This window comes from Antechinus flavipes, chromosome 1 (assembly GCF_016432865.1).
Source record: "Antechinus flavipes isolate AdamAnt ecotype Samford, QLD, Australia chromosome 1, AdamAnt_v2, whole genome shotgun sequence".
Classification (NCBI taxonomy): Eukaryota; Metazoa; Chordata; class Mammalia; order Dasyuromorphia; family Dasyuridae; genus Antechinus; species Antechinus flavipes.
Window position 1 is genome coordinate 588,403,193 of NC_067398.1, and position 72,089 is coordinate 588,475,281.

A 72,089-nucleotide genomic window follows, 5' to 3' on the forward strand; every position below is an offset into this window, starting at 1 on the left:
TATTTCTAAATTTTGTGTTTTCTTATTATTATATAAAATATATTTTTGATTAATTTTTTGAGAATTTATTTTGTAGGTTTCAATTTAGTTGATGCTATTGTCCCAATTTGTGTTTATATTGATTCTCTAGGATTTTCCACTAGATAGTCATATCATTAGCAAATAGAAATAATTTTAATCTTTTCTCTTCCTGTCTTTATTCCTTTCTCTGACTTCAATTATTGCTACTGCTAGTACTTCCTGGACTATCAAATAATAATGAGAAGATGGACATTCTTGCTTTACTCCCATATTCATTGGAAAAAGTCTAGGGTATCTTCTGTTGATTGTGATGCTTGCTTTTGATTTTTAGGTGAATGCATTTTATGATAGTTTTATGTGTATGAATGTGTTGATAACAGGCACTCTTTTTTTATTAAAGCTTTTTATTTTTCAAAACATATGTGTGGACAATTCTTCAACATTAGCCCTTGCAAAACTTTGTGTTCCAATTTTCCCTCCCTTCCCCTACATCCTCCTCTTGATGGCAAGTAGTGCAATACATATTAAATATGGTAGAAATACATGTTAAATCCAATATATGCATAAATATTTATACAATTATCGTGCCACACAAGAAAAATCAAATCAAACCAGTAAAAGAGAGAGAGATAGAGAGAAGCAAAATAAAATGCAATCAAATAGTAACAAAAAGAGTTAAAATGCTATGTTGTGAACCACACTCAGTTTCTACAGTCCTTACTCTGGGTGTAGATGCCTCTCTTCATGACTGAACAAGTGGAACTGGCCTGAATCATCTCATTGTTGATGAGAGCCACGTCCATCAGAATTGATCATTGTACAATCTTGTTGTTGTCTTGTATAATGATCTCCTGGTTCTGCTCATTTCACCAATTCTGTCTTGGAGGTGCACAGCATTTTTCATCATAAGTACTTTGGAATTTCATTTTCTCTTTGTATTGATCAAAGTCTTTTAAGTCATCTTGATTCTCTGGTTCTGATCACTTTGCTTTGCATCAATTAATGTAAGTCTTTCCAGTCTTTTCTGAAACCATCCTTCTCATCATTTCTGATAGCACAATAGTATTCCATCACAATCAGATACCACAATTCGTTTAGCTGCTCTCCAGTTGATAGGCATCCCCTCAATTTCCTGGAGAAGGAAATGACAAACTACTTCCACATTTTTGCCCAAAAAAACCCCAAAATGGGGTCATGAAGACATGACTGAAAACCTCTAAACAGCAACATTTTTGCTTTTGCTTTGTCTGAAACTCTATTTCTACTATTTTCTTTTAGTTGAAACATATTAGCTTCTGCTATAGCCTTTTATTTGAACTATGTATATGTCTTTTTGTTTCAAGAACATCTCTTGTATGTAACATATTGTTGGTTGATTTCTTATCTATTCTCCTATCTGCTTTTATGTTATGAGTGAACTCATCCCATTCAGTTCATCCCATTAAAGTTATGATTACTACTTTGTATTTCCTTTTTTTTTTACCTTGTTTAAACTTCTTTCTCTCTCTCTCTCTTTCTCTTTATTTATTCTATGCTTCCTCAAAAGTCTGATTACCACTACTACCCATTATCCCAAATTTCAGGGAGGTTTTGTGCTGCTATTTTCATAGTCAAATTTTTGGTGCTTCCAAAGTGGTATGATCTGGTGTAGTCACTGTTCTCCTGGTGTGCTTTCTGGTTTTTGCCCAGGAAGGTTCCTGTTCCCTTGTTTTCACTGTTCCCTTGCAGCCAAAAAACATTAGTATTTCTCTTGCCCCAGTAACTGTAATCAGGACTGCTGCTTTCCGTAACCACCAGTATTCCTCTTTGCCTTGGAATTGGGACCCAGAACTATGTTTGGGCTATAGAGTTGCCAATCATCACCAGATGCACCCTGTGCCAAGGCTCAATCCCCTATGATCTCTTTATTACCATTTGTCTGACCACCTTAGTATCTCTGGTAGAAAGCTCCTGAAGCTGTGTGCTACTGCTGTTGCTTCCAAAGCCCACTGTTGGTGCTGTCTTCACATGTACTCTGAGCTGACTCCCTTCTCAATGTCACAGATTTCTCCTGCCAACTTCCAAAGTTGTTTTATACTGGAAAATGTCTCACTCTGATCTTTTGTTGGTCCTGCCACTCCAAAATTTGATTTGAGGAGTTATTTAAAGTTGTTTGGAAGAGAATTTGGGGAGAGATCATCTGTGTTGTTGCATGCCCTCCTAGAATAATGTTTTTAAATGCATAAAATAAAATACATAGGATTACAAAGGAAACCAATTATATTGAAATGTAGTTATTAACATGTTTTAAAAAAATAATTTCATACTCATTTTTTTCCAGCAATGAGGTGATTCAGGCCAATTCCAATAGATGTGATGGAGAGAACTATCTGCATGCAGAGAGAGGATTATGGGGACGGAATGTGGATCACAACTTAGTATTTTCATCTTTTGTTGTTGTTGTTGTTTGACTCCTTGTTTTTTTCTTTCTCATTTTTACCCCTTCTGATATGATTTTTCTTGTGCAGCATGATAAATGTGGAAATATGTTTAGAAGAATTGCACATGTTTAACCTCTTTGGGTTACTTGCTTCTAGGGAAAAGGAAGATGGAGAGGGAGGGTGAAATTTTTGGAACACAAAGTTTTGTGATGACCACATTAGCACCCTGGATACTTTAGAATCAGCTGGAGTCAGGATCAGCAAAAGTCCTTGATCTTTGTTCTTTGTGAACATGAATGGAATGGCAATACGAAGTAAGAGGAATTGCAACACGAATCCACCAGGAGTGACTCTGGCTTTCTCACGCCACCTCTACCCCATCGCCTAACAACAGATCAAGCCTGCACTGAGTAGTGGGCAGGGCCATTCTTTCTCCAAGCATATGCTAATAGGGAATTGTCCAATTGGTAATTAGCCTTAAGTGCTCGGACCTCACTGTACCAACTCAGTTTCAGCCCATTACAAAGTTTTTCAAAGTTAAAAGTTGAAAACAATCTTTGCATATATTTTGAAAAATAAAAAGCTATTTTTAAAAAAATTATCTCGCAATGTGAAATCTATCTACAGATATTTTAGGGTCCATGATCTCAGGTTAAGAACCCCTGAATTAAAGATAGCTAAAAGTCAAATGGAGATTTAGAAAAGAAACTGGTAATCATTAAGAGCCAGTGTGGTGCTATGTCAAGAACAAGCCATGATTTATATTAAGAAATAGATGGCATGCCCATCAATTTGCATATGAAGGGAAGCAAGGAGAACTAGCTAACATATTTCGTGACAATTGCATATTAGGCTGAATTGAAAAGCATGTAGATGAAAAGAATGGGTTCTCCCTCATAAGAGTTTTCCTGGGAAAGTCTGGATGATGTCTTGTCAGAGATATTTTTGAGGCATTTCCTATTTAAGTTTGGGTTGACAAGATGTCTTCTAGGGTGCCTTCCAATTTAAAAATTTTAAGATTTTGTAATACTGATTGGGAGAATTGAGGAAGTCTTCATATAGAAGGTGGTAATTGAACTGGACTTTAAAATATGGGTAGAAATTCAATAGGAAAAGTGGGAGAGAGAGGGCATTCTTGAAACTGAGAATAATGGGAGCGAAGATGTGCAGGTAGGAGTCTTGGTGGTGTTAAGTAGCTTGGTTAAGGGAGATTGTGTGTGTGTGTGTGTGTGTGTGTGTGTGTGTGTGTGTGTGCGTGCGTGCATGCGCACAGTACAATGAGATGTCTGGTAGAGTAGTAACAAATTATTGAGGTCCTTGACTACCAGATTAGAAGAGCATAGGCTTTGTGCACTAGGCAAAAAGGAGTCACTGATGAATTCTTACTATAGCAGCAACATAACCACATCTATGGGTTTATAATCTTTCAATAGAATTACTGCAGAAGGCATCTAGTCCAACCTATACTTGAACAAGAATGTCCTCTACAACATACTTCACAAAAGGTCACCTTAACCTTTTCTTGAAGATCTCCTAGGGAGAAGGAATCCATTACCTCTTGGTGTAACTCATTACTCTTTTAGAGAGCTCTAATAATTAGGGAGTTTTTTCTAATATAGAGCAGAAATCTATCTCTTTGCCATTTATACTAATCATAGAAGGATGAATTTCTATCAGGGCAGAGAGTGGAGATAGAAACATGTTTTAGAAGTCTACTGTCATATTGTGGGAGGAGAGTGAGGGGCTGAATTGGGGCAGTGACTAAAGGAACAGAGCAAGCAAGCTGTCCCTGTGAGCTTCTCTCTGCAGTGAGTCTCTACTCTGGGTTTTTCCCTGTGTCTCAGTGATGTCACTCTATTTCAGATGCTTCCAATCAAGCTCCTGGAAGCTCTGCATTGACTTTGCAAATTTTTTTCTTTTTAAAGGGCCAGACTAATTTTGTTATAAATCCAAAATAATAGTCATCAGCAATCATTTCACAGTTATGAGCAAGTAATTTCCATATACCACATATCCCTTTTCTAGGAAAAAATGAAGAAGAAATAAAGTTATGTTGAATTTTTAAGATAACCAAGCACCTGTGTACTCATCCATCCCCAGTTCCAAATGTGTCAAGACTTTATGAGCTTGGATGGCATCCAGAATTTTAACAGCAAGAAGAAAATGTCTTTTTCTTTTTCTTTTCTCCCTATTATGTTCTAACCCATATCTTTTAAAAGGTACTGGAAATCCCTAAGCCACTTTCCAAGTCAATCCTACTGGAATCATAGCCCCCAGATCTCTCTTTCTCTAGATAGGAGACAAAGGGAGATTATCAAAAAAAAAACTGAATTGATTTTTTCTGTCCTATAAGAATAGGAATACTGCAGGGATCTGAATGAATCTTCACCTAGAAATATGTGTGTATATATGTATGCATGTATGTATGTAGGTATGTATTTTATATGTGTGTGCATTTTTGTCAAACACAGAACACTAGGGAAATTTTGGGATTTGTATTTCCTGTTTATACTTTAAGTGGGGGCCCAGATTAATTCAAACACTAAGAAATTCTACCCAGAATGACCCAGCTCTATGTTTTGTGTGATAGTTTTGGTCTCACTGCATCTTCTCTGGTTTGACTTAACAAATAAAATGCTACCTGGAAAATGAGTGGTCCAAACCATATGTGAAAGAGAAATCCCTTCCCCCTCCAAAAAATAAAAGAGAGAGAGAGAGAGAAAGAAAAAAAATAAAGAAAAGAAGAAAAATCTTTCAAGACGGACTTGTGGTGCTCATTAGTAGTTGGGCAGAGGAAGTATCAATTTTCAAGTAGAGCTAGGGGCTTGAATTACTGAGTACCCACTTCAGAAGCGGTTGTGCCAATCATATGGTGAGCGAAAACCAAATGAATGGGAGATTTGTTGCAAGGCAGAAAATTAAATTACGCTTACAGTTACACAATGTAGAGCAAATCAAACTTTGTGTGAATAATGATATAGTGGAGTGTAGGGGTGAAATATAGCAAGTCTAACTTCCAAATTGATTTCTGTTTTGGTTCATTTTTAAATGGTTACTGAATATCCAGTTTTCTTTAATGGGCCACAGGTCATTTTTGAAGGGAATAAGGAGATGCATTTTGCAGAGAGGTCTCATTTAACCTATAATCTTGTGTTTGGCAGTAGCTATCATTTTGACAAAAGACATTCATTCTTCATGGGATAAACCCACCTGGATCTGTGTATGTGTGATTGGCACTGGAAAAGATTAATATATATCCACATTTTTAGCATGAAAATGCTCTGTTCAAATCAATTGAACTATACAGTTGACAAGAGAAAACCTCCTTTTAATCTACATGGAAAGAGATACAGGACCTTTTAGGTCTAAAATCAGTAAAGAAGTAAATAAGTGTTTATTAAATACTTACTATGGATGTGGTAGGAGCAATAGCTTAACCATTTAAATTCTTCTACCATTTAAATTATGCTAATTTTCACTTAACAGATTTTGAAACTATTTGACTATTGTTTGATTCAGGCTGTTATATCCCACTTTGGTTAACTGAGTATAAAACAGGCCTGAGAAGTTCTAGGGGCATTCTGATGCTTGGCTATCATGGGTCCCAATGGTTTATCCAGGTAAAGGCACTTTGTTCAGCTGAATCAACTGCAAATATCTTCAATGAAAATTCAACAAGAATTTGTTTCAATATTGAACCTAAACTGCCAGGGGAATGGACTAAATCAGGCCTATCTCAGAACATTGTACCAGACATTATACTAGATGCTCATATTTATAAAACCGAAAATAAAAAAGTCTCATCCCTGCTTCTTTTTTAACTTAAATTTTAAAAATTATTTTTACATCACTTTTTTCTTAAAACAGCTCTCCTCTACCTATAATGTCATAATTTTTAATAAAAGCTAAAGAGAAAAAGAGAAAAAAAGTAACTCAGTAAAATTAATCAATACATTTACAGTCATAATTCCCCCCTCCTACAAAGGAAGGGGTGGGAGATGCATTTTTCTATCTCCTTTTCAACATCAAAGTCAATTCTATATAACTATAATTATAGAGAATTTAATGGTATTTTTAAATAGTGTTGATCTTAAGAAATTTTATCCTATTAGGTGGAAAGTACATTTTTGTTCAGATGCTTTAGTGGTAACCAAATATTTATAATCCATTTGGGATTTTCTTGGCAAAGATACTTAAGTGATTTGCCATTTCCTCCTCCAACTTATTTTACAGATGAGGAAACTGAGGCAAACAGGGTTAAGTGACTTGTCCAGACAGATAATCTGAAGCCAGAAAAAAGCATGCACAAATAAACACATGTCAAAAAAACATACAAGGTAATTTTTTTTCAGGTAGTATTAGCAGTTAGTCATTAGAAAAGGTCTCATGTAGAAAGTGGTGCTTGAGATAACCTTCGACACAAGCTAAGGGGTGATCCAGAACTATATTGCAATAGAGTTGCTAGTCAGCACCAGCTGTACCCAGTGTGAGCTAAGTGATATAATAAATAGAATGCTAGGTCTGGAGTTAAGAAAATCTGAGTTTAAGGGCAAGTCATTTAACCCTATTTGCCTCAGTTTCCTCATCTGTAAAATGAACTGGAGAAAGAAATGAAAACTCTGGAATCTTTGCCAAGAAAATCCTCCCTAAAATTGGGTCACAAAGAGTTGGACATGACTGAAATAAAGTGCAAGCAGATGATTTGCTCAGCACATTGAAGCTTAGAACTCAGGAGTTCATTCTATCACTCCCTGTCTTCCTGGGAGCAGGGATTATACAGGCAGACGCCATTTTTTTGGCCTCACTACTGCTAGTGCCCCTGGAAGCTGGATTTTGATACATAAAATTGTAGATAACAGAATATTATGAAGCTAAATGGGGCACTGGGTTTAGAATCAGATATACCTAGAGTTAAATACTGGCCTCAGATACCAAGTCATTTAATTCTTGTCAATCCTCAACTGTAAACTGGGGATGATAATAATAGCAGCTACCTCACAGTGCTGTAATAAAGTTCAAATGAAAAAATATTTGGAAAAATACTTAGAACGGTACCTAGCACATAGTAGGAGCTTATTAACACTCATTCTTTCTTTCTTTATAGTTAATGTTTATGTGAGTTTTCTCAGCAGGAATAGGATAATTGCTGATCAAATGTACATAGATAAACAGTACAAAATTAGAAAAGCCTGGAAAATACTTTATGGAAAAAATCTTTCTTAGGCACTCCTAATGATGGTCTTCCAATGTTATTACTGGGTATGAAAAATAGGCCGTTTCCTGCTGTAGTTAATGGTATAAATTAGCAGTAATCAGTCAATCAAAAAAGCATTTATTAAGTGCTTAGAGACACAAAGAACTAAAGATCTCAATTTTTGCAAGTAGGGAAGGCAATGAAGGTGTTCCAGTGACCTGTAATGATTGTTTTTCCTTCAGAGCCATTTTATAGTTATGTGACTACAAAATCGAGAAGGTAAAAGTTTGGAAGAATGCCTTTTCACCTACAACAGATTACAAAAGAATGGAAGATGTGTTTCCAGAAGAAAATATAGGAAGAAGGAAAGAAGGAAAAGACAGAGAGACAGACAGACAGACAGACAGACAGACTAACACAGAGACAGACACAGAGACGGAGAGAAGGGAAGGAGAAAGGAAGGAAGGAAGGAAAGAAGGAAGGAAGGAAGGAAGGAAGGAGAAAAAGAGAAAAGAAAAAGAAAGGAAGCAAGGAAGAAAAAGAAAGAATAGAGGATCCAGGCTTTTCTCAGGAGACTGGGAAGTGGAAATTATGAATCCAAGGAGAGAATAGGAAAATTATTGAATCTTTGAAGCTGTGTAATGGGCTTGAGGCTCTCTCCTGAGAGTATGTAATCAGATTCTCTGTTGAGGAAGTAGCATCTTAGAATCCACAGAATGGTAATGAGTACTAACATTTCTAGGAGAGAGAATATTTTAGGAATGATCACAGGAAGATGTTTTGTGATCCCCCAAAGTGATAAATAAATGCTAGCTATTGTTTTTTTCTTTTTTGAAATGGTCAAAGGATATGAAAAGACAATTTTCAGATGAAGAAATTAAAGCCATTTCTAGTCATATAAAAAATGCTTTAAATCACTATTGATTAGAGAAATGCAAATTAAGATAATTCTGAGTACCACTTCATACCTCTCAGATTAGCTAAGATGACAAGAAAAGACAATAGTAAATATTGAAGAAAATGTGGGGAAACTGGGACACTAAAATATTGTTGGTGGCTTCGTGAATTGATCCATCCATTTTGGAGAGCAATTTGGAATTATACTCAAAGGCTATCATATCCTTTGATCCATCAGTGTCTTTACTGGGTCTGCATTCCAAAGAGATCATAAAAGATGGAAGAGGACCCACATGTGCAAAAATGTTTGTAGCAACCCTATTGTAATGGCAAAGAACTAGAAACTGAGTGAATACCCATCAGTTAGGGAATATCTGAATAAGTTAAAATATATGAATGTAATGAAATATTATTGTTCTATAAGAAATGAGAGTAGTCCAAACAATCTCAATAGACTTTGGACAGAAAATATCATCTGCATCCAGAAAAAGAACTAAGAAGAATGACTGTAAATCAACACATGCCATGTTCCCTTCTTTTTTCTGTTGTTTTTTTTTTAAATCTCTACCAAGGTTTTTCCCTTTTGCTCTGATTTTTCTCTCCCAACATGATTCATAAAGCAATGTGTATTAAAAATAAACAAATTTGCTAGAAAAAAAAAAAAGAAAGTAATGACAAGCAGGCTGATTTCAGAAAAGCCTGGAAAAGCCTGATGCTTGATAGAACCAAGAGAATGTTGTCACGGCAACAATCAACTGTGATGGACTTGGCTGTTTTCAACAATGAGGTGATTCAAGGCAATTCCAATAGACTTGTGATGGAAAATGCCATTCACATCCAGGGAGAAAACTATGAAGATTGAATGTGGATCAAAGCATAATATTTTCACCTTTTTCTTACTGTTGCTTTTTTCTTTCTTTCTCGTGTTTTTTCCCCTCTTGATCTGATTTTTCTTATATAGCATGACAAATATGGAAATATGTTTAGAAGAATTTCACGTTTTACCTATCTTGTATTGTTTTCTCTAAGGAGAAGGAGGAAGGGAGAAGGGAGGAAGAAAAATGTGGAATATAAGGTTTTGAAAAGGTGAATGTTGAAAACTATCTTTGCATGTATTTGGAAAAATAAAAAGCTATTATAAAAAAAAGTTGCAAAAACAACTTTTAACATTTTTAAAAAGAAGTTTTCAGTTCCAAATTATATCTCTCCACTCTCTTTTCCTTGAAATGATAAGCAATCTGATACAGCTTATATATGTTGCAATCATGCAAAATATTTCCATATTAGTCATTTTGTTCAAAAAAAACAAGAAAAAGGAGCAGTTAGGTGGTGCAGTAGATGGAGCATCAGCCCTGAAGTCAGGAGAATCTGAGTTCAAATTTGGTCTCAAACACTTAATACTTCCTAGCTGTGTGATTCTGGACAAATCACTTAACCTCAATTACCTCAAGAAAAGAAAAAACAAGAAAGAGAAAAGGAGAGAAAAGAAAAAAAGGAATGAAGGAAGGAAGGAAGGAAAGAAGGAAGGAAAGTAGGAAGGAAAGAAGGGAGGGAGGGAGGAAAGGAAGGAGGGAGGGAGAGAGGAAGAAAGGAAAGAAGGGAGAGAGAGAGGAGGAAGGGAGGGAAGGAGGATAGGAGGAAAAGAGGGAGTAAAGGAGGGAATGGGGGAAGGAGAGGTAGGGAGGAAGGGAGGGAGGGAGGGAAGTATTTCTGAATAAGAGATTAAGATTTTGTAATGATGAGTATTTGACTAGTAACCTAATAATGGTTAGGTTGTTACAGTTCAGAGTCAGCATAGCAAGTGAAAAGTGTGCTGGACTCCAAGTTCAAAGAAACCTATCTCCAGTGTTTATCAACTATGTGACCCAGGACAAGACCTTTAACCTTTTTACTTCAGATTATTCATCTGTAAAATGAGTGTAATAATAACTATCCCTCCCTATTGTCATCGTGATCAAATAAGGTAATGTGTATAAGTATTTTGTAAATCTTAAAGCACTTTTTAAAAGTGAACTACTTAATCATTGGAAGGCAGCATGGAAGAGTGAATAGAGCTGATACTGGTTGTATGACCCTGGATAAATCACTCAAAATCTCAGTATTGCAATGCTGTAAACTGAAGACAATGTATGGATCTACTTTGATCCATTTTCCTCATTCGATCTTAAAGGAGAGAAAGGGACCCACATGGGCAAAAATGTTTGTGGCAGCCCTTTTTGTAGTGGCAAGAAACTGGAAACTGAGTGGATGCCCATCAGGTGGAGAATGGCTGAATAAGTTATGGGATATGGATGTTATGGAATATTATTGGTGGGTAAGAAATGACCAGGAGGATGACTTCAGAAAAACTGGGAGAGACTTACACAAACTGATGCTAAATGAAATGAGCAGAACTAGGAGATCATCATACACGGCAACAAGAAGATTACATGAGGATCAGCTCTGATGGACGTGGCTCCATTGCCACATTGAGATGATTGATTCAGTCCAGTTCCAGTTGTTCAATGATAAAGAGAGTCATATACACCTAGAGAGAGGACTGTGGGAACTGAATCCGAATCACAACATAACATTCTCACTCTTTTTGTTGTTCACTTGCATTTTATTTTCTTACTCATTTACTTTTTTTATCTGATTTTTCTCGTGCAGCAAGAGAATTGTATAAATATGTGTATAATATTGGATTTAACATATATTTTAACATGTTTAACATATATTGAATTGCTTGCCATCTAAGAGAAGGGTTGGGGGGAAGGAGGAGAAAATCTGAAACACAGACCTGCAGGGGTCAATGTTGTCAAATTATCTGTGTGTATGTTTTGAAAATAAAAAGCTTTATAAAAAAAAAAAAGAAAATTTTCTCATTCAAGAGTTACTTGTACTAATGAAATCAATTATTGCATCAGAGATTATAGCTGTAGAAAGGACCTTATCTTTCACCTAATCTAACCTCTCTTATTTAACAGATGAGGAAACTGAGTCCTATATGACATCACATCATTTTAGAATCAAAAGGGCTCTCTGTGGCCAACCTACACCTGGACATGCATCTCCACTGTAACATACCTGACAAATAGCCATTTATACTTTATTTAAATTCTTCCAGAAACAGTAAACTCATTACCTCTTTGGGAAGCCTATTCCACTTTGGGATATATATATAATTAGGAAGTTTTTCCTTCTTTCCAACTTTAATGTGCCTCTTTTTAATTTCTATTCACTGTTCCAAATATTTCTCCCTGGAGCTACACAGAAAAAGCAGACAGTTATTCCTTTCACATTGAGGCTTTCCCTATCAAAGTTTTGATATATTGTGGGTTGACATAAGAAATTAAAAGGGAATTTTTGGGAGAGTTTTATAGAAGCAGTAGATGACATGCAATGGGCAGCAGAAGATGCAGAAAAAGTTTAGAAACTTAAAATATATGCATAGTATTGTATAATATCAACACCCCCTAAAAGGAAAAGAAAAAATTCAGACTTCTTCTCTAGTACAAAAGGAGGGATAAAACAATTTCATGCACATTTTCCAGATCTTTGGGATGTCCTTTCCCTACCACATTCTCCATGTGAAAGGGATAACTGTAATCCCTTTTCCCCATTATAAGCTTTCAAATATCTGAAAAAAGCCACTTGTCCTCCCATCCCACTTCTTTCCTCAAGCTAAGCATCCTAAGTTCCTTCTATTAATTTTTCTTTTTTGAGAACTCTCAACATCCAGATTGCCTTCCTCCCAATGCTCTTCAATTTATCGAAGTCCTTTCTAAAATGGGATAGTGGAATATATCCCAGATGTGGTGGGATACTTCACTATTTCTGACTTGTATTTAGTCTTCAGGCTCCCAAGGATCTTTTTCAGACAAACTGTTATCTAACTATATCTTTTTATCTTGTGACTAGCCCAAGAACATGGCTACAAGCAGAAAAACACAATCAGAGGCTGATTAAAATTTTAATCTTTTGACTCCAAACCCAACTATTTTCCCATTTTATCATGATGACTCCCAAATATTGTGTCAGAGAGTCAGGATTCAAATTTAGTCACATAAGATGACAAGTGAGAATTCTATCACTGAAATTACCTAAAGGGCTTTGCACTAAAATAGTGGGAAGAAAGTTGCCCATTGAAAATTGCTGACTTACATACAATCAATGATAACAGGAATGACATTAGTAGAAAAATAGTGGTGAGTTAGGAGGATATGATCCAAATATAAGGGATAATAATAAAGCTAATAGCTTCAGATATTTTCCTATTTTTTCAGTTTATATAATTTTTGAGTTAATTGTTCTTTGTATCTTTGATAAAGGTTACTTGTAAATCCACATGGTGGTAGGGTTTTTTTTTCAATTTGGAGTTCATTTATATTTTATTAACTGTTCTGTAATTAGCTTATTAAAATTGTCTATTTCCTGTTCTGTTAGTCTAATATCTTATGTGTTTATAAATATTCACCTATTTCATTTAAATTTCTTTATCCTCCACATCCTTTATTTACATAGAAGAAGCTAGGGAAAGAGAAGGAATGTAAATCTCTACTCTACTACTGCTCTCATTTCCAGGATCCATATCTTCATGACAGCTTCTTTATTTCCTTTTTCTTTTTTTCTTCCCTTTATTATCTACCCTTCAAAGTTGAAGTCTATCTTTGTATCTGAGGATTGGCCAATGATGTTCCAGTCTTAGGAGTATTCATTTCTTGGAAACTCTACCTCATGCCAACTCATGTAAATGCTTGGGAATCTGCTTTGGGAAGTTTATGGCTATGGAATTCATTTCAGAAGTAAACTGGCAAGTGAATGCTTTGCAGTAATCTCTTTTTTAAAGGTTAGAAAGTAGAGGAGAAAGTATAGGAGGAGATCTGCTTGTTCTTATCATCTTTTCTCAGAAATGATCCCTTCTTAAGAGTTAATTTATATTGTTTGCTCTTTGATCATATGAAGAAATATTAGTTGGCACTTATAACAACATTTGGGAGAACTATATGGGAATGAGAGCCTGAGCCAGTAGCCTTAAAAGAGCCTCAGGGGGTAACCCTAGAACTCTGATGAGGAAATAAAGCTAGGTGGTGCATAGGAACCCAACCTGTTGAAGCATGTGAGGGTTTATAGAATAAAGTCAAGAACCTTGCCACATTTTGCTTATGGACAATCCCTTTCTGGTTTTATCTTCCCTGACCTCCCATTTCCCTGCCCTCACCTATTGAGTTTGATTGTGTGTGTGTGTGTGTGTGTGTGTGTGTGTGTAAGAGAGAGAGAGAGAGCGAGAGAGAGAGAGAGAGAGAGAGAGAGAGAGAGAGAGAGAGAGAGAGAGAGAGAGGAGAGAAAGAAAGAAGAAAAGAAGAAGAAGAAGAAGAAGAAAGAGAGAGAGAGAGAGAAGAGAGAGAGAGAGAGAGAGAAAGAGAGAAAGGAAAAGGAGAAAGAAAAGGAGAAAGGGAGAGGAAGAGGGAGAGAGATTAACTCAATTCTGCTTTGTCTGTTCAGATGAAAGTGAAATCCATGTGATGCCCCACCCACCCACCCCATCCAGTTTCTTCCATGTTTTTATAGTCCTCTTCTCATGTACCCTGAGATAATAAGTTCTATCCTATCATTTTTCCTTTCTTCCCTACTGTGTTCCATTTATCCCCTTGTTGCCAAAGTTTAAGCCCACCAGGAGTGAGAAGGCATTCTTACTTTATACTCTTAAAGTAGCTTTTGGTTTTAGATGAATGCTCTTAATTATATTAAAATTGGCCGTTCAATGACTGTGCTTTATAAAGTTTTTAGGATAAATGAATGCTAGATTTTGTAAAAAGTGGTTTTTCTTCATCTATTGAGAGAGTTCTGTGGCTTGTATTGCTTTTAAATATGTGTTAATTGTTTTTACTAAGTTTCAAGTTCTTTCATCCTTGTTATAAATGTAAGTTACAATGAAATATGTGTGTATGTGTTTTTATATAGATAGATAGATAGATAGATAGATAGATAATCTTATCTTTTTCCACCAATATTTTATTTAAAAATTTTTAAGCAATATGCATTAGTGATGTTAGTTTATGGTTCTATTACTTTGCTTTACTCTTTCCTAGTTTAGGTATTAGGATTAAATTTGCCTCACAAATGGTGCCTGGTAGAGTGTTTCCTTTGTCAATTTTTGAGTATAAATTGTATCATATAGGCATGAATTTTTCTGTAAATGTTTGATAGAGTTAACCTGTAAATCTATCTGGACTATGATTTTTCTATAGTTAATAATTCATTCAGTTTAATTTTCTGAAATTGTAATACTTAAGATGTTTATTTCATGTTCTGTTAAATATGAACATTTTATATTTTTGTGGTTGATTATTTGTTTCTTTTAATTTAACTTAAGCTTCTTTTAACTTTCAGGTACAAAATTGTCTATAAATGGTTATAATAATTTTTATTTCTCTATTATAATTTTGTCTAGTCCATTTTGGAGGGTAATTTTATTTTCCTTCTCTTCTTTTTGATCAGCTTAGCTAAACCCTTAGTCAATTTTGTAAAGCTTTTCAAAAGAAATAGCTTTTAGAGTTGTTTATCAATTCTATAATCCTTTTATTCTTTGAATTCGTTTATTTATTGTTTCTTTTTTTAAAAACTGCATATTTGATTCATTAATTCCCTTTTTCTATTTTGTTCATACTTATTTTTAGAGATATAACTTCATCTGAGGACTGTTTTAGCTGCACCCACAAATTCTGGTATTTTGTCTCATCATTTTCTACCTATCTCACTTAGTTACCGTTTCTATGATTTGTTCTTTGACCCACTCATTCAGTATGCCATTATTCAGTTTCCATTTAGGTCTCTATTTTTTGCTTGTGTTCCCTGTGATACTATTTTTATTGTATTCTAGTCTTAGAAGATCTGTTTAGTATTTTTGGCTTTTTTTTACATTATAATTTCTTTATGCCCTAGAACAGGTCTATTTTTGTATAGGTAGCATGTAGCATTGAACAAGTTGAATATTCTTTATTATTCCCATTCAGAAGATCCTATGAAGTCTTTTGGCTTCAAGTTCACTGATAATTTATTTACTTATACATTTTCTTTTTTGTTTATATTTCTACTGTTTTTTCATTCTCTAACAGAAAAACGTCAAAACTTCCTATTGTCATTGTACTACCACTGAAGTCTTTTTATAATTCATTTAATTTTTTGTTTGTGAATTTAGATACTATGCTATTTGTAACATATTTATACTGATATTGGTTCATTGCTTATGGTTCCATTAAGCATGATTTCCCTTCCTTATATGTCACATTCTCTATCTACCAACTTCCTGTTAAAGGTAAGAATTCTTCTAGAAACATCCTTTCTTTTGTTTCCTCTTTTTGGTGTGGAATGATTTGATTCAAGTGACTTGCCTAGAGTCACACAGCTAGTAAGTGTCCACCCTCTTCCTCCCTATGAAGGGGAACTTTCCATGTGAACTTATTAGAAGCTGATACTCAGTGATAAGGAGGATTGGATACAAAGCATGCTGTGCTATATTGGACAGTGAATCCCAAGTGATAGTTGTATTCCAGTCATTTGTGAAAGACATTTGTATCAGATACTTTTATAGTCTGTGTAGGAATTGCATATTTGTGGGTCACTTATATTAGTACACTTTCAGTGTCAGCTTAGTTCCCCAGGGAAGTACAAGATAAAAAAGGGAGCCAATATGTCCAGTCCCTAAACATATCTGGTGTGCCAGAGTAAATTGAGACTAACTACAATTTGTTCAAAGTATTAACAGAACATTATGGATATGAACTGAGGATCAATACATGTACTGCTGAGAAATCCCTGGTTCATGTTCAGATAATCAGCAAAGGAAAGAAGCCAGTAATAGAAAACAGTATAGGAGTGCTGAATCCTACATCTTGAGAGAATCCAGGGAAGTTTAATTTATTGATTCCCAGTGCCTGAGCAATTGAATAACCAATTTAAGAACTGGTGTATTTTCATTGCACAAAAAGAATGCGACCATGGAGAAACATAGACATCAATGTTTCCCAGGGCTTTAGAGATGTAACTAAAAAGATATATCATCCTGGGGTTGAAGACATCAGAAAATATCTGCATATCTCTCAGTCAATGGCATAATCATGGGATCCTGAAATTCTTAATCCTCACCTAAGGTGGTTTCAAAGAAGAACCCTGAAAAATGCAGACACTCAAGAACTATCAAGCTTTGAGTGAGAGAACTAAAGTGTGTCAGTACACCAAGCTGGGTTCTCAAGATACCCTAGCAAGGGTCCTCAAACTACGGCCCCGCAGGCCAGATGCGGCAGTTGAGGATGATTATCCCCTTCACCCAGGACTATGAAGTTTCTTTATTTAAAGGCCCACAAAACAAAGTTTTTGTTTTTACTATAGTCCAGCCCTCCAACAGTCTGAGGGACAGTGAACTGGCCCCTATTTTAAAAGTTTGAGGACCCCTAGTAAGAGCAATGGGGCATTTTCAGTCTTAAATATGCACAATGGGTATGATCAGATCCCCACTGCCGAGGAAGTAAAAGAGAAGACAGTCTTCATCTGCCCACCAGGATTCAACTATTTTGAACAGATAACTCCAAGGAATTTTAAATTTGCCTGCCATTTTTTCAATGACTTTTGGAGAATGTAGTTGAGCATGGATAATATGATAAGATGTTTGATAGTATGTTATATGCAGGAGGGATGTGGAATTTCTTGCTTTCTCAAAAATTTTAAATAAAGAAGAGAAGGTAATTGGAAATATGAATTATTGGGAGGTATTGATGTATTGATGCCCTGCTGAATGTTTTTAATTTTTTTCAGTAGATTTTTGGAAGAAAATAAGGAAAAAAAACTAACAAAAAAGGTATTTTGGCTGCAAGATAATGGTCCACAGCTATCAGTTCCTAAATGTCAATTCTTTTAAAATATTTTGTTGATACTCTTTTTTAATTAAAGCTTTTTATTTTCAAAACATATATATGGATAATTTTTCAACAATGACACTGGCAAAACCTTATGTTCCAAATTTTCTTCCTTCTTCCTCCCGCTCCCTCCCCTAGATAGTAAGTAATCCAATATATGTTAAACATGTCAAAAAATATGTTAAATCCAATGTATACATATTTATACAATTATTGTGCTGCACAACAAAAAGGGAAAAATGAGAAAGAAAACAAAATGCCAGCTAACAACAACAAAAAGAGTGAAAATGCTATTTCATTTGATCTTCACAACAACCTTGGGAGGTAGGTGATATTAACCCCATTTTATTTTTTAAGAAAGCTAAGATAAACAGGGGTTAACTGATGGGTGGGTAGATAGTACAGTGGAGAGAGCACTGGCCCTGGCATCCAATCCAGTCTTAGATACTTAACACTTACTAGCTTATAAGTTAAGCTCCTTAACTCCAGTTGTTCCACAAAAATAAATGAAAAGAAGTTAAATGACTTTTCCAGAGCTGTGCAGTTAGTAAGTGTCTGAAGCTTCATTTGAACTCAAATCTTCCAGGATTCTATCCATCATACCACCTAGTAGCCTATCAGACATTTTTTCCAAGATTTGATTCTCACTACCAAAAATTTGTTATGTACTCTACCATCAAGGTTATCTTGCAGTGAACTCATTCCTGTATAAGTAATGGAAGTATAAGGAATGAACTGAAAGCGTAAGGAGAAAAAAAAAAGTCAAGCTGACCCAATTTCTTTGGCACTATTTGGAAATGTTTATTGGAGAAGCATAAAGAGGCTTATTTTAAGAACTTGGTCAGTGGCTTCAGACATTGTTCATTTATGAGATTCTTTGTGTTAGGGATCATTGTTACACAGTGAAGTTAGCCTGGAAGGCTTGGAACTAGTCTTTTACCACAAGAAAAGCAATCATCAAAAAGCAAATATATTTGCAATTGGAGTATAGTGACAGGGAGATTTGCTGACCCATGCACCAAAGGAGTTCTTGGTTGTGGAAAGGGTGTGACTGTAATTTCAGAGACTATAAATGTAAGGAGCGGATCAGGGAAGATACTGATCAATTTTATGAGCTATAAGGTAATCTTTGTTTGAAACTTTGAGAACATCTGTCTATGAAGGGTGTGGGTAAGCACATTGTCTGTTTAATAATCTCCCTGAGAGGATTGGGGAGGAGAGTCTGTTTGATAAGTGGTACATGCTCGGTAACACTTTTTATTTTTGAGGGGACAGATATATTCTGTTTCATCAACGAATAAGGACAATATAATTTGCTCAGTGACTGTAGTTTGGAACTATTCTTTTATACTGATTTATTAAAAAGGGGGGGGGGGTTTATGGCTTAACTCTTTTTATCTCCCACTTGGAGAGATCTTGCTGGAGCCTGAGGAGGAGAACAGAGAACATGGGAACTGCCAATGTTCTTGCTCTTGCAGTCTGAGGGCTTATGGAAACTTTCTTGAAGAGACAATGTCATGAAGTTAATGAAATGGTAATCATGAAGAGGCATATTACATGGCCAAAAAGGTAGGAAGGCCAAAAAGGAGCATGAGTTTCTGGACAACCCTATATTCTTCGAGAAGATTGTGACTCATCTATAGGGTTGGAAGATCCATGAAAGACTTCACATATTCTCTGGGAGGATGGCAGAGGAAAGAGTAAAAACCTGGCCTTTGACCTCTGCTATTATATTCAAAATAGGTTTATTATTACATTATATTATATTCAAAATAGGTTTATTTTCTCATATATTTGGCTGTTCCTTCCAATGAAGCAGATTGTAACCTTTCTCTGTCTGCCCATCCTGGGTGACTGATATCCATGTCCTATAACTTTACCATAAGGTGTCCACACAATATTATGGGGGACTTTCCTTCCCCCCAATCTTCTGTTTTCACAAAGATGCCAGTAGAAGACTCAGGTTGTACATTTGTTACTTTTTGCTTCTGCCACGAACAGGGTCAGAGGGAGAGTGAGAACATTCACAGTCACAGAGGAACAGGAGCCCAACTTGCAGTTCTAGGGCAGAGAGAAGAGCTTCTGGAAACTTTCAGGCCAGAACATAGGCCAGGGGAGCAGTGACAGCACTTCTCCTTAGATCATACCATTTTGGAAGAACCAAAAACTTTCAGATCCCCCAAACTAGCTCTGAATACAGCAGCATAAAAAAAAAAAATCTGAGGCTTGAGAACACTCTTGACTCCAGAAAGAGGGCCCAACTTTAACACAAATTTGAAAGTCAAGAAATATTCTGGAAAAAATGAACAAACAGCAGCATCAACAAATCTGACCCTGAAAGTAACCATGACGATAGGCACAAATCCAGAAGAAGATAAGGAAATAAAAACAACAGAATGAAAAGCCTCAAAGAAAAAATGTGAAATGTGAAGCCCCAAAAGAACTTCTGTAAGAACTAAAAAAGGATTTTTAAAATTGAACAAGAGAGGTAGGGGGAAAATTTGGAGAAGAAATTAAAGTAATGGGCAAGAAAATAAAAATTTAAAAAAAAACCCAAAATAATACCTTTAAAAATGGAATTGGTCAAATGGTTAAAAAGGGGGGCACTATAAAAAAGCACAAAAAACCTCCCATAGAAAAGAAGAAACCATAAAATAGAAGAAATTTAAAAAGCAGAATTGGCTAAATGAAAAAAAAAAATGTACAAACATTCACTTAAAAAAAAAAAACAACTCATTACGAAGTTGAATTGGCAAAAGTAGAAAATGAGTTTTGTAAAACAAAAACTCATTAAAGAAAATCCTTAAAAATTAGAATTAGGCAAGTGGAAGTTAATCATTCTATAAGTCACCAAAAAACAATAAAACAAAGTCAAAAGAATGGAAAAATAGGGGAAAAAATGAAATATCTCATCTGAGAAACAACTAATCTGGAATAGATCAAGGGGAGATAATTTAGGAATTATCACATGACCTGAAAGCCTTGATCAAAGAAAAGCTTTAGACCTCATATTTCAAGAAATTATTCAAGTTCAATTCAAGAAATTATTCAAGTTCAAGGAAAACTGCTTTGATGTCTTTGAACCAGAGAATAAAATAGAAATTGAAAAAAATTCACTGATCACCTCCTGAAAGAAATCCCAAAATGAAAACTCTCAGGAATATTATACCCAAATCCTACTTAAGAGTTCCTAGATGAAGAAAAAAATATTGCCTGCAGCCAGCAAGGAACAATTAAATTATTGTAGAGCCACAGTCAAACTAACACAAGATCTAGCAGCTTCTACATTAAAAGACCTGGAGGTCTTGGAATATGCCAGAAGGCAAAAGAATGAGAATTTCAACCAAGAATCACCTATCCAGCAAAACTGAGTATAATGCTTCAGTGGCGGAAATGGTTTTTTAATGAAATAGAAGACTTTCAAACATTCTTAATGAAAAGTCCAGAGCTGAATAGAAAAATTTACTTTCAAATACAAGACTTGAGAAGCATAAAAAGGTAAACATGAAAGAGAAATCACACTTCATTAAAATCAAACTGTTTAGATTTCTATGTGGGAAAGTAATACTTGCAACTCTTAAAAAAACATTTTTATTATTAGAGCAAATAGGAGTATATAAAGCAAGAGGAGATAAGTGAGTCAATTATCTTGGGATGATTTCCTAAAAATCAAACAAATAAAAACATGAGGGTGAGAAAGAGGGTTGCACTGTGAAAAGGGAAAATAGGGTGTTGGAACATATTGAACCTCTCATTGGAATTGTCTCAAAAAAGGAATAATGTAGGCAATATAAATCAAATTCCTTTTATGGGATAAATGTGTCTGATAAATAAACCAGGGAAGGATAAATTATGGAAAGATAAAGATCAATTTAATTAACATTGATATTAGCTTTGCTTTCATAGTTCCTAATAGTTCCTTTAATTTCCTCTCTTTTTGTTATGTATTCACCTTATTCATTTTTTATTTTAGTCATTTAATGTTTTTCTCTTTTTCTTGATCAGCTTCACTAATGGCTTATCAATTTTGTTAGGTTTCGAAAGCAGTTCTTAGTTTTATTTATCAGTTCTCTATTGCCTTTTCCACCATTAAGAACGTGTGCTGTATTTGTAACTATACTCAAAAAGTTATCAAATTCTGCATACCCTTTGATCTAGCAGTGTTACTACTGGGCATATATCCCAGAGATATTAAAGAAGGGAAAGAGACCCGTATGTGCAAAAATGTTTGTGGCAGCCCTCTTTGTAGTGGCCAGAAACTGGAAACTGAGCGGATACCCATCAATTGGAGAATGGCTGAATAAATTGTGGCATATGAATGTTATAGAATATTATTGACCAGCAGAATGAATACAGAGAGGCTTGGAGAGACATACATGAACTGATGCTAAGTGAAATGAGCAGAACCAGGAGATCATTATACTCTTCAACAATACCACTATATGAGGATCAATTCTGATGGAAGTGGCTATCTTTGGCAACGAGAGGATCCAAATCAGTTCCAGTTGATCTATAATGAACAGAACCAGCTACACTCAGAGAAAGAACACTGGGAAATGAGTATGGACAACAACATAACATGTCCACTCTTTCTGTTATTGTTTGCTTGCATTTTTTTTCTTCTTCTCAGGTTATTTTTACCTTCTTTCTAAATCCTTTCTTCTGTAACAAGATAACTGTATAAATATATATACATACATTGTATTTAACATATTCTTTATATTTAACATATATGGGATTACCTGCTATCTAGGGGAGGGGATGGAGGGAAGGAGGAGAAAAATTGAAACAGAAGTTTTTGCAAGGGTCAATGTTATAAAATTACCCATGTATATGTTTTGTATATATAAAGCTATAAAAAATAGAATGTGTGCTGTTTTCCCTCATAACGTTAATACCTCTCTTTCCTTCACATGCATGATTTGATCCCTCAATATTCTTACAATTTTATCACCTCAGTCTGGATATCCTCTATGTACATTTGGTCTAATTCCACTGTTTTTCCAAGCTGTATTCTCTCTAGTGACATTTTCTTAATACTCTTTAAGTATTTCTGACACTTTGATTTCATAGATCTTTTCCATCTGTTTGTCATCCTATATTTGCTTTCATCTTTAAATACCCTTGAATTGTCTTCACTGAGTTAAGTTTCTCACCAAATTTACATCTTTCTTCATAAGATTTTACAAAAAGGTTTGTTTTCTAAACAACTATTGCTTTTTACTGCCAACTCTCCAATTGGCAACTAAATAAAATGTTTGTTGACTGAGATGATTTTTTACTCTCTTTGTTATGGTTTTTTATTTGCATCCACTTAATTTTAAGACGAGATTTTCATAATCTGTGTTTGTGTCTTTATGTCTATTACCCATTTTTTCACTGTCAATAATTTGACTACATAGGTCAAGATTGAGTTGTTTTCACCCAGAGGACTATGGGAAATGAGTGTGGACCACAACATAGCATTTTCACTTTTTCTGTTATTGTTTCCTTACATTTTTGTTTTCTTTCTCAGGTTTTTTTCTTTCTTTCTAGATCTGATTTTTCTTGTGCAGTAAGATAACTGTATAAATATGTATACATATATTGCATTTAACACATTTTAACATTTTTAACATATATGGGACTATCTGACATCTGGGGAAGGGGGTGAAGGGCAGGAGGGGAAAATTTGGAACAGAAGTTTTGCAAGGGTCAATGTTGAAAAATTACCCATATGTTTTGTACATAAAAAGCTATAATAAAAAAGATTGAGTTGTTTCATTACACATTGTATCTTTTTCTCATTTTTAATCTTTCTTCTGGTTTTGTACTAATTTTGGTATTTGCTTATCTGTAGACAGGGAGCTAATTCAGAAAGACTACTATCCCAATAGTAAGTAATTTCCTGTCAGTTTGCCCCTGGGCCAACAGTTTAACTGCTGGAATGTTTTCCATCATATCTGATCACTGCAATTTCCACAATCCTTTTAATATTATGCATATAAAGATACAACAATGCTTTTGAGAATTTTGTAACTGCAAGTACTATCCTTCCTCATTTTAAGGAATATAAATGAATTGATATTGCTTGTCATAGAATATATTTGTGCATATACATAGATTTATATTTATAAGCAAGGTCTTTATCCTCTTAAGATTCATGTATATGAAAAATTGATTCTACCTCTCCCCACACCTATCTTCTTGAATGAGTTAGCATTTCATATACAAAAGCTTAAAGAAAAAGCATAAAGTACTCTGTAAAGCATTTGATTCCTCACTTGAAATAAAAACCCAAGGATATTCTCCTTGCATTGCCAAATAATTAGTATATTTTATATAAATACGTACGTTCTTCAATTTTGGTTTTCGTACCTAAAAGCAACTGACAATTCCCCTTATTTTTCCAATAATTTCAGAAGTTTACAAAAAAATGATCTAGACCTATATGGTTCCGTAGAATCATGGGTAAAAATTCTCTACATTGTCCTCAGCTAACTTTGCATAATCAGTCTCAAACTTTCACTCCCTTTAACCAAATGCTGCACTCAAAGATCCCCAAGTGTTGATAGGGAAACAAAGGTAAGGGATAATGTCTTACTCCCCACAATCTCCATTCAGGAATCCCTAAAAATGTAGGCACATCTCTAATACAGGTCAAAGATGACACTTTTTCTATTTGAAAAGGAAAACTTGGGAAACCATCTTTGGAGATTCCATACTTCTATAGTATGGAGAATTGAAACACTTCCTAATCTAGCTGCAAAATCTAAAGTTTTATAATCTTATCTCCAGATGGCTATAGGGTATTCTTTTAAAAAATTTCCTTTGGGGGCACAGTAGATAATAGGATCAGTCCTGAAGTCAGGAGGACCTGAGTTCAAAGCTGATCTCAGACACTTAACACTTCCTATCTGTATGTGACCCTGGACAAGTTACTTAACCCCAATTGCCTCAGGGGGAAAAAACTCTTTGGACTTGTACATTTTTGTATAATTTTCCTTTTCTTCTTCCTTGTCCAGGTACCAATTCCCATGTAACCATTCATTCAGAGAGGCATTTGCTGCCAAGAGAAAAAAAAAAAAACAGGTAAAAGAATCTTATCAGGTATCCTCATTTAAAAAAAAATTTTGAACTCAAGGACCTCTCCTTTTTATTGCTGCAGTAAAAGACTGTATCCCACCATTAAAACAAAATTAAATCCCTTTTTTGATAATGTTACATCATGTCTTTGGTCATCCTGATACTTTATCACTGATCCATATTTTCCAATATCTATCTTTTACTGACATCACTATCAAAATATGTATTTGGAAGGTTTTATCAATTCTTCATAAAATCTCTCTTCATCTTCTTCAATAGGTCTTAGTGATTAAGATACTATTTTTATGTTGCTTGTTTTGTACTTATTATTGTACATAATGCAAAATTTTTATTGTATTAATATGCATTTATTAATAGTATTGCTTCTCAGTTCTTAATAAGTGTGTGGATGAGTCCCATAAAATATTTTGTGTAGAAAGTAGGAATATAGATCAGAATTTTTCCTTACACAACTTTTTCAGCAGTAACAAGGACTGACATCTTTTCTTATGCTAACTGGGAAAGTTGTCCAGAATATCCAAATTTCCAATGCACATCTAAACCATAATCCAGTTCCATAAAGCTGGATGCCTCTATGAAACTCTACAGTACAAAATGCAAATCATTGGAAAGATAGTGTGAGGGGAGTTGTCCTGATGGCAACTCCAAGTTTACTTTCCTTCAAAAGGAGTTTCAAATTATGAGGTTGTGCTATGAGTCTGCAAGACTCTAGAATCCTGAGAACTATAGCACTCTTCAGAAAAGGTAGACAACTGCATTGATTTTTATGGACTACTAAAAGTCTTTTATCTTTTTTTTTAAATTTATTTCCTGCGAGCATTAAAGACTGAACTACATTCAGTATCTACATTATTATCTCAAATGCCTGTTTGGGATCTAAGGACCCTTTTACTCACATATGTGGAAATCTAGAATATCAAATTATACTCTGAGTTTTCCCAGTAGTGAAAGGGTATTATAAACCAAAAAAGAATAATTCAGGGTACAGCTTCCAGATTTAATCTGATCTGTGTAAGCAGAAAGTTTTGGAAGAAATCACAGAGCTCAAATATAACTATTCCACAAATAGTCCACTGATATATTCTTACTAACAATTTTTTGTTGATACTACTTACCAGCAATGGTTATTAGAACTAAATAATTATGAGTTGAAGATGCATTGTCAGAGAAGGCTGTGTGCTATCCACATTAAAATAGAAAGGATATTGACTTTAGAGTACCATAAATCCTCCTTCTGATATTATTACCTGTGTGTTACCTCAGGCACATGAACTAACCTCCCCAGATTTCAGTTTCTCATTTGTAAAAATGAGAATAAGAAAAGAGCAGTGTCTATTGGGCTGGGATTATTTTTTTCCTAAAAGGCAAGAAAACAGTCCTTGAGACCTAAATGACCAAGGAGACAAGGCTGTGAGCTGTTATGACTTTCCAGGTTCCTTGGGAATAAAAAACCCATAATAAGGCAGAAATACTCAGACTTGGTGGATTTCCTACTTCTATATAGGTCAACAGACTTTTCTGATCCAACATACTCTCTGACCAGAATGACATGGCCCAAAGGTAAAGTATATGCATCCACATTCATGGATCTATAATTGGAAGGAATCTCAGAAACCAATAGTTTAGTCCAACCCTTTATAGGTCCTGGACCATGCTTGATTCAGGCCAGTAATTTGGACTCAGGATGAGAGTGAAATGTTTCATTAGTAGGCCATCAATTATTTAACAAAAAGAAATTTATTTAGTAATAACTTTGAAAGGCTATTCAGCAAGGATACAGACCTAGTTCTAGTAGGTAGATGCAGCCTTCTTCATCTCGATGGAATCAAGAAATTTATATAGTCTTGTCTCTAGCTCTGATCCTGTGAGACCCTTTAGTCCAATCTTCTCATTTTGCATTTGAGTAAACTGAAGCTTAGAGAAAGTTAAATGATTTGCCCAACATCAAAGAGAGAGTAAACATCAAAAATGGGATAAGAACTAGGTCTTTAGTGATTTTGTAAATGTCTATAAGCACTATTCTCTGAATGACTGCTATAAAAAAGTGCATTTTGATTTTTTTGGTTTTTAGCAGAAAAATCCTCAGGCATACATGGGCACCATTATTTCAGAGGCTAAAGAAGGTACGGAGGTAGCTGGGTAGCTCAGTAGATACAGCATCAGCCTTGAGTCAGCAAGGTCTGAGTTCAAATTCAGCCTCAGATACTTTCTAGCTGTGTAACCTTGGGCAAGTGATTTAACTTTTTTTTTTTTTTTTTTTGCTTTAATCCACTGGAGAAGAAAATGACAAATCACTTCAGGATCTTTGCCAGAAAAACCCCTGGTTTTTAACGTGTTCATGGGGTCATAATGAATGGGGTTTGACAGAACAACAATAGTAAAGAAGTTTTGAAACTGAAAAGCCTTCCCAATATTTGTCTTCTACTTTGGTTGTGATAAGGATTCTGCTACCAAAGTATTTTCTGTGTTAAAAGCAAATAAATAAGCATAGTATGTGGAAGTTTGGGAAGTAATTCTTCTAATATCTTCCTGTAAATCTGAAATTCTCATTGAATCATTGCTTGTGTTCTAAGGATGGGAGCCTTCCTCCCCAGGGAGGACTATACAAATACTCGTGGTTTTTCTCAGTTCCTCCCCAGTCTGAGAACCACCACCAACATTTGTATAGTGCTTATTATGTGTTAGACACAGTGCTCAGCACTTTTATCATACTTGAGCCTCACAACAAATTCCCATTTTATATATGAGGAAATTAATATTAATTGATCAAAGTCACACCTACCTGAGGCCAGATTTGAACTCGTTTTCCTTATTCCAGGCTTCATGCTCTATTCACTGTGCACTTAGCTGCCCCTGAATCTTGCCTTAGATCACAGTTATTATTTAACATTAAATAATATTCTCCAATACTGTATCCTAGAAATTTTTAATTCATGGTAAGACACAAAGCCCATTTCTCCCTCCCCCCCAAAAAAAATAGTAGAGGGAAAGAAAAGAGGAGAGAACCAGGGAGCAGAATATTCTACCCTGCTCCTTTTGGGTAAATGCTAGTGCCTATGGGAGGGCAGGGTTGAAATCAGATACCAAAGCAAGAAAATTTCAGAGAACAGGTAATAGTTTTAGACTTATATCTAACATGCACTTGTCCTAAGAAGGCATTTGGAAGACCAGATAGACGTATGGGGATGCAGGAAAAGGCTGGGAATCTAGCTTTCCAGAGGAATGGGCATGGGAGTCCAAAAGGAAGAAGAGGGTCTGAAAGAAATCAGAAGGGAGAGGGCAAGTGGGTAGATGCACCAGGTCTCAATCTGTGAAGGTTGGGTACAGTGAATATCCAAATGGCATCCATAAATCCAGAGAGAGGCGCAGCAGCTCCGGGAACAATAAGGGGGAGGAGGCTAGGTGGGCTTTGTAGACTAGGGATACAACAACAAATACCCCCATACTCATACAAGTCCACTAGGACCAGGAAGCATACTCAGGCAAAATGCACCAAGGTGAAGCCCAACAAGGACCATGGAGGTAGAAAGAACCTGGGGAACTTCCAGGACTCTGAGCTCTGAACCTTAGGGGCATGAAGGGCAGCTCTGACCCTGAAAGAGCTTTTCTGGAGGCAATACTAGCCACTCAGTTCACATGGTAACGGAGACTATGACATCCTCAGTGGGTGGTGAGGTCATAGAATGCATGCTATAAAATAAGTGAATTATGGGGGTTTCCTTTATCTTTAAAAGAAACTTCTGCGAAGAGCTTAGAACAATTTTTTTCCCCCTCGAGTGCCATTTTCCAAAGGTACTCACCGACAAATAAGGTGTGACTGTAATGGCTGCACTAAGTTGTCTATTGGACAGTGTAAGAAGGGATATAAGGAAGGTGGACAGAGAACTAAGGCAATTGAAATGCCTCGACGAATGCACACGTTGCCTCTGCGACTTATATGTGCATCCTTATTGCTGTTGTGACTTACATCCATACCCTTATTGCCAGTGCTATACCAAGTGCTCACGCGTTTGTGGGCTATGTGATCTATATCCATATTGCCTGTGTGATATCAAGCTATTCTGTCTTCGACCATCAATCAGAAGTTTGGAGAGGAAAGCCATTAAAGCCATTCTGGATGAAAAGAAAGAACTGACCAAGTAAACTTATTCTTGGATATTTATAGTTGCTAATATTAACCTGATAAGATGGGATAAGGAAAGAGGTTCAATGATTGGTTCTTACACAAAGGTGAAATGATGCTTGGGAATAAAAAGGATGTCTTAGCAAGGAAAAGAAAGGCAATGAGTTCAAGGAGGAAAGGGAGGTAGTAAAAGTGACTGTGATGTGAACATGGGTTTATAGTATAACTGTTATGATTGTAATTAGGTTTGAGGATGGTTCCACAGACAGATGGTGTAGTGCTAGCTGATGGAATACGGGTGCTTGCCAAAAAGGTTATTTGATGGAGGGCAAGTGCTCATAAGGTGGTCAGAAAAAGTGATACAAGGACCCTCTCAAGGTCTCTCTTAAGAGCTTTAGAATTAATTGTATGACATGGGAGACACTGTCACAGGACCTCCCAGCACAGTGTGCCCTCATCAGAGAAAATGCAAAATAGAATTGAATTAGCTCAGAAGAAACATGAGATGTGCAAAGTTAGAGAGTGCACCCCTAGTGTTCATAGGATCTATTTGTGTCCTACTTGGGGAAGAGCATTCTGAGCTGATCAGCCACAGTCAGATATACTGTAAAACTACTCTAACGCAGTGATGTCATGTTGGTCCTCTTCGAGAACAAGGGGCAACAACCAGCCAGCTTTGAGGGGATAGTGTGGGGCTCCAAATGATAGAAGGCAACAAACTCAGCATCTTTTCCTGCCTAGGGGATAAGTAAATTGAATCTCTTTGAAATTAGAGAAATAACAATGAGGGGAGTAATGATAAAAGATGTCTTAATATATGCTTTAGGTTTTGCCATCAAGGAAGCAAAGAAGATAATACAAGCAATAACAATTTCCCCACCAAAAAGCTAAATAATGTCTTGAAATTTGTATTTATTGCATTGCTTCCTTAACCCCAAATAGTAAGGTATCTGAAGACAGAAAGAAACATATGCTAGAGGGACAGCTAGTTGGTGTAGTGGATAGAGCACCAGCCCTGAAGTCAGGAGGACCTGAGTTCAAATCTGATCTTAGACATGTCCCTCCTTGGTTCTCAGTTTCCCATCTGAAAAATGAGAGTATTGGACTAGTATGGTATGAACTAAAAATGTTGCCTATTGACTTAGAAAACTGCAAATTAGCCTCATTAATGCAGTATTTTTTATTTTATTAAATATTTCTTATTTATATCTATCACTTAATACCAGTCACCCCTGGAAAAGTGTCCCTCCTTGGTCCTCAGTTTCCCATCTGTAAAATGAGAGTATTGGACTAGAGTGGTATCTTTGCCTATTGACTTAGAAAAGTGCAAATTAACCTCATTCAATGCAGTATTTTATTGATTTTGTTAAATATTTCTTAATTATATTTTGATCTTCTGATTCAGGTAGCCCTCTGGAGTTTCTGGATGCTTGCAGTTTGACATCTCTGGCTCTCCAGGATCTTATCTCTGGCTTTCCATTTTATAGAGCTGATCTAAAATTGCTGCTTGTTTTCAGACTACACTCCAAAATACTTCAGTTTTAAAAGGAGCAAAACTTTTAAGTGCAGATTTTTTAACTTCTTTTTGGGGAAGTTATATTTTTCTTTTTTTCCCAGACCAAATCTTTTGTAATTTTTTTTCCTTCTGTCCATTTGATTACAGTGTAAGTTTAGCTGTTCCTATTGATGAAAATTAGTGCTTGAAGACTTCTCACTAATAGGAAGAAGTAGGCAATGCTGCGTCACACATGCGGCCAGAGAAAGAGAGCACCATTCTCCCATTGGCATGGAAGGAGGGAGTGTAGGCAATGCCATGCTCCCTTGTACACTGAAGCATCATTCTCCCATTTGTTGAAGGCCTTTTATGTGACCCTTTCTCATGTTTGACACACTTCAGGATATGGGAGAATACAATTCACCATATTCACTACAACAGGAAGGTACAAGAATTGAATGATGATGAAGGTGCAAGAGAAAGGTCCAGTTATGAGAGATTCAGAAGTATTCATTTAAAAAACAAAAAATCTCAGATGTCATCAAATGAACTTGTTTTTGAAAAGATAAAAATCATTTAGCACATTCTATTTGGTCATATTATTTCTTTTGTCCCATTTTTTATATTACAGAAAAAAAGTGAAAGCACAACCAATGTAAAAATAGTGGGTCAGATCTATGCATATTCCATCAGTTCAATATTACAATGATTTGACAGTAGCCTCAAAGGATGTTTATCTGAAGGATATACTCATCTTTTATAATCTATCTTGAAAGATTAGGCTGTCTTTCCCTTAATAATTCATTCTTGGGGTAGCTGGATGGTAATATTGGAATATTATAAAGAAGCATCTCCACTATCTTGATCTCTAGTTTTACTACATTTTTCTTGAGATATAGGGATTAGATTCCACTGGCTATATTATAATTACCTGGTGTGACATCCTGTGATGTTATATGTAACAGGTTCATGATTTCTACTTTATTCTATTCTGATTGTGGTATTTTAAGAACACTCAGTATGATGTTGTTGGTTCTTTTGAGCTACAACAGCCCAGTCTACATTAACTCCTAGTTCTCTTCTTGGGTTCTTGGGTAATATTCTGATAATATTCATATTACAAATTACCAATAGTTCAATTTATAATTGAATGCAATTTATTGAATTCAATTCAATATATATTCAATTTATAAACTATTTTTATTTATTTCTCAATTATTTTACCTCCAATCCATTACCTGGCCCATATAGAAACTCATTTTACACTTCCTTGTCTATTCACCTCTGTCTCTGATATTTTGGCATTTCACTAAGTAGAAAAACTTGGTATCATCCCCAGATATAATTCTTTAATTTTCTTAAGGCTTTGAAGAAAAAAATCAAATAAAACTTATCCTAGCATCTATCTATGGAAAATTCCTCCACCCCAGAAAATACTTCTAAAGTAATGTATGATTATTCATAGAAATATTCATAGAAATTTTACCCCTGAGTTCTCAAAAGATGGTCACACACACCCCACATGTCAAGATGACATTTTTTAGAATAATTTTTGATGCAGAATGCTCTTCTATGGCATTTAAAAGATACAAGTCAGTCCCATTCACAGAACTGCACTATCTCAAAGCTGAAAGAAGTCTCATAGCTTATTCAGTTCAAACTTATATTTGAAAAAGAATCCATATTTTAACATACCTTAAAAATGGTGAACCAGCGTTTGCTTAAAGAGGCAAAGAGGGGGAACCTATTGCATCTTTTGCCCATTGCTCTCAGTTCTGACCTCTGCAACCAAAAAGAGTAAAATTGATCTAGATGCTATCAAAAGTGCCCTTAAAACATTAGAAAACAGCTATTTTGTCCCTATCTGAGCTTCTCTTCAGGATAACATCCACAGTTCTTTCAATTAACCCATACATTGTATGAATTCAAGATTCTCCACTATCTAGGTTTCCTTTCTCTGGATGTTCTCCAAGCTATCTATGTTGTTCTTCGTTCATTCCATCAATTCCAACTCTTCTTAATCCTATGAACCACAACATGCCAGGCTCTTGTATCCTTCTCTATCTTGCAAAGTCTTTCCAAGCTCTTCTTCATTGCTTCTATCACACTTATCTATCCATGTCATTCTTTGCCATCCCCTTCTTCCTTTACCTTACCCTTTTCCACCATCAAGGTCTTTTCCAGTAAGTCTCATCTTCTCATTATGTGATCATACGATTTAAGCTTCATCTTCAGCATTTGTCTTTCCAATGAGTAGTTTGAATTAACTTAATTATTGCCTGATTTGATCTCCTTGCTGTCAATAGGCTCTTAAAAGTCTTCTCTAGCACAATTCAAAAATGTTGATTCTGTGGTTCTCAGCTCTCCTTTGTGTCCAATTCTCATAACCCTACATTACTACTGGAATATATATATATATATAACTCTGACTATAGAACTTTTGTTGACAAGGTGATGACTTTGCTTTTTAGCATGCTATCCAGATTTGCCATAGTTTTCCTTCCAGGGAGCAAAATCTTTTAATTTCATGGCTAGAGTTACTATCTGCAATGCAATGATCTCTGAGCCCAAGAACAGAAAATGCTTTCATTTCTTCTCCCTCTGTTTGCCAAGTAGTGATGGGATTACTTCCCATGATCTTCACTCTTTAAAATGTTAATCTTCAAGCCAGCTTTTACACTCTCTTCTTTCATCCTCATCAAAAGGCTTCTTAATTCCTTAATTCTAGCATAACAATGTTTGAGCATGTGTGGCTATTGAAAATAGCCGTGGGGCCCTTTGCAACAAATTGCAAAGGTTTTTTTTTTTTTAATCAAATAGTTCATAATTTCTTAATGAAGTTTTTTTCAGAAGTCCTAGCTCCATCCCTTCCTTTCCATTATAATTATCTATCTGTTTATCCATCTCTATCCATATGCACATATATGTATATATATATAGTATAATACACACTTGGGTGTATAATATAATGTATATCATATTGTGTATATTGCACTGTGTGTATTTCTCTGTACACATGTATATACAACCTCACATAGGCACATACATATATGTGTATATACCTTTGTTTAGCTGGGTTGAGAAGGTTCTCTGTCTTTACCCATATCTGACCTTTATGGTCCAACCTGTGCCTTCAAGAGATGATTGGAAATTAAGTCTTTATCTCATCAATAAAAAGTGAAGCAAAAGATGTTCTAAACATCCTTTACCCCACGATTCCTCTTATTCCCTACCTTTCCTTTGTTGTAAAGAACCATTGATCCTAGATTTACTTTAAATCCCTCTCTAAGGTTTTTCTCTGATTTTGTTTTTTAGTTATCAGGATTTTGAGGTTGGCCTTCATCTCATTTGTCTTTGTCTTTCCATTTGATAAATGCACAAAGATAGCTACATAAATCCTACCCTTTCAGAATGAATAATGTAATAAATGATTGCTTTATGAACTTAAAGGCTGTGCAATTAGAGGCAGCATGTTAGAGTGGAGAGACCTATTGATCTTGAAATAAGAGAACCTGGGTTCAAAACCTCTTCTAGTATTTATCTGTTCGTTCCTTAAAATTCCTGGGCCTCAGTCGTCTCATCTGTAAAATGTGAAGGTAAAACTAGGTGGCTTCTGAAATTCCTCCATCTCTATTTATGTATAAATAACTTTGTTATTATGTAAGCTTTGATAATAGCTACACAATAAGAAAGTGGTTGTGACTGAAATCAACCTGGAAAAATGAAACATGGCTTTTTTACTTATCAAATATCCATAAATATGTTATTTTCGATATTGGGTTACCCCACTAAATCTATCATTTCTCTAGCTGATCTCAAATTCTCAAACATAAATCCATTCATTCATATAAAACTGCTTATTAAGCACTTTTTCTTAAATTCTTAAACTTAAAGTTTTACATTTTTTATGCAAAGCATTGTGTTTTTTGTTTTAGGAAAAAATCCTCAAACACATTAGGCATCATAGCTTCAAGAAGTTTCCATTCCTCTTCCATCAACTTTACTTTGAGTAGAGATTGGTGAACAATTAGTGTTATGAGGAAATAAATAATGAGAAACTTTGGTTCTCACGTACCTAGATATCAACCTACTCTAAATTTAATGTTCATATTAAATCAGGTTGGGTTTCTTTTGGGGGAGCTATAAAAATATAGTAAAAAAAAAAAATACACAAATGGTATTCCTAACGTAAATGGTAAACAAGGCACCAAGGCAGAATAGGCAGGACTCTGCTTGCAGCCAGGAAACTAAAAATCTCAAATTTTAGTTCCAATAAATTATTGTTTTTCTCACTTCATGGACAAGTTACTTAACATCCGTGAGCCTCAATTTTCCCAATCATAAACTGGGAATTAATATCATTAGTACCTACCTCACAAGATCATTGAAAAGATCAAATGAGATAATGTAGTGAAAGTACTTTGGAAATGAAAAAGGTTATGGAAAAGTTAGTTACTATATATAATTGAGTAAGTCCATTATCTGATGCCAAGGGTTAAAGCCCGGGCTAAATTGCAGAAAACCTTCAGAATAAAGTCCTAAAGCCAGGCTTATGGTGGAATAAGACAATCTATCTTCTGTCATCCATAAGAGCAGCAGGGATTGTGTATCGACAAGTCATGCTACGTGCTTTCTCCTTAGTCCTTTCCAATCATCATTCAGCCACTCAATGGCTGCACAAAAAAAGAATTATTTCATGCTTACCAATTTTAGTTCTAAATTTAATTCCACTGCACTCTGTGCCATGACCTTGCTGTTTAGGAGAATAGTACTCATCACCACCTGACCTGAACACTCATATGCAGGTCACATTGATTTGTAGCTGGTGATTCAGATTACAATCTCTCTAAAGCTTCAGATGCTGCTATTAAAAAAAAAAAAAAAAAGGGCTGGAACAATTCTTTTGTTTGACCCCTAATTATGCATACCACCCCAACTTAATGCTTGCCCAGATACCATTTTGGGACTTGGAGGAGATGAAACAGAAAAGAAAGTCAGAAATGGACCTTTAGAATTATTTAAATCCACTGAGAAATGAAGGAATAAACTTATAATTGCCTTTCCCCCAAAGAACCAAAGATTTAATCCTTTTTGGTCCACTTTTCAGATCCCCCTACTGTGAACCCCAAGTCCCAAACTTCTCCCCAAAAGATATGGCAGTCATCTATAATGTGGAATAGTGAGAAAAGCACTGTTTTTAGAGGAAGAACATTTTTTTTGTTTAGTCATTTCAGTTTTGTCCTAGTCTTCATGATCCCCTTTGGGGTTTTCTTGGCAAAGATATTGGAGTAGTTTGTCATTTCCTTCTCCAGTTCATTTTACTGATGAAAAACTTAGGCAAACAGGGGTGAAGTAACTTGTATGAATCATACAGCTAGTTCAGGGGTCCTCAAACTACAGCCTGCGGGCCAGATGCAGCAGCTGAGGACGTTTATCCCCCTCAACCAGGGCTATGAAGTTTCTTTATTTAAAGGCCCACAAAACAAAGATTTTGTTTTTACTACAGTCGGGCCTCCAACAGTCTGAGAGACAGTGAACTGGCCCCCTATTTAAAAAGTTTGAGGATCCCTATCACATTTGAACTCAGGTCTTCCTGATCTCCTCTTTGGCACTCTATCCACTAGATGACTTCAAATCCCACCTCAGTCCCTGAGTAACTCTCTGAGGCTTTCTCTTCCTTTTCTATAAAACAAAGGGATTGGTCAACTTTAAAACTGCAACACTATGGAATGGCAAGTAGAAGGAAATGTGAGTCCTGAGTATACCCCTCTTCCCAGCACTGCCTGTTCTTGTAAGATTCTAGTCAAAGAACAGAAAGTCACCTCTCTCTGTTAAGATGGGATAGTGGAAAGGATGCTGACTTCAGAATCTGAGAACCTGAGTTTAAAGCTTAGTTTGGCTATTCACTCTGTGTGTGATCTTGAACAAATACTTTTCTTCATTAATAAAATGAGAGCATTAGACTTTTGATGGTTTCCAAGGCTCTCATTTATGCTCTAACTCTGGTTAAAATCTAAGATCATTGCAATTGAACTTTCTCTTAACGATGAAATTACAAGATTTCTCCTGTGGCTGGGACACAGGGAGTGATGATCCATTATATGGTGGGAAGTGGGATGACTGCAGAGTCCACTATACAAGTCTCATATGAGTCTCAGTTTCCTCATCTATAAAATGAGGATAATAATAAATACATGCCATTCAAGGTTGTTGTGAGGCTCAAATGGGATGACATATATACAGAGCATGATAATACTGAAAGTGTTATGTTATAGTGGGCTTTGATGAATGAGAAACATCACGACATTATGGCAGCATGGGGCTTTACCCGTAGCTGGTTGTGGTAGCAAAGACCTGGATTCAAGTCCTACCTGGGACATAAACTGTCTCTGTGAAACTGGATTAAGTTATTTAATCTAGCAATTTAATCTGTGCCTCATATTGGCCAAGAAGGTGCTGACCTGCATATTGGGTAAAGGAAATTTTCTCATCTGAGAGTTCCCTATACTAATATTCACAGCTTCAATTCCTATCCTTAATCTGGTGAGTAAACTTTGTCCACAGCAAAGCTTTGGCATTTGTTGTGGTTTAGTTGCTCATTTATTTTTCACTTGTGTCAACTCAAAAACAAGATAAGGGAATGACAGAATATTTTCTGAAAGGAGTCAAATTAGGACCATTTACACAAGACTAGACTTTCTTTGATTCCTATATTGTGAAGGAGAGCAGGAACAGGAATAATTCAAATACAGGAGGAGGAAGACCACCTCTTTCTTCCTCTAATTAACTGGTGAGGAAAAACTTGAGAGGCTCTAAGACATGGGGTGCTATTGCTGCTGTTCAGTTATTTCAATCATGGCCAGCTCTCTTCATAAGCTCATTTGAGATTTTCTTGGCAAAAATACTGGAGTGGTGTGCCATTTCCTTCTCCAGCTCATTTTACAGATGAGGAAACTGATGCAAACCAGATTAAGTGAATTGCTTAGTTGTAGCTAGTAAGTGTCTGAAGCAAGATTTGAATTCAGAAAGATCAGTCTTCCTAACTCCAGGCTAAACATTCTATCTACTGAGCCACTGAGCTGTCAATCCTTATAATTTGAGAAAGGTATATTGTATTCTTGCCACACCCCAGTTTAGGCAATAGAACTTCTGACCAAGCTGAGATTCAGTTCCAATCAATCAATAAGCATTTATTAAGTTCTTACTTTGTCTCAGGCATTGATGGAGGTACTTGAAATACAAAAGGAAAAAAATAAATAGCCCCTGATCTCAAAGAGCTTACATATCATTGAGGGAACCAACATAAGAATATAAACTTTTAAAATTAAATGCAAAGTTATGATTGGGGAGGTGGGGCAGAATGCTAAAAGACAGAGGGACAATGAAAGGCTTCACATAGAAAAAACATGGTACTCAAGCTGAATTTTGAGGGAAACATGATTTTAAGAGGTGAAGGTTGGGAAGAAATATATTCTCCATAGATGAAGGGACAGTGTGTAGAGACATGGGAATGATGGAGTATCAATAATAAGGTCAGTATGGTTAACCCTTACAGTACAAGAAAGTAGCTAATGTATAATAAGGCTATGCAGGTAAATGAGGATCATGTGATGAAAGGTTTTATATGTCAAACAGAGAAGATTATATTTGATCCTAAAGGTAATAAAAAATCAGTGGAATTTTATAGACTAAAAGAGTTGACAAGGTGAAAATTATTCTTTAGGATAATCACTTTGGCAACTCTGACATGTGGTGGGATTAGGAAGACACTGGAGGAGGTGTGACTAATTAGAGTATTGGAATAGTCCAAGTGAGAGATGAGGAAATTCTGGATGAAGGTAGTGCCCCTATGAGAAGTAAGAAAGGGAACATATACAAAAGATGTAGATGTAGAAATCCCAAGATTTGGTGACTAGTTAGACATATGAGGAGAGGGGAAGTAAGAAATCAGTGACAATGCCAACACTATAAAGCCTCTGAGTGACTGGCTGATTGGATGGAAGCAACAGAAATAGGAATTTCAGAAAAGGAATAAATTTGGGGAGAAAGATAATGAGTTCTGTTTAAGAAATGTTGAACTTAAGAGGTTTGTGGGACATTCTATTGGAAATTTCCAATTTACATTTGGAGAAAGACAACTCAGAAACATGCAAATTTAGGAGAAAAAGACCAAGGCAAAATAAAATAAAAATAAAAATTTCTGCAAGTCATCTGCATAAAGATAACAATTAAATCAATGGAAATGGATAAGATCCACAAGAAAGAACGTATAAGTAAAAAGAGCTGGTCAAGAATAGAGCCTAAAGGAACATTCAAAGTTAGGGGTCATGATATGGATGATCATTCAACAAAGGAAGAGGCTGAGGAGTGTTCAGACAGGTAGGAAGAAGCGTTACCAAAAAACCAGAGCAAAGAGAGTATCCAAGAGAAGGGGGAGAGGGGATAATAGTATTAAATGATGCAGAGATGTTAGGAAAAAATGAGGATTGAGACAAGACTATTTGGTATTTAAGATAGATCTTGGGTAATTTTGTAGAAAGTGGTTTTAGTTAAGAAACAAAGTTGGAAGCCACATTGCAGTGACTTGACGAGTGAGAAGAAAGGAAATGACCAAGAAAAATGAAAAACTGCCTACCTTGTTCCTTACTCAAGACACAGCATCTCCCATGTGTCTCGGTGCACTGCCATCTCCTTTGTCTGAAATGCACTCTCTCTTTCCTTCCATCTCTCTCTTTAAGATGTAACGCAGGCACTATCCTCTGCATGAAATTTTTTCTGACCATTTCCTTTTTACAACTAATGCTCTCCCTTCCCAAGTTATTAGTTGGCATTTAATTATTTTGTATAAACATACACATTTATGCACATACATGTTCATGCATATGTATATAAACACAAATACTCCCAAACACATCTAGGCTGTGTGTTTGCATATATTTGCTAACTTTATACATTTTTACATTAGAATTTGTAAGCCTTATAGCAAGTAGACATTTTTAAATTTTTGTATTTCTATCCCAAAATTGCAATAGCTCAAAAGAGATGTGAGATGCACAAATTTAGAGACTCCAAATGTTCATATGGATTATTTGTGCCTGATTTGTGATAGAGCTTTCCAGGCTAGTATTGGTATGAGAAATCATAGTTGGACACACTGTAGCTTGACCCCAACTTAATGTCACTTTGGTCCCCTTCAAGAATGAAGGAGAACCACCACTACTTCTATTCCCAGAGTTTAGTACAATGCATAGCACTAAGTAGGTACTTAATAAATGTTTGTTGATTGACTAATAGATTGAGACAATCATTGCATTGATTGGGAAAGGGAAGGAAAACACAGGAAAATAGTTTAAGAGGATGAAAAAATTGTTCATTGAGGGTTTTTAATCATTCATGTTTATTTTAAAAGGTGAAATATGAGCATATTTGTAGGTATGGGAAAGAAAGCATTTTTGCATTTTTCCTGTTATAAAGACAGGAGGAAGCCCTCCTGGGTTGGGTAGGATTCCCCCTTCCACTTAGGAATAGAACAGGGAACAGGATCTACATGCTTCCTTGGAAGCTTCAGTTTAGGTTGCTCCCTTCAAAAGAGACAAGAACTCTCTCCTTCCAAATCCTCTTCTCAGCTCCGGGAAGACTGGTACTTAGAATTTCCAAATTGGCTCAGAGCTGCTTGTTTGAGCTATTTCCTATCTGGAAACACTGGGTTTTTGTCAGCTTTCTTTTTTACTAGCCCAGCAGCTTTCTTAATGGTGATATTTATACTTGCTTCCTACATACCTTACAGGTATGCTTTCTGCATCTGCAGCATTATCGACCCAATTTGTTTTTCCTTTCCCTCTACTCCCCTTTCCTTAGGGTGATATTATTATGTGTTGGAAAGATAAGTTGCCTCTCCCCATGCCCAAGTTAAATGCTGAACATCGTTAAAGCATCTGTAAGTCAGTACTTGACTTGGCTCCTTGCAAAAGAGCACATGGCCCAGGGTGAAGCAGGAAGGGATTTCATGGCATCCTTTTTCATATAAACAGCATATTCTATTGGTGGATTTCTCCTTAGTGTCCGAGAGTATGTATCTCTAGCACCTTGGTGAGCTCCAAAGAAAGAAGAGCTTCATGACAATGACCTTTTTTTATTCTGAGGTCCTTTGTAAGAAATGAGCTTTATATGTCAATGTCTGACTTGAAAGCACTTTGGAAACTAAAACTATTTGGCTGTTTTTTATTTAACAAGCTAGTGACTTAGACTGCTTGCTTAAAGATTTAATTACTCTGTTTTTAAGTTCACATTTTGTTGTGATATGGGAGCCACCTGCCAGTGGCTGCTGGAAGTCTAACTCAGACCTGTAGAATGGATCTCTTCATGTCAGAAGATGATGATGATACAAGGAGACTGAGAGGCAGTTGCCTTCTCTGATCATCTTCTTTTCCCTCTGCTCCCAATTTATTTGATTCCCAATCCACAAGGAACATCTGCGAAGGCTGCTTTGCAACTCCTTCAAGTTTATGATTCATAGCTATGGAGGCTTTTGGAGAATTGACCTGCTCCTTCACTTAGGCATGGTCCTTAACAACATTTAAGTACACATGAATAATTTTTTTATATATCAAAGTGTTTTTCTTAAACTAGGCTATTTTTTTCAGTTTTTTTTTTCAAGGAAAACAAAAGTAAATTCCTAATGTAGCAACAATCAGAATATCTTTAAAATTCTGAGACAAACAAAATGATGTATAAATGCAGTCTAGATTTCTTTTGTCACCCAGAGAGATCATTCTATGCAGGATTTTAGAAAGCCATATTGGAGGCTGAAATAACTGGAGATTATTGAATAACTGAAATAAAGGATAGTGCCAAACTATAGTATTTTAACTGAGAAAAGGGAATTACAACCCAGGGTCACTAAGTAGTGCCACAATACTGGACAGTACTCAAGAAGGGCAGGGTTAAATATATTTCAACAGGGAGGAGTCTCAATGGAGGCACAGTCTTAAGAAGCTGTTACATAAGTTGTTTTATATAACAACTAAAAGTTCATAAAGGCTGAGGGGGAGGAGTGATTTCTGGTCAGAACAGCAGATCTCAGCTTCAGGTGTAACAACAAGGAAACTAGTTTAGACCTGCTCCAGTCATGGGGACAATTGAGATCAAAGAAAGTAACCTCTTTTGAACCCTGCATTCAACATTCTTTTTTTAAATTGGCTTCAGTAACCCTTAAGCAATTCATAGTTCTAGCATCAGGCAAGATCAGTGGCTGCATTCAACATTCCCCACTTTTGGTCAAGACAGATTCTATTATTGACCCAGGGAAGCATTGAGGAATTTGATGAGCTGCTGGACTATGACAGTAGCATGGACCACAAGGAGAGACATGTAGGCAACATTTAATCCCCTTAGCCACCCCCCAAAGAAGGAGCAAAGTACAGAACTATGAGGGAGAAAAATAATATGCAAGGGAAAAAGCAAAGAGATAGATTGACACATTGATAAGAATCTTTGAGGGCAGTCTCCTTTCAGCAAGCAGGGCTTTATAAAGCACACTGAAAGTAAGAGAAAGATAGTCCATCTCCACTGTCCATTTCATTAGGCCATCATATCTTAAGGCTCAGATTTCTCATACAATTGTCTAGTTTCTGAGAACTGCAGTCATCAGTCTTCTGGAAATGTCCCTCCTTAGGCATTCTGAACATGGCTAACAACAAGCAAAAGGAGGAAACTAAAAGGATCTATGAGATTCTGACTTATGAAATAAAATCTATAACCAAATTATCAAAAGGAACAGATGACTCTTTAAGTGTGCATGTGTATAGATATCTATCTCTATAACTATATATATGCAAAATTGAACTTCACTGTTTAACACAGTACCTTACATGAACTTGATTTTAAATTATTGTAAGGCATTCAATGAAGAATTGTCTACAGTGTCAGCAACAACAGTCATGAAGCATTATTGTATTGATTGAAATGTCTTGATGGATTTTAAATCATTTGGCATTGATGCATAGAGTAGTAGTAAACATTAATTTCATGAGCCATCTTTAATTTAATGTATAACGTGTTTTTAACATCTTTTTATATTTTCATTAGAAATTACAGTAATCACTAGAAATTTCTTCAGCAGTTACATATACTAAAAGGGCTGTTTATAGCTTATATAATATATATAATGCAATAATATATAATGTTATATATTATTATATTATATATAATATGTTACATATTATAATATATATTATAAGGGCTGCTTATATGTATTGAAATACTATGGTAGACTTAAAGATATTTAATTACCTTTAACAGAGGAAAGAAAAAAATTAAAATAGAAGGTACTTCATTTAGGTTGGATCTAATATGTCACATTGGGTATGAAATGATTTGCTTAAGAATACCATTATACTGACATAGGTAAGACAACATTTAAAAAGTTAGGTAGACAAAAACTAAAAACTGAACAGAGATTACAAGAGTTCATAAACTCAGAAATGAAACAAAATAATGGTAATGGAAAGAAAAATATTAAAATAGTATAAATTTTCTTTAAAACAAGAAATACCAAATAGTAATAAAACAAATACTAATTAGATATTCTATTGTGAAACAAAACAATCTTCTTACACACAGAACACAAGATGTTTAATTTGTAATACTCTTATGTATCTATTACTTTAAAATATTGTTTTTAATAAAAAGTATTTTTACTAAAGTGCTTCCTCAAGTACGTCAAAAAATATCAAACAAATTCACAGAGCCATCATAATATTTGAATGCCAAGAGCATGAAAAATTGAAATATCTATAACGCTTACAGGAAAAAAAAATGGGATCACTCATTCCCCCTTAGGAGATTGAGGTGCTGCCAAAAATGGTCACACAAATGAATTCATTCAAAAGATGCTGATTTTTTAAAAAGGCTGTGGGGGGATATCCATGTAGAGTAAATAAATTATTCCAGATTTTCTCAAATTAATTGTCTATAACTAGACTCAAATGAACTGGATAACATATCCATATACACCACTGCTCTCAAATCCTCTTTAAAATCCTTGTGCAATTTCTTTGCATTTCAGAAGCTTTCTATACAAATGTTAATCCTACATTAAATTATAAACTTAGGTTAAAAACAAATTAGAATTCCCTTTCAGGATAGTGCAAAAATTATTATTCTCTTCTAAAATTAATCTTTTAAAAACAAAACTAAAGATATTTTAGATTTGACTATGAATTAATATGTGTGTATATATGCATATGTAAATATAAGTGCATATGTGTATGTCTAATTATTTCTATTACATTTTGGAAAATTTAAGGACCTTATCATATACATGAATATATAACTATATATCTAGATATATCTAGATATATATCTAGATATATCTAGACTAAGACCATTCATTTGGTTATTCAGAGTATGGAATCTTAGATTGAAAACAATAGGAAGTGGTTGGTTATAGAGATTTTGCTAGGAGAGGAAGAAACAGGTTGGGAACATTTTAACAGATTCAAGGATGAAGCTTAAGGACTCCAAAATGGCTAAAGCATGCATAATTCCAATTGCTTTTAGATAAGAATAAACAAAAGCAGCCAATTAAATCGTGAGATATGATGGCCTGGCTCAGAATTAACTAGGCAGAAAGATTTCTTTTATGGCAAGCTGACTTAAGAAGGCCCTACTTTGGTCTTTCCAAGACTGCTCTCCCAACCTTTTCCCTAAGAATAGATATCTACTGACTGTAGTCATAGACTTCACTTCTATTGAGTTGCTACATTTTTCTTGAGCAATGAAAGCTTGGCTCAAGAACACAATAAACCTAAAAAGAAAATTAAAAAAAATTCAAGGCCACAAAAGATTTCACCTCAGACTGCAAAGTCTCACTAACTACAGTGGGTTTGGACATAATTGTTATCAATAGGGTCAAGCTGTTAAAATAAAGTAGCTAGCAAATAAAAAGTTATCAGGGCTTTAATAAATCATATAAAAGATTTTGTGTAACATGCTTTTCTTTTCAAATTCCCTTTTCCAAATACAGGTTAAAATTCAGCCTGACATAAAAAAGCAGTTATTAGAACTTAATAAAGTTACTCATCCTTTCAGGCAAAAATACATTTCTAAGACTAGTCTAATAAGTATTATGTCTGGGCTAGTTCCCTGGAGGGCTTCAGGATCAGTCAGAGTCAGGATCAATCAAAGTCTTTGGTCTTTAGGGGGAGAAGTAAAGGAGGCAGGCAAGCTGCCATGAGGCTTGCCAAAGATGAATCCTGGACTCTGGAGTCTGGATCCTGAAGTGTGTCTCTTTTCCTCATCCTCTGTCAGAGTGACTCTGACCTTTCTCCCTCAGCCCTCCAATCCTTGCCTACAATTACCTTACCATCACACATTCAGCAAGTACCTATGGTGAGGAGAGCAATCACATCATCATCTCATCTAAATATATGTATATAGAACCATTATCTCACATCTAATAGGCAATTAACCTTGAGCGCTCTGCTGCCTGATTCAAGTATACCTTTTCAGAGTTTCAACAGTCTACAAATAAGACCAAGTTGGTTAAAGATATGATATCAGTATAGACTATTCTAGATAATAACTTTCTAATTCACAATAAATAGTCCTATACTATAAACAAATGTCTACTTACTCTCCTCCTCTCATTAAGGAGCATTTGCGTTGGGGAAAGAAAAGCAGTTTTCTAAGTGGACCAATGTACAAATTCTTTCACAGAACTGTACAATTTTTATAAGTGATGATGAATTTGAAAGTTGAAACAAAATCCATTACCACTGAGTTGACCTCAATTCACTTGAATGCATTTCAAAATTACCTTACATATAAAATCACAATTGACTTTAATACAACAGAACAAATTTAGTGAAACTTCCTTCAGAAAGGGAGGTTGCTATGATCACTTGGCTTCCATCAGAAAGGGAGGTTGCTATGATCAACTTCCACAAGCCAATTCCTGTGGTAACTTTTCTGACACTTCCTGTTTACAACCCTGAAGATTCTTGGGTGAACAATCCAATGCAAGGTGAATTCTGCTTCACAATGATAGGAAGAGCCAACTTTGAAAGGTATTTCTTAGCTGTGAGAATTCTAGAACTCATACTGTCACCACTAGAACTGTCAAATAGCAAGTCTCACAGATCTTACTAGATAAAATGAAGAGATTTTTAAAATAAATTCAACAAAAGTAATTAGCAGCTTTAAGACAACTGTTCAACAAAAATTTTCCCTTATAATTTTGGCACATACTATATTGTTAAATAAAACTAATCATTTGACTTTTACTCTCAAAGTGCAATAATAATTATCAGTATACCTGTAACAATTAAACTATTGAGTTATGGCCAACCAGTTACAAGATGAAAATGAAGACACCAAAAACCTGTTTAGAGAGTATTAACATTATGAAAACTTTTTACAGCTTACAAAAACTTAACTTATTCTAATAACAATTAAATGTTGGTATATTACTCAGAGAAATAACATTTTCCTAAATAAATTTCATGTACATTTCAAGCTGCTTTCTTAAGTAAGCTTTTCTTTTTTGTGTGTGCAACAAACAAAAGAGTTCCCTAAGATGTAAATATGTAATTGATTATAAAAAATGGGTGGAAATCTCATATAAATTATAGCAAAATTTCTAAGTTTAAACACACATACATATACCTCAATTCAAAAATTATTTCTAAATTAATTTATATTATCATTCCTACATACTCAGTTTAGATTTTGTAATCAAATCCAATTTATCTTTTGGTTGAGCCCCAATTCACCAAATTTTTTTCTTTTCTATGAGTTAATACTTAAAACTCTATTTGGTGGTTGAGAAGCCAGACAGTTTCCTAGATTCAATTTCAACATAATCTATAAACCTTAATTTGCATGTTCAATTAAATCTAGATTTACAATTTCTAATATTCAAAATCAATTCCTAATTAAAATTTCACTTAGTTAGAAACAAATTAGTTAAATGCAAGTAAAAAAAATTCAAGGTGTTTGCATCCTGCAATTGCCCATGTGTGTAAATTACCTTTCTGGCAATTTTTCCTTTTTGGTAGAGATTTATATATCTCAGTGAGCAACATGATTAAAGGTAAGGGGCTTATTCAAATTAATTGTTTGAAGAGGGGAAAGAAAGCATCTAGAGGAAAAAAACCATCTCAAAAAAAATTTTTTTGTAACTGTTTTTCCTATTTTTGGTTCCCATAATATTCTATTACTATGTCTTTTCCCTTCTCTATCTCAGACTACAAAGGGGAAAAGGAAAAAAAAAATAATCTGGGATAGAGGAAAGGGCAGGGTTAAATAATTTCAATAGGAAGGGAATCTAAATGGAGATACAACTTCAAGAAGCTGTTATATAAATTCTTTCATATAACAACCAAAATTCCATAGAGAAAGCTGAGGGAAGCTTGGGGAGAGGAGTAACATCTCATCAGAACAGCAAATTTGGGCTCAAGATGCAGTCATAGGGAAATTGGTTTACACATCCTTCAATCCTGAAAATTGTTGAGTTCAAACTCAGGTGTCCCTTTCTGATGTCTGCAATCGACATTCTTTTTTTTTAAACTGATTTTGATAATTGTTGGGCAAGTCAAAGCTCTAGAATCAGGTAATGGCACCAACTGCATTCAACAAGTGGTAAGGAGTTAAAGAAATCCTAATGTCAAGTCAGTGATAGCAGGAGGTAATCTGCTTTCCCCCAAAAGACATGTTGGGTGGGGCACAGGTTATTGCCAATATGACAATATTCAGGAATTCCCAATATTCCCAATCTGGGAATATTCAGGAAACCAACAACCCTTCTCCAAAGAAAACTCATACTCCTTTTGAGAGAATGGTGAAATGCAGCAGCTGTAGCTATGATATGTAGCCTATGATAAGAATGAAGGAAAGAACAACTCATTTGTCATCCAAAGATCAAAGGCTCCTTTAAATCCCATTTGACAAAGTCCAGGATCTGAGCAGTCATACTATTTATCCAAATATACCATTGGCTCTGCACAAGCTATTCTGAGATAGGCAGCCAACTAGATACTCACCTCTGAATAATTGACGTTGAATCTTTGTGAATCCCTGGAAGGGACAGCAGTAACGCTACAACTCCATTCTCTCATTTTACAGATCAGGACCCAGATAGTCAATTGACTGTCTAAAGATATCCACCTACTAAGTGACAGAGCTGGATACTACAATCCTAGGTCTCCTGATCCCAAATCCCATGTGCATCTCATAACCTCTAGATGGCTACTTTATCCTCACTCCCATCCCCACTTAAAATGACATAACTGTCTCCTTCTTAAAGTATTATCTGCTCTGAGCTGCCTTTTTTTTATTTTTTAATTGCAGACTAAGAAGAACAACAAACAAGATTCTGGCAGCATCCTGTTGCAGTAGTAACTTACTAGGGTCAGTGAATGTATGCGGCTTTGAGCCTGATCAAGTCAAAGTCAAAGTGAAAGATGGAAAGGTGTTTGTGTCAGCGGAACGCGAGAATAGATACGATTGCCTAGGATCGAAAAAATACAGCTACATGAACATCTGCAAAGAGTTTACCTTGCCCCCTTGTGTGGATGAGAAAGACGTGATTTATTCTTATGGACTTGGCAGTTGTGTGAACATTGAAGCCCCTTGTGCCCCATGCCTTCCATGCGGTCCATGTGACCCATGCGTTCCATGCAATCCATGTGGCCCTTGCAACCCATGTGTTCCATGCAATCCATGTGGCCCTTGCAACCCATGCGTTCCATGCAACCCATGTGTTCCGTGCAACCCATGCAATCCGTGCAACCCATGCAACCCATGCAACCCATGCAACCCATGCAACCCATGCAATCCATGCAGTCCCTGCAGTCCCTGCGACCCATGCAGTCCCTGCGATCCGTGCAGTCCCTGCGATCCGTGCAATCCCTGTGATCCGTGTGACCCGTGTGATCCGTGCGACCCATGCGACCCATGCAGTCCATGCGATCCTTGTGATCCTTGCGATCCGTGCGATCCATGCTATCCATGTGGAAGCCGAATTTCCTACCGGAAGATCATAACATAGAGGGGTATAGTCAATAGGCTGGTTAGGAGTTAGTTAGTTTTAACATGAGGCAGCTCTTTCAGTGTTTCTCTTTCCCTGCTTTCTGAAATTCATAGGCGCCATAATACATAACTGCAAATATGTTGGTGTTGTGTGAGAATCTTTCGGCTCTGCCTGCCGCTGAGTGGGGTTAGCCCCACACAATTCCTGGGTTCCAAGGAATGGTAGGAAAGAAAAATAGCATGGGAGATCCATTCATAAAGACCCAGGCATGGATTATTCAATGATAGTCCTTGGGAACTCTACCCAGGAATTAAAGAAAAGTGGAATATTTGAAATGCCCCAAATCATGAAGACAGACCATATTATATGCTGGATTCCTGGGAAAAGACCAAGAAGTGAATGAAAAAGGGACTTACTTGGGAGAGGCCAAAAAAAGGGAGTAAGTTGTTGATTTCAACCTGTCCCTGGAAGATATCACAAAAACCATAAAGTTTGCACTATAAATATTGTTTAACCAGTCTGAGTTGTGATGTGATGGGCTAAATGGACCTAGATTTTTTCCTAAGCTGAATATTTCCTGGCTGCTTCTTCAGGTTCAGGACTGAGGAACATTGGTGTCAACACAACAGTTGTCTTGAGATATTTTTGCTCCCTGTGCAAAGGCTATCCATTTCCCATTCATTTTTGGTTTTGACTTGCCTCCCCTCATAATCTTGCCTGTGTCAGTGACCCCATCTCCCACCCCCTGCCCACTTTAATAAGATGCTCTCTCCCTTGAATCCCTTGCTCTTCTTGGCCTAGGCAGCTGGGTGGCACAATGGGTACCACAATGTGGCAGGTGGGCAGCACAATGGCTGATCTGAGAGTCAGGAAAATCCAAGTTCAAATCCTAAATCAGACAGTTACTAGCTATATAATCCTGGGCAAGTCCCTTAACTTTTTATCAGCTCCAGTTTCCTGATCTGAGGAATTAAGAGATTTGGACATGATCACTTCCCAGCTTCAAAAACCTTCAATTAGTTGACTAAAAATAGCAAAAATTTAGTCTGGCATTTAAGGCCTCTCTATAATCTGGTTCCAGTTTACCTTTCCAGGCTTTTCATACTACTTAATTCTACATACACTACATACAAGAATCCCAGTTCTCCCTCAAACCTACATTCTATCTCTCTTCTCTGTGTATTTATTCAGGCTATTCCATAGTCTAGAAGACCTGTCTTTTTTCATCTCTTATCTATCAAAATCCTAATCTACCTTTAGTGTTCAATTCAACTATCAACTTCTCTATTCAGCCTTCCCTGATCCCCTTATTTGAAAGTATTCTCTCCCTCTTCAATTTTCTTTGAACAAATATTGTCTGGAGCTCCCCCCACCCAAACTCCTTTAACATTATACCTTGTGTTATACCAATTTGTGTCCTATCCCTTCCCTCCTCCAGTAGACTGTAAGCTCCTTGAGGGCAGAAACTATTTTATTTTGTCTTTGTATCCTCAACACCTTGCACAGAGCCTTGCACACAACAAATGCCTAATAAATGTTTGTTGAATTGAATTGGAGGTTTAGGAGTGCTTTTGGATTACAGCCTCTCCTTCTAGTCAATAGAATTCCACTGATGAATTAAGCTCATTGTACAAACAGGGTATGAATATGAAGACTTAAATATAGCCCTCAGAAATGTGTGTGCATAAATGTGTGTGTATGGGTGTATGTGGTTGTGCTTGTGTGTGTGGAGGTATGTATATACATAAAGAGAAAGAGGCTACTACTGATCTTCTCCCTCCTCTTATTTATAGGTGACTAGGAAAAGAACTTTTTTTATCTTTATACGTCCCCAGACTGCATTGTTGACATCACTCTTGAATGTGAATGATCCACAGAAATTATCACTGTTCTGTACTGTCACTGTCCTGTGAGGTCAGAACCAAATATATGTTCTTTTGGTGAATAGGTAGATAGATTGGTCACTTCTATTCACAGAGAAGTGGACTTGTTCAATAAGCCATTACTGAGTGTCTACTTTGTGCTAGATCTTGTGGGGAAATCTCAAAAAAGAGCCTTCTCAATGAAGTTGTAATCTAACCAGGGTAAGTAGATTGATACACACAAAATTATTAGAGAATAGTACAAACCTATCTTTAAAATACAGAGAATTTGTGTCCAGATTTCTACTTATTCCCCCAAATAATCAGTTAATTGTTGTTGCAAGGTGACAAATAGCACCTCTCAGAGTATATCAAAGGATGCTTCAGGTAACTCAAGGTCACTGGTTTTCAATCATTTTTCTTCTACCTTTTGTAAATTTGGACATATACACGATTATCCTATTATCATGGCAGGAGTTCTTAAATTTTGTTGGGTCTTGGACCTCTTTGTCAATCTGGTGAAGCCTTTGGACCTCCTCTTATAACAACAACAACTTATTATTTATATGAATTTTATTTGAGTTTATAGGAATATTTATATATTCAAGGCTTATAAAGCTTTAAAAAATTATCCTCACTATAATCCTGAGAGGAGGTAGGTTCTATGATTATTCCCATTTTATAGGTGAGGAAACCAAAGCAGACAGATTATGTGTCTTGTTTAGAGTCATGCAGCTAGTATTTGAGGTCTTATCTGAATTCAGATCTTCTTGACTGCAGTTGAGGGTTCTATCCACTGCGCCATCTAGCTGCCTCGAATATGGTTTAGAACAAATAGATTGTAGAATTGGAATATATCTAATAAATAATTAGGATTTAGACATAGTTTAAAATGAATATTCTTCCAAATAACTAAAAGATGTGGCAAATTTCAGTTAAATCATTTTAATTGTTAATTGATCTTTTTTTTTCCCATCTAAGTTCATAGATCCCCTGAAATCCATTTAGGTTAAGAATCCTGATCTAGAGAAAGGGGAAGAGGCCAGGGTAGCATCTAGCTTCTCCTCTCTTTATAGTTATTAACAAAAAAATTTAATTGAAAAATATAATGATCTTTCATCTAATCTCCCAAATATCTAAATGAACACTTCTCAAAAAACAAGTCTTCACATAAAATCATATGACCCTTCCTTATCTGATAGAATAATCTGTCAGCTATGGTTTTATTGCATTGATGACTGGTTCATCAGAGATTTGTTTTCAATAAACAATATTCCTCTTCAATGTAAGAGTCGTAATGATAGTTGTAGATTAGTTGATAAAATAATGATTACAATCTTTCATTTCAACTTTCTTAACTTCTGGTTTTCTCATTCTTATCTTTAAAGAGCTATCTTTTCTCCCTGTATTCTCTTCTTTTCAATACATTCCCCAACCATCCCCAAATCCCCAAAAGTACATTTCTCCTTAGCCTACTCTTTCTACAGAAGTCACCATAAATCTCATGTTCACCATGCAATCTTTACTGATTACCCACCCAATGATGTTCTACTAAATGTTTAAAAATTGGCTCTCTGGGGAAGAAAATTATGTAGGACATACATATAAATTTAATTGCCATGATTAACATTTTCTCCATCATTTCCTGAAGTCTAGACAATCAACAACAACAAAATCAAATCCTGTTTTATAGTGTTTGCTGATTTACCAGGCTTGATTATGCTTACACTAAAATTTTAACAATTGACTCTGCTAAGATAGTATGACCTAGTTCCAGCACATCCCTGATTCTACTCACACTGATAAGTCTTTCTGATAATTTGTTCCTTTCTGCTACCCAGATTAGTTTTTTATTTTATCATTACACAGTAGTGAGAGAATCAGCATGATCAAGCATGGGGATAGATAGACCTGGAGTCAGGAAAATTGATTCAAATTCTATCTTGGAATCTGTGGTCACTAGAAAGTCCTTTATATTCTGGGCTTCAGGCATTTCTGTCTCTTTGATTATATCTGGTTTATAATTCACTGAATAACATTCAGTGAAATATCAGCTCCTTCATGTATATATGATTTCTTGCCTACTAGTCATTTCATATATACATATGTTTGGTCTCCCCTAAATGGATTTAAAAGTGAGAACCCAAGTCATTCTTTTTCTGTCTCCCAGCAGAACTTAATATAGTGCTAAACACACAGTAGACACTCAATACATGTTTATTGATGTATTGAAAAATCATTTCTAAGGCTGGAATCTTCCACCAAGCCAATCAGTTTATTGTCCCTCTCCCTCAACCCATTATAAATAATGGCCCTGTTTGAGAAAACTTTTTCTCAGTTACAACAAATAAGTTTATGCAAATTCTTGACTACCACTGCACACTCCATGGTGATAAACTCACTGCTGATTTCCCAGAGAACATGTCTTCTCTAAGGGTTGATCCTTACCATTCCAAGGATTTTTTCTAGGGAAATCATGATATGGCTTAAGTGCAAGCTTGATGTCATTTACTTATTTCTCCCTGTCCTCAAATATTGTGCCCATTTGTGCATCTACTCCTCTGCCTCCATCACTGATATGATTGATTTTGTGGTTCAGTTGTTTTTCTGTCATGTCCAATTCCTTGTGATCCCATTTGGACTTATCTTGGCAATGATATTGAAGTAGTTTGCCATTTCTTTCTACAACTCATTTTATAAATGTGAAAACTGAGGCAAACAGGAATAAGTGTCACACAGGATCACACAATTATTAAGTGTCTGAGGCCACATTTGACCTGAAGGCTTCTTGACTCCAAGCCCAGTTCTCTATCCATTGGGCCATATAGCTCTTCAAGTTGATTGATATGTAGCCTGAAATTCAACTCTTGCATTTATTCCTCTGGCTAAAGCAGACTTCTCCAAGAGTTTTCTTCTAAAATGCAAATATTTTTGGGAGAGATAGCACTTTCATGGTTCATCATTTATGGCACATTGGTGTGAATTAATCAGTCTGTTTTCATATGCTACAGTTAGTTGATATCAAAGCATTGCAAGAATGTATGTTTCTATGTTGGGAGCAAGAGGGGAATGGGAATAGGAATTATTTTGGAATCTGAGTAACTATCTAGAGAGAACTTGGGAAGAAGTTAGAATTAGTAAAATAAAGGCAACAGATGCATGGAAATGGGGGCATGGAGAGGGTAAAGGAGATTTTTTTTAAAAAAGAGGTAATGAAGGTTATTGAAAACATTTCTTCTGCAATGGAATTGCAGGACAAAAATCTAAACTGAACTTTTAAATATATATGTCTTACTGATGCTTTTTGCTTTTGCATCAGTTATTTTTCACCACCTCCACCCAGATTGAACTTTCCTTTGAAAAGAAGAAAAACAATTAAAAACATCTATCATGTTTCTTAATAATGCATGCAGTATCCCATCCTACTAGTACCCCACTTCTGTGCCAGGGGAAGGAAAGAATTTCATTGCCAAGATCTTCTCTTGTCCTTCATTGTTCTTTCCCTCATCAATGAAAGGTTGGCTTCCTTTTAGGAGGTTGTTCATTCACATTGTTGTAAGGAGGGAATATGTTTTTGCCTTGTTCCAGGAAAAATCACGCAGACTTTGACTTGGTTGTAGAGTAAATCTAATAAATGTAAACACAAATTAGGTAAATAAACCCTGACTAATAAGCATGCTGGGTAAATATTATAGAATTAAGCATGGAAAAGAGGTTAATTGCACAACTCTATGAATACTGAATATATTCTAGAGCTTAAGAAGTACTTAATTAATGTATCATGAGCTGAAATTTTCCCCATTTTAGGAATGGGCTAATTCAATATCAATATCCAGTGGTTACAAGGGATTGTTTGTTTTGTTTTCAGTCATTCATTCAACAAACATTTATTAAGTGCCTGCTATGTGGTAGGCACTGTGTTAAGTGCTGAGAATAAAGGCAAAACCCCCCAAAAAAACACATTAGTATGGTGCTCTCAAGGAGCTGCCAGTCTAATTTCTTAAGAATCATGGAGCAAATCAGGCACAACAACACATATATACACATATATAACTTTGAATCATATCTGTGATTTTATAGGAATGGGAACTCCCACTGAGGAAAATCCTTCCACCAAAGATTATCACCTGCTCTGCAAGTTAAAGTCAAAGAGAGTAGTTTGAGAAATTATGTAAATTATCCACTATTCCATAGTCCCTGTTTTAGAAGTGTAATTTGAATCTAGCTCTTTCTAACAGTTAATAGTGGCTATCCATATATCTCTTGCTTTTTCCTGTCTCCTCTTTCCCTACCCTGCCCCTCATTCTCATATACATGTGCATTATCCCTAGTTGTATAATTATAGCTATATTTATAGTTAGAGCTAGACAGATGTACAGTTCCAGTGCACATATAAATATGTTTGGTCCAGAACTATGATTTCATCGATGATGAGTAAGAAACTCCTTCTCTGATGCAGATCAAAAATTCCCCTGTGATTTATAGTCTTGGGGAGTTATCCCACAGTAGTAAGAAGCTAAATGGCTTACCCATGGTGTCACAGCCAATGTGAGTCAGAAGGAGAACTTGACCCCAAGTCCATTTGATTCCTTAACATCAATCCCCTCTATCCTACTGTTATGTCTTTCTATGAATATATTAGTCCTGAATTATGATAGCTGTAAATGGAGTCATTTTTGTTTTCATGAATTATTTATTCATGCTTTATTTTTCCTCAGATCTGGCTTACACAACACTATATTCTCTCTCTCCCTTTAGCCATTTGGACCTTTCCTCTTGCCTCTAGAGCACAATGATTGAACTTAAAGTTTTGGACTCCTATGATAGGGGTATGGTATATATCTTAGACCCCAAAGTCTTTGAATTATTGTACTATGCTAGATTTCAAGCCAAGCACTAATTAAATCTGCATCAGAGGGGCTGGGAATTAGAAGCTGGAACTAAACTAGGGTTTTAAGGCCATCATAAAATATTGACCAACAACTCCCCAGTGAATCCCATGGTATTCAATCTTAGGATTGACATGTTTATTCATAAAAGTGCCTTCATGAAGCAATTTTTAAAAAGACACTGGAACTAGAGCTTGTACTTGTTTTTCCAGTCTTGCTTATAAAAATATAAGCATATGGAGTAGTTTGTTTATATCATACTCTTAATTCATACCACTCCTCCCTTGCCTAGGCCCCTAGATATATAATGACAGCCTCAAACTAGATGAGCAGAAGGGAGATTCTTGGTCCCTGAATCAGTCACCTAAAAGTGACTAAAGGTCAACCATTTATTGTCCAGTGCCTTCTTTCAACTCTTTCTTATCTTTATTTCACTTTAACCACCTCCATATAAATCTAATATAAATATTCTCATATAAATGAGAATACACATTTTAGTCTTCCGTATCATTATTTGGAACTGTTTCACTTCTATAATTAGAAGCATTTTAGTTTCCTGTCCTTCCATCTCACATTCTTCCTCACTCCACTTGTACTTAAATTCTGGTCTTGACGTCCAGTCCCTCTACTCCCAGGATCATGGAATCTCAGGTCTTCAGATGCTTATCAAATCTGAACAGAAATCTCCTCAATAGGTGTCATTTAGATTCACTTGAAGATTTCCAGAAATGGAAAACCACTGCCTCCTAGGATAACAAAGATGATGATGATAATAATAATAATATGATGATAAGCATTTATATAGTATTCTTAATAATCACAAAGCAAATATCTCATTTGATCCTCTCAACAACCCTAGGAGGTAGAAACTATTATTATCCTCATTTTATAGATGAGAACACTGAAGGAAACATTGTTTTAGTCACACATGTTTGCAAGGCTAGTAAGTATCGGAAGAAGGATTCAAACTCATCTGCCTGACTCCTAGACCAGCATACATAAATATACACAAGTATGATTCAGATAGCTTACATACTGTAGGAAATATATATGTGTGTATATATACGAACCCCTCCAGAGCCTACCCCAAAGCATACTCTGTTTAGTAATATCATGCCTGTAGACAACAAAGTAAACTCATTTTTAAAAAGCAGCATTCAAAAAAGTCTAGAAAGACTTAAATGAACTCTGATGTTGAGTAAAGAGACCAGAATCAAGAGAGCATTATATAGAGTAACAGCAAAATTGTGGAGTGATCAACTATGTTAGATTTAGCTCTTTTCAACAATACAGTGATCCAAGACAATTCCAATAGACCAGAAGGTAGGAAAATGTTGTCCACATCCAGAGAGAGAACTATGGAAATTGAAGATTGAAGCATACTATTTTCAACTTTTTCTCTTTCTTTTTCATGTTTTTTTTTCTTTTTATTGATTTTTCCTTCACAACATGACTAATATAAAAATATGTTTAAAATGATATGTACATGTATAACCTATATCACATTGTTTTCTCTCTTAGAAAATGGGGAGCTAAGGGAGGGAGAAAGGAAAATTTGGAACTCAAAATCTTACAAAAATGAATGTTGAAAACTATCTTTATATGTAATTGGAAGAATAAAATACTTTTGAGAAAAAGAATCAGGCTTACAAACTGCCAATGACAGTGGAGGATAGGAAAATTAGAAAAATCAATTTTTTTTGGCCATTCCAAACTAACAGAAGAGAAAGTGCAAGGAAGAGGGTCATACTTGCTACCTTGATTCTGCAACCAGGGAGTCTTCACCAAGCTTGAGGCTAAACTCCTGATATGTCACTCCTTCTGCTGTTGCCTCCTCCTTTGGGTGAAACTTTTGACTGCGCTCTGTATTGGATACCATGATGCCCACCTCAGTGTTCAATTTCCCAAAGACAATTCCACCAGCTCTGCTTTTCCCATATTGGTCCTCTTCAAAAATGAAGGATGATCAACAACTCCTTCTCAATTCTGGCCCTAATTTCATTGCCTATTTGCCATGTCTGTTATAGATAGATGGACAGTTAGGTGTAACAGTACCAGGTCTGGAGTCAGAAAGGTTTATCTTTCTGAAACTGGTCTCAGACATTTATAAGCTATGTGATTCTGTGTCACAACCCTGTCTTGTCCCGTTTCTGTCCCCCAACTCTTCTGAATTGCTGCTTCTACGCTAGAGTCAAGAAGAAATGTTTTCTCATGTGAGAAAAACTCAAAACTTTTTTGGATTCTGCTCAAAAATGTAATTTGTAATTACTTGTGAGCATTTGTTTCTTGTTTAAGATTTTCTCTATCTTCTCCCAGGTTAAGGAAGAAGAAAACAATTCTTTCTGGAGGAGTTATTTGTTGAACATTTGCCCCGTGAAGCCTTTAGCTTCTTCCTGATCTACAAGTATAAAGGGCTACATAAATATCAGAAATACCTAGGGGGCAGCTAGGTGGTGCAGTGGTTAGAACACCAGCCCTAAAGTCAGGAGGACTTGAGTTCAAATTTGACCTCAGACACTTAACTCTTCCTAGCTGTGTGACCCTGGGCAAGTCACTTAACTCTAATTTCTTCAGCAAAAAAAAAAAAAAAAAAAAAAAAAAAGTAAGACTTAAAGGAAGATCTTCTGACTTAAGAACTCAGGTTTTTTCTACTGTACTCTCTTACATTCTATGAAAGAGAAGAGTATGAGCTAAGGCTGAAAAGTTGGGAGTCATATTGTAGAGTCTTGAATGACATAGTGGAAGTTATACTTTTATTTACTGGATAATGAGGAAATCAGTCATTGAAGATTTTTGAGGACAGGAACAATGTGATAACAGGAGTGAATTAGGAAGATTACTTCATACTCAAGTATAAAGAATGAATTGGAGGAGGGGAATAAAGCCTAGGAAATAGAAAGTCCATTTAGGAGGTTATTGCAATTGTCCCAGTAAGAAGAGATTAGGGCCTGAATAGGGTGGTTGCAGTAGGAATGAAAAGAAGAGACACATAAATACAAGCTACTGTGCAAAGAGAATTGGTAAATTTAGCAATTGATAGGACATAAAATATGAGGAAAGAGGAAGTCAGAAATGATTGGAAGAGTGCTAGAAATAAAAGAATTATAGAGAGAAGCAGTTTCATGGGGAAAAGTGATAAATTTCTACTTTGGACTTTTTAAGTATGAGTCATTAGAGCAGTATCTAGGTGGAATTGCCCAGTGCACAGTTGAAAACCAAGAAATAGCTCAAAATAGACATATTGGATTTGAAGATGTCGAATTGGGAGTTATTTATGTAGAAGCAATAGTTGACTTCTTGAGAGTGATTGAAATTAAGAAGAGAGAAAAGAGAAGAAAAAGGAAAGGGGACAAGGAAGGAAAAAGGAAGAAGGGGAAGGAAGAAGAAGAGAGGAGAAGAGAGAAAAGAGAAGAAAGGGAACGGGAAAGAGAAAAGAGGAAGGGAAGAGAGAAGGGGAAAAGAGAGAAGAGGAAGGAAAGAGAAAGGGAAGGGAAGAAATAAGAGAAAGGAAGAAAAACCACTGAACTATATTGATGAAATTTGAGATGATTTGTAGTTTTTTTCACCTAGGAGTAGGGACAAACCAAATTGATAAATATCACAGAAGACTACTGAACTCACAGAAGACTACTGAACTAATAACTATGGAGAACAGAAAATACCACACATAACAGGGTCACAAGCAAACCTTGGGGTTGGGGATAAATAAACTTCATTTAGTAGAATGCTAAACCTTCAAATATATAATTGTCTAAATATATCTTGTCTTATCATGTGGGAAATGTTCCCCAAGCCACTATGTCTAATTTTTTTAAGAAGCCATTTTGAAAACAAAAATGAAATCAGTAAGAAGTTTTGTATTAATAGGCATTTTCAAAGTCATCCCCCCCAAAACAAGTTTTTTTCAGAATCCAATGTGTTATACACAAACCACATTGCTTTTAAAATGTATGCTAAAAGGATATCTGATACAGTAAAACATGAAAAATTTTGAGCCTGCCTGTTGATTCTATTTTTAATCATACTGAATTAAGTCTACAGGTTAGAGAAGCATTGGCTACAAAACCTGCATTGGTGTCATGTTCCAGACTGGGTACAAGTTTGTACAAACAATTTTTTTTTCTAAAGTTTCTCATAGTGTGGTCTAAAAGAGAGTAATTGTGATGAGGAGAACTTCTATTTGGACTCAGATTTCGACACTTAATAATTGTGTGTGTCCCAACAAGTAATTAAAACTCTTTGCACCTTAATTTTCTTACGTGTAAAGTTGGACGATAACCTTTGGGTAACCTACCCCTTAGGATCATTGTAAGGAAAGTGCAAGGTAAAACCCTATAAGCACTGGAAGGAAACTATTTTTACTATAAAGCTAAAAAACAATTATTTGGCATTATCTCTATAATCATTTTAATAATTAATACCTTTATATACTAAATATATAAGTTGGTATAATTCAATATCTCCATAATTTCACTCCATGCATCAATTTTCAATGAAATCTGCTAAAAAACAGATGTTATGCCTATTTGAAAAGTCATGATAAATACTATTTTGTTTCAAGATAGTGGGCTGAACCACAAGTCAAATGTTAGCTGTATCTTGATACCTTTAGTAAATAATAATTTATACATAATAAAATAATAAATAATATATATTTAAAATATTGTCAAAATATGTAAAATGTCTTTAAAATTCTGATTGTATAAGAAACAAAAAATTCACTAAATTTGAGTTAAAAAAAAAAAAGATGGAGATTGGGGCCTTTAATTAAATTTGAATTAGTTTTTCTTTCCTTGACCTATTTAGTCTTTGAACAGGTTGGTGGCACAATAGATAGAGTGCTAGATCTAGAGTCAGGAAAAATTGAGTTCAAATTGGCCTCAGGCACTTCCTAGCTGTATGACTCTGAGCAAGTCACTTAACCTTATTTGCCTCAGTTTCATTATCTGTAAAATGAGCTGGAAAAGGAAATGGCAAACCACTCCAATATCTTTGCCAAGAAGACCCCAAATGGGGTTATGAGGAGTCAGACAAAACTGAAATGACTGAACAACAAAATAACTCTTAACCATTCAGATGCCTATTATTATATGCTGGGAAGTTGAGAGAGAAGAATAAATAGAAAAGAGTTTGGGTAGTGTATGGCTGGTGTCTAGTGCTGTTATTGCTGCTCCTGCTGAGGCATATGTGTGACACTCTCCACTGTAACTGAAACCAGGTGAAACTGTGGTCTGGGACTTGATGGGGAGATGCAAACTGATAGTCTGGATTTTCAGGGAGTTCTTGGGTGAATCTTTGAGCATCTTTATGGCTAGCTTTGTGGCTAGCTATGTGGCACAATTAGAAACAGAAAGGAGTAGAAGACAGGGAGATGTCTCTCTGAACCACTTTTGGCTTTTAAGTTGAAATTCTTAAATTCCAGACATATATATACATATATATATATATATATATCCCATAGCTTTCTAGTTTGTTAATAATTATTTATTAATCACTGAATATGTGCCAGGTACCATGCTATATACTAGAGATATGAAAAAAAGAAAAAAACTCCATGGTTCCTGCACTTAAGCTTCACATTCTAATACATACAATACATAAAACATACAAAACATTTTAATAGATATATGTAGATACATATCTATGTAAATATTCATATATATGTTGTGTAAATATGTATATATACAGACATGTACTTACTATGTTATATTATCTATTATGGCATCTATTGCATTAGATTAAGCATTTGTTAAGTGTTTACTATATGCCTAAATTATGCTGAGTACTAGGGATATAAGGAAAAGCATAAACAACCCCTCATAGAGCTTACATTCTCATGGGGGAGAGGGCATGTAAATGACTAGGCATATATCTAAGATATAAGAAAATATGATGGGAAAAAGCTTGGGGGACCATGAAAGTTTGCCTTCCTTCTTGAAGGAAGACAGAGAAACTAAAAGGCAGGAGCAAGGGGGATAGAACATTCCAGCCAATACAAAAATATAGAATTGAGAGATGGAGGGTTGTGTTCAGCGATGAGCAAATGGACCAATCAGTATAGCTAAATTGTGCACAAAGAAAATAAAGCACAGGGCAACTAGGTAGTACCAGTAGATAGAGCACTTAATCTAAAGTCAGGAAGACCTGAGTTCCAATTCAGCCTCAGACTTTATTAATTGTGAAATTCTGGGTAAGTCCTTTATATTTTTTTAACACTTACCTTACAGGGTTGTTACGAAGATCAAACAAAATAATCATTGTTGAGTGCTCATCACAGTGCCATATAGTAAACAGAATAAAAATGTTCACTGTTATGTTGCTAAGTATGAGAAGACTAGAAAGTGAAAAAGAGCCCTGTTTATGAAGAGTTTTAAATTCCAAAGAATATTTGGTCCTGAAGTTAATAGGGAGCCAATAGAACTCTTTAGAGGAGGGAGATTGAGACATGGTCAGATGTACCCTTTAGAAAAACAACTGTCGCAGGTGGAGAGTGATTGGAAAGGAGAAAGACTTGAGGCAAGAAGATTAACCAGAAGGTTATGGCATTTGTCCAGATGACAGGTGATGAGAGCCTGAAGTAAGTAGCGGATGTGTGAGTGAAGAGAAGGGAACATATTTCAAGAGATGTAAAAGCAGAAACAAGATTTGGCAAAGGACTTGTTAAGTAGAATGAGTAAAAGTCAGAAGTTGAGTATGACACAGAGCCTGCAGATCTGTGTTACCAGTAGAATGATAATGTCCTCAACACTAATTGGGAAATTTCAAAGAAGGGTTTGGGGAAAAGACAATGATTTCTGCTTTGGACATAAGGATTTAAGATATCTAGAGGATATCTAATTCAAGAAATCCTAAAGGAGATTGGTAATGTGGATTGGAGTTTGAGAGACTATGGTTAGATATATATAATGTCTGGGAAATATCTGCAAAGAAAATGTTTCTGAATCCATAGGATCATGTAACATTATCAGGTGGTATATTATTGAGGAAAAAGAGAAGGTCCAGGAAAGAACCTTGGGGCTTGCAGATTGGTTAGTAAGTCTTAACCTAGAGCAGGGTTTCTTTTTTTCTACTATGACCCCTTTTTACCTGAGAAATTTTTGTCATTCCAGGTATATAAGTATATAAAATAGGCATACAAATTAAACATTTACTGATAAGAAATCATAATTTTGTGACTCCCATATTCAATTACAAGATTCCATATGAGATCCTGAACCACTCTTTTAGAAGCTGGGATCTACAGAAGCTGGCAAAAGAAATTGAACACCAGTCATTCAGTCCCAAGATAGAATGGGTCATGAACTTAGAAAGGAGAATAGGATCCAAGAGAAGTAGTGTCTGAGACTTTAGAGAAGTCAAGGACTATGAAAACTGAAAAAACATAATTAGATTTGGTAATTAATAATTGGTAACTTTGGATAGGGCAATTGCTGTTGAATCATGAATGTGGAAACTGGATTATGGAGGATTTAGAAGAGAGTGAGAAGGGAAAAGTGAATGAATAAATGCACTGAACTTTCTCAATTTATTTAGCCAAAAAAAAGGATGAGAGATATAGGATAATATCCTGCAGGGATATTATGATCCAGTGAGAGTTTGGGTTTTTTGTTTTTTAAGATTAGGAGACACTTGTTTGTAGGCAGCAGGGAAGGATCTAGTAGGTAGAGGGGAAGGGGGGGATAAGTATCAATGTATCAATCACAGTGTTAAATGCTTTATAAATATCTCATTTGATCCATATAATAAACCTGTGAGGTAGGCACTATCATGATTCTTATTTTATAGTTGAGGGAACTGGGACAGAGACACATACAGTAAATGTCTAAAACTGAATTTGAACTCAAATCTTTCTGATTTTGTGACTCCAGGCCCAACAGTCTATCCAATTTGTGCCATCTAGGGAAAGATTGAAGATGAGAAAAAAAAGTGGGAATGATAGTGGATTCTGGAAAATGTAGGGATGATAGCTGAAGACAGGAGAAGTTGAGAGCCAGGATAAGTGCAGAGGGGTGGATCTTCCTAATAATAATACTAATAATGATAACCAATACACAGTCAATCCTCAACAATCCTGTATTTAATTTTTGAGACTTCAAACATTCCCATGGTTTTATTAGTAACCTCATTTTCACTTTTGTGTTGACAATCTAACACATTTAAAGATATGCATAGTAGAGGAAAAAAATGAGTACAAGTTTGTGAAGCAGCTGACAAATGAGGTAGGTAGATGAAATAGTTCAGGAAGGTCTTCACTACAGCAAAAACAATGGCAGCAAATAAACTCCCAAAATTGTATCATCAACCATCTGGCTAGAGACATCAAGGCCGTCAATCCCATCATCGATAGCAGCCTCAAGGTTAAACATCATCTTGCCTCTGCTTTGCTCTCATACTGTGAGAATCCCTAAGGATCTTAAATGGCTCATGAAGTAGATATCGCTCAGAGACTGTCTCAAGTTGGTGCATTCTTCCTGATCTACATCTAAATCTACATCTACATCTTCTCCATCTGTGAAAGACAGAAATGATATTGACACTTCATCAGTCTTGGGGTCTTCTGACAGCAGCAACTAAAATGTTAATAAGCTCTCTCTTGGTTTTCAGATATTATAGTAAAATTTTACAGTACTATGGTATACACACCCTCATAGCATTATCTGACACCGTGGAAGATAAGATTTAGATTAAAAAAAAGTTTTAGTATTTATGGTATTTATGGTACTGTTGATTTTAATGTGCTATAAAAAGTGAATATAGTCCCAAATCAATGTGTTGTGTTTTTTTTAATTAAGATGTTAGTACAAAAGGTAACAGAACTCTAGGAAATTAGTGAGAAAAACTGTTTTCATGTTACCAATTTTATTTCGTATACTGTATGGATTATTTCATGGTAACTGTGTTAGGAAAAGTGTGCATTATCAGAATTAATGTTTTTTTAATAAAGAATTATATGCAGAAAATTAAAGTTTCAGCAATTTTTAGGGAAAGATTACAATTTTTGGTAATCACAGGAACCTAATCCCTTGTTTTCACTTAAGTTCAATATATTAACATTTGGTTCACATAATTTTCTGGGAATGTAACTTTCATAAAAGTTGTAGATTGGTTGTATTTATAAAACATTATAAGGCAAATGCTTTATAAGTATTTTCTCATTTGATCCTCACAATAAACCTGGAAGGTAGTAAAAGCTATTATCTACTTACTGATGAAAAAATTGGAATAAACAAAGGGCAAGTGGTTTGCACAGGGTCACACTATTTAAGAGTCTAAGGCTGTATTTGAATTCAAGCTTTTCCCAATACCATGTCACACATCGACAATGGAGTATTTCCCTCAAGATATAGGCAAATAAATGAAAAACTATGGACAGAAAAAAATATGTGTAGAACTGAAAGAAAAATTACTCAGGGATTTTCTAGTCTTATCCTGATTCTTCAGCGTGGACTAGAAGTGGCCTTAAATTTCTGAATCATTTCTACAAATTTGGGCAGGTCTTTTCCTCTTTCTCCTCTTCTTTTTTAGCTAATGTATATATTGTTTTTCTGATTCTGTTTATTCCACTTGGCCTTGGCTCATATAAGTTCTAAGCTTTTATTTTATTCCTCATATTCATCATTCCTTATATAATACATTAATATTCTATTACATTCATGAACCACAGCTTATTTAGCCATTGCCCAACTGACAACATCTCCGCTTCCAGTTCTTTGCTGTTATGAAAGATGTTGCTCTATGTTTTGGTGGACATATGGAAGATACCCTTAGGTTATGTCCCTAATAAAGGAATCTCCAGATGAAAGGACATGGACATTTTAAGTTAGTTTTTTTGCCTAATTACAAATTGCTTTCCAATATGGTTGGACCAGTTTACATGCATATCCACAGAGAATTAGAGCGGCTTCTTTATATAATGTGCTATATCACGGAAGCACGGTTCTATAGCAGGAAGGAATCTCAAAGGCCATCTAATCTAATCCCCTTCATTTTACAGAGGAAGAAACTGAGATCCTGAGAAATTAAATAATTTGCCAGATGAAACCAGTAGTAAGTGACAGTGTTCTGAAGACAAATTTGTCTCAGTTGCAGAGGCTCTTCATCAGAGCGTCGGCCACCGGGTAATGAATTTTTTTCAGACATAATAATAAAGACCACCTACTAATGTTTGAAGGGACTATTTTATTGTCAGGATTCGCTGCACCCACAAGCAGATGATTGTCAAGCTTTAAAGTAATTGACGCTTTGTTTCTCTTCCATTCCTTGAGTATTCTACCACTGGGTGGCGCGTGCTTTTTATGAAAGGAAACACCCAAAGAGAGTTCGTAGGTTTCCCTGAAATAGGGTAATGAGGCAATAAACAGAAAATTGTCAGATCCAGCGATTCTAAACACAGTTTCCAACCACGGGATAAACATAAATAATAAAACCTGTTACTTGGCGTCAAAAATGATAAAGCAATTTTAATTTTAGTTTTTAGCTCTTTCGAAAGTGTTTTATTTTAGGGGAGAAATGGGATTGACTTCCCTGTTATGGAATCATTTAGGGTCCCTAAAAATATATTGTCATAAGAGTTTATTAATATATAATGGGCTATGAAGGGCTCCAAACAAATGACTTCTTTTAGGATGTCTTCTGGTTGAGGCACTGGTGTGCATGTGAGAAATTTGCTTCATTGCCAATGGACACAAATGTAAAATATGTTTTGCATTAGTTTTTCTCATAAATGTTGCATGGCTTGCTTTGCTTTCGTCATGGGGTTGGGCTTCTTAATCACCTGGGGCTACGGTGGCCCTGGGGCAGCCTGCAGTCTGAAGGATGATTGGAGGTTTCTAGCCACCATCTAGTGGCCAAGTCTGTTATGGTCTTGGTCGCCTGGAAAATTGATGCAGTCAGTGATGAAGCTGAGACCATAAGAGCAGAGATTTTGTTCTTGATGAGCCCTTAGGGAAGATTGAATTCCACCCACTCATTTCTGGTATGATGGAAAGAGGGCTGGGTCTAGAAAATCAACAATTAGGGGTTCAAATATCACATCTGATGAGCGCTATCTTGAGCAGGTGACTTAACCTGGATGCTTAATTTCCTCATCTGTAAAATGGGCTGGGAGTCAGTCTAGTTCTTCTCCTTTTTTTATGTCATGAATCCCTTTGGCAGCCTTATGAAGACCATAATCCCCTTCTCAGATTATTTTTTCCAAATGAATAAAAATAAAATACAAAGGATCATGAAGGAAGCTAATTTTATTGAGATAAATTATCCATATGTTAAAAAAAAATTCATGAATCTCTAAGAATTCTTGAATTAAATGGACTCTGAGGTCCCTTCTAGTTCTAAATCCATGATCCTGTGACAGCTAAAGGAGTTTTAAGTTGTTTGTCAAAGGTCATTTACATAATATATATAGTAATATATATTTTTATATTATATATAGTAAGTATATAGCAAGCATCTAGGTGGTTCAGTGGATAGAGGCTAGGCCTGAAGTCAGGAAGACTGTGGCCTCAGACACATAACTAGTTGTATGACCCTAGGCCAGTCCCTTAGTCTTGTTTGCCTCAGTTTCCTTATCTGTCACATGAACTGGAGAAGTTAATGGCAAACAACTTTGGCATCTTTGTCAAGAAAACTCCAAATAGGAATCACGTCAAACATGACTGACAATTAAAAAAAACAATCTCAGACTACTACAGCTCCCAAAATGGAATTTGTTAAATTAAACCCTCTCCAATCTTGGATTTTAGGAAGATGTAAAACCCCTAATAACCCCAAAAAACTTGAAAGCATAAATCATCCTCGTTTCAGAGGGGACATGGCAAATAGAGCTGGAACCCTGAGAATAGCTATCCCAGAACAACTTTTAAGTGATACAAGATGTAATATGGAACACTAGATATCTGTAATAGATATCTAAATTTTAATCCAGCCTCAGACACTTAATAATAAGATCCCAGACAAATTACTTAACTTTTTCAGCCTCATTTGTAAAATGGTGTTAGTAATAGCACCTATCTCCCAGGGTTGTTATAAGCATCAAGCTACATACAACACATGCAACATATGAAAAATGCTTTGCAAACCCTAATGAGTTATATAAGTGCTGTTTTTTATTCTTGTTCATTTATTCATTTGTCTCAGACATGTCCGACTCTTCATGATCCCATTAAGGGTTTGTGGGGCAGAGATAATGGAGTAGTTTGCCATTTCCTTTTCCAGCTCATTTTACAGATGAGGAAACTGAGGCAAACAGGATTAAGGCACATGCTCAGGGTCACACACTTATAAGAGTGTGAGGTAATATTTGAACTCAGAAAGGTAAATATTCCTGACACTCTAGGGGAAAGACAAAGAGGTGGTGGGACAGGAAAAGGGAAGTGGGCAGGGGAAGAGAATTTCACATAGTAGCTATTACTACTTTTTCATTGTGCTATTTGGTGAAGGATACCATATAATAAAAGCTCTATCCCCTACCTGACTTTATTTCATCTTTTTTTCTTAGCCTCTAAACATTCTTCTCATCCTCCGCAGCCCTGCTCAGTAATAGCTGGGAAAGGTCAATATTGTGCCGGAATGATAGAGTATAGGAGAAGAAATCTGTCGAGCAGATCTCAGTGGGTCAAACACCTGTGTTTGGTGACAAATACTACACATGGCATTCCTGTTTACATTTTTGTAGTGGCCAATTATCTTAGCGCTAACTGGTAATAGCTGGGTAGCCTTAAAATAAAGGGTGTGCTTTTGCCCTGTCAGCTTTCCTGGAAACTGGGCTCACTGTCCTATGTCCCTACATAACCCCAACAGGACGCTGCTTGCTTGGCTGCCTAGCTCATGGTGGAAAGTGACCACAAGGATTTTTAAATAGGGGACTTTTATGAACACACAGGAAGCCAGAGAGATATTGGGTGCTGATGCTGTCCTTTAGGTTTCCAATATTCTTTGAGACTGTCAAGTAGCAACCAGCTCTTAGCTTTCACAAAGGAATAAAAGAAATGAGATTTTTAAAAGACTAAATGACTTCTGAAAAAATTGGGCTAATAATTCCATGACCCATTAACTATGGTAATGGAATGGGTGGTTGCCTCAGTCAAATTGATACCTATTAAACATCTTAAGTTTAAAAATCCAAGATCTCTCACTTCATCCAGGGCCATCTCCAATCATCCTGCTCTATATCTTGCCACTAAACCAAGATGACTTCAGAGAAGAACGTGAGGCAGGTGACCTTTCACAGCCTTCCCTCATTTAAATCCAATTCAGTTGCATGCCATGACGTCACCTCCTTTATCTCATGGTCATCTTAGAAAGCTTTTCTTCCTTCTTTCCTTCTTCCTCTCTCCTTTCTTTTCTTCCTTCCTTCCTTCCTTCCTTCCTTCCTTCTTTCTTCCTTCCTTCTTTCTTCCTTCCTTCCTTTCCATTTTTCTTCCTTCCTCCTTCCCTCCCTTCCTCCCAGAGCAAATCATTTAACTTCTCTCAGTCTCAGTTTCCTCAACTGTAAAATGCACATAATAATACCACTTATCTCTTGGCATTGTTGTGAAGTATGTGATAACATCCTATTAAATAGGATAATATCTATAAAGTGTTTTGTAAACCTTGAAGTGCTACATAAATAATAGCTAATAATAATTTTAATCTGAGTCTCAATTTCTTCATTTGTAAAATAATGATAATAAAGTTGTAAGACTCAAATTTTTTTTTTTACATTTACAACACTTTATAAATATCAAACATGTTATTTCTTTTTGTTCATGTATATAAGGGCACAGAGTTTCCAAATGGTGCTGTTGATACTGATTAAGGGCTTTAAGAAAATCTCTAAGAAAGTTGCTCAGAAAGCTTGTCAAGTAACAAATAGTTCTTAGCTTACACAAAGGAGAAAACTGACATACAAAAAGATTGAATGACTTTTGGAGCAATCACACTTCCAACTTCTGAAGCCCCTTGTCAACATTGATCCATCAGTGGTACCAGTGCTACTGGAAAGAGTATGGCCATCAACTTTCCTATGGTTCTGATTTGGACTGACTCTTCCCTTGTCAGGAAGAAGCCCAATCAGCTATTATCAGGTATGACCAGTTCCCAGACTATCCTGTTTGTATAGACTGTGAGGATGGAACCTTTTTATCAGCCCCCATCATCTATCCCACAAGCTCTGTGCATCTTTAAGCAACCTCTGAGATATTCATTAGCATATCTTTAGACAGGTCTGGGACCCGGTCTGCCAGGTGCATTTTATCTGACTCTTGACCCCTCTCTCTGAGCTCCTATCTTCACTTTCCTGATTTCCCTGAGAAACCTTCAAGGCTGTATTTTCCCTATGAAAGATTTACTCATAATGAAGATTTTTGGTAAATTATTTTCAGGACTAAGCCCACTATGGGGTTTCCCTTTTTCTCCCTCACACTGCCTTCTCCTTAATGGCCCCTTTCTATTTACTCTTAACTAAATCTGGTCAGTCTGCTAAACTCCTCTATGGATCTAACCTTCCAGGTAATGGCTTCTTCCCATCTCACCAAGTATTTCCTTTCTCCTAGTTAATTCCAAGATCCCCTGGAGAACTTGTCTTTTTCCTTGCTAACCGTATGCTCTTCCAACTCTCCAATTTGCTGCTCTTAGTTCCTATTTTACTTTTTATTTTGACTTTAAAATACTAATAATAATAATGAATTAATAATAAATCTTAATAATTTTGTAACCTCTTTTAAATAAACCTACCTCTCAGCAAAAAGAATGGCCATTGGGAACTTGTCACATGTTTATTTCAAACCAGGAACGGCTACCCCAATCTCATCATTTGATACTCGAAACCCATGGTCTTCTTGCCAAAGGTAAGAAATGAATACTCCAATATCTTTTCCTACTAAAGTAGAGTGTGACCTGGAGCCTAGCAAACATCTAGTGCTCTGAAATCCACTGGTCTTCTCCTTCACCTGAAGACAAGGTCCTTCCCCCCCACACACACTTTCTAAGTCTCATTTCTCACTATAGCAAAGCCCTTGGTGAATCCCAGTTGTTGGGGTTTTTTTAATTTGTTTGTTTTTTCTCTAAGGCTTTGATCACTTAGCATAACTGGAAGCTATGTGATCCAACCATTTAGGAGATGCCTTGAATTTAAGTTGTTTTGCCATTTCTGGTGTGAACCCTACTTTTCTGGGATGCTAAATCTGTGGCAGTCAGCTACAAGGATAGAATGGGATAGAAATGAGTGAAGCCTATAGAGGACAGAATTTTTGGCTTTCCAGGGGAACTCTTGAGACATTTGGCCATCTAATTTAAGGCATGTACATGTCATATCTTTTTTTCTTCTCTCTGTATCTCTCTCTCTCTCTTTTTTTTTTTTTTTGTTTTGTTTTGTCTGTCTGTCTCAGTCTCTTAGGCTAAATGATAGGATTGGGATAGTAATTCTTCTAAGTGTTTATGCTGGTACCCCAAAATTCTAAGTCTACCAATTTCCTAAAGTCCCTAGTCCTGGGACCCTGTGCCCAAAATGGGGAATATTCCTGTTTGTGTATGTGTCTGTGTGTAAAAAGGTATGACTTGTGGGCCCAGCCATCCTGCACCTCATGGGAAACCTCTTCCCCTCAATCCTTCAACTCTCTGCAGAAGGGTTGAATGGATGGGAAAAATATAGAAAATTATTGTAATTTGGAAGGGCAGTTTTCTGCCACCTTGAAATTTTGGGGCTGTGTGCATTTAAGTTGGAAATCTAATTCTAAAACTGCATGAGATAAATTGGATTTAACATATATTTTTACCATATTTAACATATATTGGATTACTTGCCATCTAGGAGAGGCAGGGAGGGAAGGAGAGGGAAATTGAAACATAAGGTTTTGCAACGTTAATGTTGAAAAATTATCCATGCATATATTTTGAAAATAAAAAGGTTTAATTAAAAAATAGAAAAAAAAATAAAACTGCATGAGAGAATTGTATAAGATCACTATTAACTGGTATGTGCTAAAATTGTGAACTTGTTTATTCTGGGTACAAGCTCTTAGAAATATGAGTGCATAAAAAATATGAGGAGCAGTTATATGGCACAGTGGATAGAACACCAGCCCTGAAGTCAGGAGGACCTGAGTTCAAATCTGGTCTCAGACCCTAGGCAAGTCACTTAATCCCAATTGCCTCACCAAAAAAGAGAGAGAGAAAGAGAGAGAGAAACAAAGAAGGAAAGAAAGAAAAAGAAAGATGCATTCATATAGGAAAGAAGGAAAAAAGGAAAGAAAGAAAGATGCATTAATATAGGAAAGAAGGAAAAAAGGAAAAAAGAGAAGGAAAGAAGGAAAGAAAGAAAAAGAAAGATGCATTAATATGTAATACTTAAGTATCACTACTGAAAATTTAAATCTGTATTTAATTTGATTTTAAGCAAAATTAATAGGCATTAAAACAACGTTCCCTGGGAACTTACTCAAAAAAGGTCACATGTTCCAAAGATGAACTAGAGACTATTACCGATCACAAAATAGAAAATTTTGATTATATCAAATTAAAAAGCCTTTGTACAAACAGAACGAATGCAAACAAGATTAGTAGGGAAGCAACAAACTGGGAAAACATCTTTACAATTAAAGGTTCTGATAAAGGCCTCATTTCCAAAATATATAGAGAACTGACTCAAATTTATAAAAAATCAAGCCATTCTCCAATTGATAAATGGTCAAAGGATATGAACAGACAATTTTCAGATGAAGAAATTGAAACTATTACCACTCACATGAAAGAGTGTTCCAAATCACTATTGATCAGAGAAATGCAAATTAAGACAACTCTGAGATATCACTACACACCTGTCAGATTGGCTAAGATGACAGGAAAAAATAATGATGAATGTTGGAGGGGATGCGGGAAAACGGGGACACTGATGCATTGTTGGTGGAGTTGTGAATGAATCCAGCCATTCTGGAGAGCAATCTGGAATTATGCCCAAAAAGTTATCAAATTGTGCATACTCTTTGATCCAGCAGTGTTTCTATTGGGCTTATACCCCAAAGAGATACTAAAAAAGGGAAAGGGACCTGTATGTGCTAAAATGTTTGTAGCAGCCCTGTTTGTAGTGGCTAGAAACTGGAAAATGAATGGATGCCCATCAATTGGAGAATGGCTGGGTAAATTGTGGTATATGAATGTTATGGAATATTATTGCTCTGTAAGGAATGACCAGCAGGATGAAT

General features: G+C 35.8%; 1 protein-coding gene across 1 annotated transcript; it reads left to right on the forward strand.

Annotated features, from left to right (window-relative positions):
• The first annotated feature begins 28,237 nt into the window (after positions 1–28,237).
• On the forward strand, positions 28,238–48,299 carry ODF1 (outer dense fiber of sperm tails 1). The gene is made up of 2 exons (XM_051970954.1): positions 28,238–28,651; positions 47,480–48,299. Exons 1-2 carry the CDS (start codon positions 28,335–28,337, stop codon positions 48,177–48,179), a joined length of 1,017 nt encoding a protein of 338 aa, XP_051826914.1. The 5' UTR covers positions 28,238–28,334; the 3' UTR covers positions 48,180–48,299.
• Positions 48,300–72,089: the final 23,790 nt, after the last annotated feature.

Bases quoted from the DNA above. Each gene is read 5' to 3' on its own strand.
- ODF1 (XM_051970954.1), top strand. From the start codon at position 28,335: ATGGCTGCACTAAGTTGTCTATTGGACAGTGTAAGAAGGGATATAAGG. The intron at 28,652-47,479 runs GTAAACTTATTC...TTTTAATTGCAG, and splicing joins GAAAAGAAAGAACTGACCAA to ACTAAGAAGAACAACAAACA.